Source organism: Ahaetulla prasina, chromosome 6, assembly GCF_028640845.1.
Source record: "Ahaetulla prasina isolate Xishuangbanna chromosome 6, ASM2864084v1, whole genome shotgun sequence".
Lineage (NCBI taxonomy): Eukaryota > Metazoa > Chordata > Lepidosauria > Squamata > Colubridae > Ahaetulla > Ahaetulla prasina.
Window position 1 is genome coordinate 26,587,590 of NC_080544.1, and position 52,186 is coordinate 26,639,775.

Consider the following 52,186-nt stretch of genomic DNA (forward strand, 5'->3'; position numbering starts at 1 on the left):
ACCACGAGTCATCAGAAATGGCAGCACCAAAGAAACGCAAGATAGCAAGTGAGTGTAGAAGATTTCAAACACGGTGGGAAAATGAATATTTCTTTAAAGAAATCAACGGAAAGTGTGTCTGTTTGATTTGCAATGAAGATGTTGCCGTGATGAAAGAGTATAATGTCCGTCGGCACTATGAGACCAAGCATCAGAGCTACGCATCGTACACAGGTGCCAAACGAGCACAGAAATTCAAGCAAATGGCAGCTAGCCTGCAAGCTCAACAACAGTTTTTATTTCGTGCTAACAAAATACAGGAAAACGCCACAGCAGCAAGCTATGAAGTCGCAAAACTTATTGCCCAGCATGGCAAACCGTTCTCAGACGGTGATTTCATAAAGCAGTGCCTCATCAAAGTCACAGAAGTAATGTGCCCGGAAAAAGTGCAGGATTTCAACAATGTGACCTTATCCAGAAATACAGTGGTGCGGAGAATCGAGGACTTGTCAGCTAACCTGAAACTTCAGCTGAGAGAAAGCTTGTGCTTTTGATTTTACTCGATAGCATGCGATGAGAGCACAGACGCCACAGACACCGCACAGCTTTTAATTTTTTTGCGGGGAGTCAATGATAATTTTTGCTGTACGGAGGAGCTGCTTGATATGATGAGCCTAAAAGGCACAACGACGGGTGGAAATATTTTGACGCTGTGTCAGAGGCAGTTGAAAAGATGGGGCTTAAATGGGACAAGCTCTGTGGAGTAACAACGGATGGAGCTCCGGCCATGACGGGTGAGCGCAAAGGAATGGCATCCATGGTGTGCGTCAAGGTAAAAGAGAGCGGAGGTGAGGCTGTTAGGATGCACTGTATAATCCACCAAGAAGCACTGTGTGCCAAGACTGTGCAGCTGGGCGATGTGATGAACACTGTTGTAAAAACTGTCAACATAATTCGAGCTAGAGGACTGTACCACAGGGAATTTCAAGCTTTCTTATCTGACGTGGATGCTGAATACGGGGATGTACTCTACCACTCTGATGTGCGCTGGCTCAGCCGCGGCTCTGTGCTGCAGCGGTTTTATTCGCTGAGATCAGAAATCGACAATTTTTTGAAAGAGAAGGACCGACCTCTTCATGAACTGAGTGACCCTCTGTGGCTGGCAGACCTGGCATTTTTAGTTGATCTTACTCATCATCTGAATACACTGAACAAGAACCTACAAGGCAAAGAACAGCTGGTGTCACACCTGTATGCGCACATGAAAGCCTTCTGTGTAAAGCTCCGCCTGTTTGAGACACAACTATGAAGCTTTAATGCTGCACACTTCCCTCGCTGTCTGAAATCAAGTCTGCTTTTCCAAAGGCAGACCTTTCTGCTAAAAAGGAGAAATATGTTTCTGTAATTACATCTCTCGTGACAGAATTCAACCAGCGTTTTCAAGATTTTTCTGTCATTGAAAAACAAATCAAGCTGTTCTCGACCCCCTTCCTGGTGGATGCAGAAGAAGTGGAGGAGAGTCTGCAGTTAGAACTGATTGAAATGCAATGTGATGATTCTCTGAAGAGTCAACATCAGCTTCTCTCCTCCTGACTTCTATCAGAGTTTGGATCATGCCAAGTTTCCTCTGATGAGACGCCACGCAAAAAGAATGATGAGCCTGTTCGGCTCAACATACATATGTGAACAAACATTTTCTCTGTTAAATCAGAACAAAAGCAGACTGAGATCCAGAATGACTGATAGCCATCTCTGTGAAGTCCTTCGTGTCTCAACCACCAAACTTTCTCCTGACATCCCAGCCATCCTTCAATCCAAAGGACAGCATCACTGCTCCCACTGAGAGCAATGTTCTTCACATTATAGGCGAGTTAGAAATACACACAGTAGTCATGTGTCAATATGTCACCTCTTCTGTGTGGCCCGGACCACACATGAATTTACTAGGCTTATATACTGTTTGTTGTCCAGCCGCATGCCTTTCTGAATAATTATATTTAAAAATATTACATTAAAAAACAACATAACACACACACGTACACAAACATAGAGATACACATGCACATATATATAACTCACACACATATAGTATACTTAAGCCTAAACTGTGCATAGGGACTACCCAGACGGCTGAAAAAAGTGATTTCTGATAGGTTCTCACACTTTTGACTGGTCCTCACACCTACAACTATCTTTACATTTTGCACCCTATCTTGTAACCGTGGTGAAGAGAAGCAGTTGTGAAATGAGTGATATGGTTGTTAAAAATGCTGCAATGGGCATAAATGTGATGATGGTTATAAGTGTGAGGATGGGTCAAAAATTACTTTTTTTAGCCCTCTGAGTAGTTTCTATGCCCATAGCCACATCCACTCAGTCACATGAGCAGTTAGCCACGCCTACCAGTCACATGACCACCAAGCCACACCCCAAAATAAGCCACGCCCAAAGAACTGGTACAAAAAATTTCAGCCCCCCCCCCAGTGGCCCGGGCCTTTGCTTATTTTTCTGTATTTGGCCCTCACTCAAAAAACCTAGCAAAGCAGTTTAGAATAATGTTTTTCTCACATTTGGCAAACTGACCTTCAATTCCCAGAATTTCCTAGTTCCTATCTTAGAAGCTGCCAAACATCTTAAAATTGCCAAGTGTGAGAAACACTGGATTAGAGTATAACTGGGTTTTTTTTGTGTGCAATGTAGTTAATAAAGCCATTGAAATATAGTCTGAAACGCCACTATACCAGTTACTGTAGACTGCCTCGTAACGTATTTGTCAATTTTACCTTCTTAAAGCATGAAAAAACGTGTTCCTCCTTTGAAAAAAATTGGGACATAATGATATATTTCTTGAAACAATGACTGTCTTGTTTAATGAAACCCTTGTTTGTGCAAAAAAAAAAAGTTCACTAGCCATGTTTGAGTAATTAGATAATGGATTACATTTATTAGATTGTCCTACTGATCAATCTAGGTATTTTATTATTGCATGCCCAGTTTTTTTTTATCTTAATACATTTAAGTTTGCTAAATCATCATGCTTGAGTACTGTTTCTCATCTAAGAATCACAAACCGGAATACAAAAATAAAAACGAGAGAGAATAAAAAATCATTACAGTAGCAATGCATCAGATAGTATCAATGGCCAGAGAAAAAAAGAATGCCTTGGTTTTCAAAACTGAATTATGGAAGATGCAAGTCTAATTTTACAAGTGAGAAAGTGATCAATTAACTGCCATTAGCTACCAGAAGCATCGTAAACTCACTCCCCCACCCTCCAATAGCAGTAGTCCAGAATCATATGGGGGAAGGGTTCCTGTTTCTGTATCCTAGTTTTCCACAACCAAGATTGTATAATGATGCAACCTAATTCTAGCTCTCTAACTCTACATGGGCAGCCTTGAGTATTTCTGCTGTCATTGACAATTGCTAGTTTGCTCATGTACAAATATTTACTATACTCACTATTGAAAACCATCATTCATTATAAATATTAAAATATACTGGTTTCTTAACATACCAAACATCACTGGTGTGAAGCTTTTTACTGATTTTCTTTCCAAGATACCTATTTTACAAGCCCCCCTATCCCCCATGTCCCATTTTGGCCAGCAGGCATCCATCCCATCCTGTAACCTGCCTGGTCAGCCCATGGAGAACTACAATGCTGATCCGGCCCTTGAAGAAATCCAGTTTGACATCCCTGGTCTACAGCACTAAAATGTTGCAGTCCTTGTTTTGAGCAGTTTAAAAGCTGGGATGAAACCCTTCTAGCTCCAATGACAGGGAAAATAGTGCAATAGTGAAATAAAATCTCAGTAAAATAGACATCTTGGAAAGAAAATCAGTAAAAAGTTTCACGCCGTTTTGGTTGCCAGAGGCACCATGGGCCAGTCCTTTGGTATTTTCAGGCCGGCCGTGCGGGCCAGATTTAAGCACCCCACAAGCTGGATTTGGCCCGTGGGCCTTGAATTTGACACCCCTGCTGCAGACTATTGTTTCCACCTAGTTGGGCAGAAGCCTATCAGCAACATTCAAATTGTATGTTCCTTCATTCTATTCATTGGAATTTCTTTCCCCCACTCAACAGCCCAAATCTCAAATCTGTTGCAATATCTCCAAAATTCTGGAGTGGAAGTAATGTTGGGACTCATTCTGCCGACACAAGCTATGACACAAGAGCAGTGATGGCGCAGTGATTATAATGGAGTGCTGTACTTCTGCTGATCACCGGCTGCCAGCAGTTTGGCAGATCGAATCTCACCAGGCTCAAGGTTGACTCAGCCTTCCATCCTTCCGAGGTTGGTAAAATGAGGACCCAAATTGTTGGGGGCAATATGCTGACTCTGTAAACCACTTAGAGAGGCCTCTAAAGCACTGTGAAGCGACAGATATCTCTTAAGTGTTAAGTGCTATTGCAGCACTAATCACTCTGCCAGATCTAAACAACAATACTAATATATTTTGCATAAATCTTATTATAGTTCTTTATCTTTTGCAATTATTTTATGTGTATTTTCATATGTGCTGTTATTAGACATACATTAAAATGCATCTTCAAAATACTATTGAAAGAAAATTTCACTGCAATAAATATTTCAATTAATTTCCTATAAATCACAAGACACGGATTTTTACTTCAAGGTGTTTTAATTAAAAAAAAATCTATGTCCAATAGTTATTTAGACATTTTTGAAAAAAAAATACAACCTTTCTCATGATTAGCGATCACTTAAATTTCCATAAACTTGATTACAAATGCTTGACTGTTTACAAAAAAAGTAAAATACTTGTATTTATGGGGAATAACCCTCAGTAAATGACAAATGATTTTCACTTGCAGTCAGGAATAACGAATAAGACATTTTAAAACTTATTCCTCAGATGGCTTTACTCTTGCACTGGTTTTCTTTGTTGCTGATGAAACAATATTGCTTTCCAAATATTTATTTTCAGCTTAAAGGTTCTGTTTCAGGTTTTTTTCGTTTTCGTGTCACTTTGAATTTATAATTTAGAACATCTCCACGCCCACTTGCTTTCATTTGCTGTTCCCATGATCTCATTTCATTTTCGAAGCGAATCTTATCATCTTCTGCAAGCTGGCTGTAGACCTGTAAAGTAGTATATGAGCTAGTCACATATATTAAGTCACAATCTTCAACCACATTTTGATTAATCCCAAATTGAAAGCAATTCATATGAATTGTGCAAAGGTATAAACCACAATTTACAAACCTTTATGGCTTGGCCTGCATAACTCTCTAAACCAAAATCAAACAAACCTCATAGTTTAGCCTCATGTATGAAACAGTTACAAAGAAATGGGGTTCCAAAAATGGTGAATTTCTCTGCACAAATTGTCACAAACAAATGAAGCATTTATCTGCAAAACCTCAGCCATCTGTAATGTTTCGCAGGATTTAACATTATATAGGAGCTGTTTATACAAATCATGCAAATTCCTACGAGGGGGGAGGGAATCGGAGCTTGGTTAGCTATGATCTTTTTTCTGTTTGGAACAGACAAGATAAATTTTCATATCTGATAAATGGAAGTATGCTTTAATCAGTATTTTAAAGTGAAAAAAAAAGACCTTAAGGCAAATTTGCTCATATTATTAAGTTATAATTTATATACCGGAACTGAGATGTTGTCAAAACTACAAATATTGTTTCAGCTTTTCAGTATTATTGAATTTTGCAATGTCTACCATTAAAATACTGCTTGCATTTTAAAAAGTACTGTATGTATGCATAAAGCAGGCACTGGTGAAGAATTTGTTGATGAATTTAATGGTCACATAAGAGCTCCTTTTAAATAGCTATATGTATTATTTAATAATCAATAAAATGAGGCCTCATAATTGTATTTTTTAAGTAATAGGAAAATCTGATTTCCTTCAGTCTCAGGTCTCGGCCTGAAATTATTGAACCCACTTCTCCAGTTATTTGGAGGAAAGCTAAGGTCTGGGGTACAAGTAGTACTTGACTTACAAGGGCAAGTGAAACTGGAATTTCCATCGTCAAGTGAAGTGGTTGTAAACTGAACCCAGTGATTGTTAAGACAACGTGTTGCTGGCTTTCCACAGCCAAAGTCATTGGGGAAGTTGGCAGGAAGCTGCAAGTCCCATGTCAACAGGAAGGAAACAGATTTCTGTCGGGTGAGGGAGGGAGCAAGAGCGCAGGAGTGTGAGTGAGCGCCCTTAGTGCACCCAAAGCACAGAGGGGCTGAGAAAAGGTGTGCAGGGGAGGGAGATTTATCTCAGCAATTTATGACCTTCTATGCCAGTTTGCCCAATGATTTTCTAGGGAAGGTTGCAAACAATAATCATGTGATTACTGCAACCAATAAGTCATAATCAAAATCATATGATTGTGGGGATGCTGGATGGCTGGAACTCTGATGATCAGTCCTAACTATCACTTGTTCAGTGGCATTGTAAATTAGAATGATTGCTGACAAAATGATTGTAGGTTGAGAACAAACTATGCTTAATTTCAAACCAGATATCCAACCATACTGTGCACCAGTATACATATCTAATTTGGTTCAGAGGAGAGAAGAAATCTCTATGTTCTCTATGAATTATAGGACAGCCATGTTACTCTTAGGACAGCCAAAAATCAAGTCTGGTATACCTTTTTCAAAATAACAAATTTTATGGAATGGCATAACTTTCATGAGATATAGCTTATTTCATCTCATGCAGGGAGCTGCTTTATGAATGAGCAGATTTAAAACTTTTACTAATACATTCTTCCTCATCTTTTTTCACTTAATAAACAAATCATAATTCAGACATAATAGATCAATAGCCCTAGGTTCATATACGCATGTTTCCAATAATTAGAGCTATGAAATAGACAATAACTCCTTTCAGAATAGGGCATTTTAATTATCAATATTCTAAAACAGTTGGCTGCAGAATTAAATATGATAGATTCCTAACTTAGTATCAGGTTAAACTTTGCATCAATACCAGTTTTATGATAGTACCTGCTTTTGAGGATTGGGCAGATTTTTCCATTCTTCACATAAAACTTTAAATTTTTCCTATGTGAAAAGAAAAAAAAGAATAATTCATTAAAATTATGTGGAAATCCCTGAGTCACTTTATTTAATCTGTACTTATATTCGACAATATGTATTACTCTAAAATGAGACGAGGTCCAAGGTTTTAGTGTAATTAATTTTATACTGTTCTTCAATCAATTTATGGTACTTGTAAGAATCTACAAGTATAGCTATAAATAATAAGAGATTCACAATTAATAAAATTACAAAGTCAGCAAAATTAATTTTTGTTGAGTTATGGATGAAGCAAGAATGAAAAGTGGAATGGCAAAAGAAGAGCTGATAAATCATAAAGAACTTTCCTTAATTCTTACTTGCTAGCTAATTTAATGACTAAAGGACTCTAAACATTGCTTTTGGAAATACATGGTTTCTTCTCTGAAGATTTCCAAAGCCAGAGAATAAGCTATTGTTGAAACTGGAAATAATCTCTAAAACTTTAAACTAGCTGCTAAAAAAGAAAAAAGAGGAAAATTAGCAACAAAAAAATTTCAGAGAAAATTGTCACTATGACACTGTCTGGAAACCAATTCAAGATGCAGTTAGAATATAAAAAGGTTTTATTAATTCCCTGAACATAATCTAGTTCTAGTCATCAGGCACCTGGATCATATATATGTGGTGGACATGCGTTGAAGCGAAAAGATATTGGACTAAGATACACACATGGTTGGAGAAAATGATTAAAAAACACATAGACTTTAAGCCAGAAGTCTTTCTGTTGGGAATTATTCCAGAGATATATACTAGAGATGTAAAATATTTGATTGTGAATATTATTACAGCAGCCAGGATTGTGTTTCCAAAAACAGGAAAAATGAGAAATGACCTTTGCAAGATGAAATAATTAGGAAGTTGATGGACTGTGCAGAGATGAGTAAATTGACTTTTGAAATTAGAGATCAAGAAGATAAGCAATATTGATTATATTCAAAATAGATATCAGATTAAGACATTTCAGATTGCCTTTGAATGAAGGATGTTGTTTTTGATTTTAATGGAAGAAGTCAGGTTATGTGAAAGAGAAGGATTATAATTGTGTTAGATTTTAAAAATTTAATGTATGACTGTTTGTTTATTGAACTATACCTTGTGTTTGCTCCGGGAAGTCGGGGGGGGGGTTGGAGGGAGAGGGGATGGGAGGGGAAAAATTTAATTGTTTTTGTAAAACTTTTTCAATTAAAAAAAAGAAGATAAGCAATATTATAAAACATGGGATTTATTCTATAATTGGCTAGATGGGAAAATAAAGATATATTTATGAAAGAGATGTTCATCTTGAGATTGCACAAGAAAATATGTAAACATCCCTTCAGCATATTGAAATTTGATGTGAATGTTTTTTTGTTTTTTGTTAAAAATAAAATTTCTTTTAAAAAAACATAATCTAGTTATGTTAATATATTATTTCATGTATTGGGCCTAACCATTATATGTTTATGTGGAAAGTACTACTTTCAAAACTTAATCAAGGAGAGACCTCAGAAATAAGTCTTTGGTAAATAGATTTATTTTTTGAGACTCTCCCACAGCTAGGTTTGGTTATTAAGAGTCATTATTGACATGACCATTCGGGAATTTTAAACATTATAGTTTGTGCAAAGCACATAAAGAGGCTGGTCCTAATCTATTAGGCTTCAAGGAAAAGACAAAAGCCTCCATAGGTATAGAGAACTTTTCTGTTCAGCTTTTAACATTTCTGCCAACTTATTAGCCCTTAATGATATGAATAAAACTCACACATCAATTAGAACAGTTAATATACAGGACAGAATTTATGATGAATTACATGAAAAAATTACTGTTTTGTATCTAGCAAAATAGAATCACTATAAATACAAATGGGAAGCTCTAAACTAATGATTTACCTACTTGGCTTTGCATGAAGTCCAAAGTAAGAATTTTGTTTTTACAACCAAAATTGGAAGATCTTCTGTATCTTAGAATTCATACTGAAAATTTAATCTTGTGTAATCAGAAATGGGCAATAACTCATTTTGTTTTAGATCTAATATCTAGATATAATCAGTGTAAAAAATGGGTGCACAGAACATTTCACTTTGAAATGTGTGAAATGCAAAAAATAACATCATGATTTCAGTTTAAAGTTGGCTATTTTGAACATTACAGAAATCCTTGAATTTGAAACACTTCCAAAATACCTGAAATGGCTCATTTTAAACTTAGACCAGCAGTTTTGTGAAACACCATGTTTAAAATGTTATAATATAAAATCTTTTCTATCCCCCGTATAATGTATCCTTTAAGTCAAGGATTCTCAAACTATAGGACATGAAGGAACCTGGGGGAAAGTTTCACCTTAAAAAAAAAAATCTGAAGGTTTTAAAAAACTGGATCATGCAAAGCTCAAGTTGTACCAAAACTCATTCTGGGGTTTGGTCCCTTCTTTGACTGCACAAGCCCACACAGTCCAGGCACCCCTAGGGCAAGGGGTCTGCAGTTCCTCAGCCAGCTTTGCTGGCGGAGGGACTCTGGGAGTTGAAGTCCACAAGTCTTAAAAGAGCTAAGTTTGCAGACCCCTGCCCTAGGGTAACAAAATTAAAACCCAGTCATTAAAATTAGGTGATGTAGTTCATTTAGTGACTGTTCGAAGTTACAATGGCATTGAAAAAAGGGTTGTGTTTCACACAACCATTGTAGCATCCCCATAGTCACACCATCAAAATTTAGAAGCTTGGCAACCGGTTCATTTTTATAACAGTTGCAGTAGTCTGGGGTCATGTGATCAGTTTTTATGACCTTCTGACAAGCAAAGTCAATAGGGAAGCCAAATTCACGTAACAACCATGTTACTAACTTAACAAATGCAATGATTCATTTAACAACTGTGGCAAGAAAAGTTGTAAAATAGGGCAAACTCACTTAACAAATGTTTCACTTAGCAACATCCATTTTTGAGCTCCATTGTGTTTGTAACTTGAGGACTACCTGTATATTATTTTTTGTCATCATTAATTTTATTCACTGGGGGAGTGGGGGGGGTACAGTATACCAATTTGTTTCAGGGATTTGGAGTAATAAAGTTTAACACTCTTTCCTTTATGTTAGTTGCCATCTCATTTTGTTTACCTTATTTGATGGAGCTTTGATTTCTTGGAAATGTTCAGAAACAAAAATATTGAAGGAATTCCGACTTCGTTTTGGTTTTCCAAATGCTGTTAATTCCTACAGTAACAAATGGACAGGACCTTTGTAAAACAAATATGTTTACTGATACAGAATACATTCAAGGAAAGTAAGAGATTATACATTAAGGCAATTTAGAAGCATCCTGTATTTCAGAGCCTGCTTTGAATTCCAGTCCTTACTAGAGACTCGAGTTTTACTAGTACAGCATTCCATTATGAGGCACTTTAATCACATTATTTCAAATACATTTTATTGTAAAGACTCAGAAGATTGTAAAGGAGAACAGAAAGGAATAATCTGAATATAAGCATACTGGCTTTATAGTTAATTGAGACAAAAAACAATTATTTTTATTATTGGCTTTGACAAAAGTTACCATCAGTCAATTGTATAAGGCAGTTTTAAATGGAACAGCTTACATCCTTCGATACCATCGAACATCAACATCTGCCTATTCCAGGTCCTTGGGAAGGACTGAACAGGTGAATAAAAATGCTAAATTCAGTCTGAGCATCAAGTTGACTGTGCAACAAGCCATAATAATATCAAATAGGCTTGGAAATTGGGAAGGTCCATCAATTTGATCCTGAGTTTTCATATGGTTAAATAGGGCTTGTCTTTTGGTACCATTATATTATTATTTTTGTTTGGGTTTTAATCCTATGTTCACAGCCCAGAGTCACAATTGTGAATGAGCAACTATATAATTTGAGTTAGAAATTTACTCCGATATTACTATGTGAAATATATCCTTCGATGACATATATCTTGATCAAAAGGTGTGACCCATGTCATTTATTGTTAGTGTGAATAAACACAATTTAGAGGTTTCTTTATCAAATAATCGTAAGTATACAGACTGGGTCACAGCTAAAGGTATTTTGAAAGGAAAAAAACCTTGCACACAAACAAAATCAAGATCAAATGTATTTGGTACCGAGGATTTGCTGGTACAACAACAATGTCCTCAAATATTTGAATTATAATGAAAATAGTAAGCACTAACCTTCTTTATTTTTGCTTGTTTTCTTATTTGCTTCTTTATCTTTTTTTCCTCTTTCAAAGCTGCCTCGTCTGCAGGATTTAGCTGAGATCTATATTTGGTCATTTGTTCTTTATATGTATCCCATTCAGATTTCGCAATTGCTTCATAATGCTAAAAATAAAGAAAACTAAATTTTTCAATAAACGTGTACACATTTCACGCAACACTGAATTGATACTATATTTCTATGAATACAAGAAGCATTTCTTGTCAGTTTTATAGTTCATGATTCCTAATCTGCATTGCATTCAGGTTGGAAGCGATACTTCTGGGTTGAAAGGATTAGCCAGTGACATTACCATTGCCCAGTTGGGGGCTCCTTTCACAGAAGCTGGAGCAAAGGATGGAAGATTGCCCTGCTCCAACACAGCACTCGGGTCCTGAACATGGGCTTGCTAACCTCCAACCCAGCGTCCTAACCACATTAGCCACCGTGCTCCATGATTCCTAATGAAAATAATGTTCTATTTGTAAGCAAAAAAATAATACAGAGGACAAAATCATACATACTTGTTTTTCATTATGTGGTAATTCCCTCCAGATACGCCCAACCTCTTTCATGAGCTGCTGATTGTTCAGTTCTAGATAATAATAATATGACTATTATAGTAATAATAATCTATAAAGATTTACAATTTACATGACACATGTATATCAGAGCAGTAGCAGACTGTTAAACTTTAGTATCCATACCATTCACAATTACCCGATTATCTAACAAATATAAACAAGAGATTTAGTGAGCAAACTATATTTCTTTAACTATGAAAACATGTCAATCACAGTTGTTTTAAATAACAGGAAAAAAGAGATGATAGCCTTTTATGGAGATTGTCCTCTTGGAAAAAAACCAGTAGATTCCTAACAGTAGATTTCAATGATGCAATTACTGGAAAAATAAAAAAAGGCAGCAGGCCGTGTGACGCATTGGGATCGGCTCCCTGCCCCATGCCTCTGCCTGGCTACTGGGGCTGCCAGACCTACTAGCCTCGCGGGGGCTCTTCACCCTCCTGGTCGCACTGCTCTCGGCTGACCTTCTGGGCTGCTCCTGTCTGGCGTAGCGCAACTTGGCACAGATCTATGACCTCCAGAGTGACTTGCCAACTGTTACCTTCAGGCTGCGTCACTCCCATCCTGTGCGAGCTCCATGGCGGCCCTGCAGCGGGATGGAGGAGGAGATCTTCCGTTCCTCCTTTGAACCCCCAAACCCCATCTTCCTTGTCCAAGCTCCAGCCTGCACCCCTCTCACTGGAGCAAGACGCGCAACTCAATGTTACCTGCAGAGGCCTCCTGGTGCAGCTCCTGCCCGTCAAAGCTTGGCTCCACCTCTCCGTGGCGGCTCCTCAGCGGAACAGACAAATGAAGAAAGGAGGGAAGATTGCCCCTTCATCTTTTGAACCCCAAAACCCCATCTTCCTTGGCCGCCAAGCCAGCCCAGGCTGAGGTTGGTCGGCGGAGGCCTCCAGCCTTGCAATCCTGCACAGGGAAGGTGGAGCTTTGCTCCAGAGCTGCAGCAGTACTGCACCTGGTGGCCTCCACAGGTAACATTTGAGTTGCGCATCTTGCTCCACTGTGGTGTGCAAGCTGGGAGCTCGGTGACCAGGGATTTTGGGGCGCAAAGAAGAAAGGGGCAATCTCCCCTTCCTTCCCACTGCAGGGCTGCCACACAGCTTGCACAGGACAGGGATCTGGCCCCGTGCCAGGCAGAAGCCCAGTAAGACATCCGAGAGCAACATGGCCAGGAGGGCAAAGAGCCCCTGTAAGGCCCGCAGCAGCAGGTGCTGCAGGCCCAGCAGCCAGAGGAGCCAATCCCGATGCGTTGCACAGACATCTCCCCAAATAAGCCCTAGTACTTATTTTCGAGCCAAAAGAAAATAAGACCGGGTCTTATTTTTGGGGAAACACAGTATATGCATAACATATAACAGATTTCTCTGGAGTTATTTCTTTTAGTTTACTAACTTAAATATTTTTACAATATTTATAACCTGCTCTGAACGGATTACTACTAAATTCAATAAAAGTACATTAAACAGATCAAAGGAACTGATTTCTTAACTTTAGAGAAACTTACCTGGATATTTTTTCTTGTAAAAGTCACGCTGTTTATTTAGAAAAGTAAGGTATGATGGCAGAGGACGTTTTGGACAACTGTCAGAACTAAAATATTTTGAAAAACATTTCTCCAGTGAAGGAGTGACAGTGCATCTATGATAGACAGAAAAAGAAATATCAACTATTAATACATCTAAACTGTATAACAGTAGTATATAATTAATGGGAAACTAGGCATTGTTTAAAAAAGACACATAAACTGAAGCCAATAAAGGAGAATATTTTTAGTTCAGCATTGAAATGAAGGGTCCCTGGTGCTTTCTAAAGTTGGTTGGGTTTTTTTGCAGACATTTTATTACCCCGTTATATCCATCAGTGCAAAAAAAAAAAAAAGTCAGTTACAAAAATATCCTAATTACAAAGTTAGAAATAATGTCCTAATTTAAACATTTTTACCTAAGCCTAGAACAAAATCACCAAGGTTTTAAAGCTGCACCTTAACTTCCATTAAGGTAGATATGGAATATCAAAGTAAAAACAGGAGGAAACAAACAATAAGGAAGAAATATTACACAGAACACATTTGTCTGAATTCTGTATAAAATTAATCACAATGTTAAGTTTTAAAACTTCACCGACTGCACTAAGCCAGCCTTTCCCAATATGAAAGAGCCCTTCAGATCTGTGGGGGAACCCTTGCATAAAAATTGCAAGAAAACACAAACAATTCAGTTCAAACCTAGACAATCCACATTTTACAACCCTTAACAATCGCAAAGTAATAAAAAAAAGGACGGGAGGAGAATCGCCGCAGCTGGAAATTCCTACCACCGTGAGTACCAATACTGCGAAAGCGCGCAAAATTCAAAAGTCTCTTTTTCAACCTCTGGCAGAACCTTAAAGCCCACAAAGTCAACAATGTGCAGGGACTCATAATACCACGTGGCTTATTTCTGCCTTAGCAGTATGTGCCCATTATAGCAAAAATTTTAGAAGAATATAAATCACAGTTGGAAAACGTGGGTTTTGGTTGGCTTATTGACTGCAATAGCGCAAGGTGCTTTAGTTTTTGTGTGCTTTAGTTTCCTTGATTTAGTTTTTGCCCTCTAGCCAAAACACTTAACCCATTCCTAGTTTATAAACACAAGTTAAAAAAAAAACACACAATAAGGTGGGTACTAAATGTAGATACACGCCCTTCTCAAATCCCTTAGGTATATTAAAAACCAGCACACACCTTCTAATAAAAAGTTTTCTTTACGTAGATGCCTATTTATAATTCAAAAGAAGGGCCGGAAGGAAAGCGACGGTGAAGACACTCCCAAAGTAAAATAACCCGGGATGAAAAAAACCGGGGCTCAGAAAAGGAAGTCCCGTAATTTAGCACGTTTTATCTTAAATAATAGTAATAATCTGTATTCAGCAGGGTCCTTTCTTCTCTGGGGGCCCAGGTTAGGAAAAAGGCAGAGAGGCGAAGTTTGGAATTACAGGGGTAGGTAGGTTAGCATTATTATTGCCAGAAAGCATAAAATCGCTATTCTTAAAAAGCTCGTGGTTTAATAAACTGCCTCACACCCCATTAAGTACAGAATTATTATATCCCCCCCCACACGCCTGTGCTTCGGCTCCTCATGCCTTAGCCACACAGACACCCCCCCACCCCAAAAGGATAAAAAAATAACGGTGAAAATGAGGCTGTGGGGACGAGCTGCTTCTTCATGGACCTCCAAACGGCCGGGGACGTTGGAACCCCAATCGGTCAGGCCGTCGGAGGGTCGCTTTTAAAGCGGCGTCGAGTTACGACCCTTGCCCGGTCCCTGCCAAACGAAGGTCAGCGGGACAGAGAAATGTTGGGAGAAGGAAAGCGGGCAGCAGAGACGCCGGGGGGTTTTTGCTTTACCTGAGGACTCCGCGGGGCCCCGACACGGATACCGAGGCTAACAGACGAGCGACCAGCGCTACCGCCATCGCGCTCTTCCCCTCAGGCGGACCCCTCGCGCCTCCGCCCTCCCCCCCCAACCCCGCGCGGTAACCGATACGGTCCAAAGGCGACCCGGATGTTCCTTCAGCGCAACATAAAGGGAGGCGGGATTCCGCTCGGCGCATGCGCCCAGGCAGCCCGAAAGGTGGGGGGCATACACACACACACGTGTGTGTTGGAGTTATGCAACTTCCGGTTTTTGTGCCTGGTAAAAGTCTACGATATAGAAAGGAAAGAGGAGGTGGGGGATTATTGTTACTATTTATTTATTTTTGGCCGCCTGGGCCAAAACGGCTTTTGTTGCCGTTATACCTGGATAATGTTGGTGACCCCGCCCCCGAAAGCCCTTTGGTGATACACGTGCACTTGATCGTTTTGGCGGGAAATCAATTCTCTACGGCCAAACCAATCAGGGAACAGGGAGGCTTTATTCCCGCCCACGCCGGGAAGCGAAGAAATAGGTGAGGTAAAAATGGAGGAGGGCTCAATGGGCCACGTGTCTGTCAAGTCCTGCCCCAGAGACGGAACGGGGTGGGAAACGAAAGGATGGCGCATGCGTGCTACCGTCTGAAAGCGGCGACAGTGCGGGAATGAAGGCTGCGGGTCGGTGGGTGGGTAGAAGGCTATGGGTGCCAAGAAGCCGCCCTGAGCCTTTCGAGGACCAAGGGCTGTCTGCATTTGACAAATGAAACTGTATAGTAGACGGTGGTGTGTCTTGTGCTCTTTCGCTTCTGGAGAATTTGTTTCACTTGGGCTTCCTGTTCCCGTACTCCCTTTTAAAATTGGCTTTTTTTTTAAAAAAAAAATTGTCTTCGAAAGCAGCATAAATCGAATAATTTTGCTCAAGACCATGAACACTGAAGAGGACTTTTGCTTGTTTTGCTCATGGTGAATTAACAATGAAATATTACTTTTGCCTCTGTACCTTTCTGTTTCTAGTTCTCTAATGCAAGGGCGTAATAACTTTCTGTGAATCGTGTTCAAGAAGTGGATGCAGGATTCTTTAAATATTTCTTGCGGATTATAGGAGCCTTTATATTCCCTTTTGGAAGAATACTTTGCTCAAAGCAGCTCTACTGAATTTGTGTAATACGATAATCAACCTTACAGTTTTATTCATAACACCAAATTGAGATTTGAACTGACTTTTTTTCATTCATAAAGGTGAAACTGCTGGGTTAAAAATACAACTTTACAAATTCCAAGTTCAAATCAAATTTTTATTTTCATTCAAGCCTCAGCTGACATCTTTAGGCAGAAAAATACCACATCAGAAGTAGCTAGAAAGCACGTCTTATTTAACATTAACTAGAATGACTAAAGATTACATTTTAAGAATTTCACTGATACAGAGATCCTTTGCTTTAGTCATACCAATAATGCCAAGTGAGGATTATACAGAAAATGGGATGGCTCAGTTAGTGCCCTCGCTAAGGCACTGTACAGTATAAACTGGCATTTGGTGGAGGGACTGAAGTTCAGACACATTTATGCCACCATAATGGATGCACCAGGACTGAGCAAATACTGAGATGGGGATGGGTGGGTGATAAAACCAACCTTCATGATTCACTTAAAAACAAAAAATGATCAATTTCCAGAAAATGCAAAAAAAAAAAAATAATTACAGAGAATTCTTCTAGTTAACAGAATCTCTGGGGCAGATGTCTGCTTAAAGATCTGTTATTAAGATTAGTCTGGAAGTTCAGTTGGTGAAACCAGTCTCTGAATTTCAGTTTTAAATATCAACTGAAGACATTTCTGTTACTTAAACGATACTTCATAGAACCTCATGAAGAATAAGCAGCAACCTCATTTGCACCTTTTGCTCAGCCTGAAGAGTTTGCATTATGGTTAGTAAATTCCTCCGATTAAGTATACTTCAAAGCATAACATTATTTAAATAAATTCAAACCATCTTCCATATAATTTCAGTAAAGCAGATTAAACACTTTCACTTAACAGCCATGCAAATCAAACTACCAAATTTCACAGAGCCTATTATAAGAAGAGATGGGATATTCTGGGACCAACCTATTTTAAACATTTAATACAGATAAAATGTGGAAAGTCAGGATCTTTTACCACCATTTTTAAATGATGATGGCAGAATATTAATAGCTTCACAAGCAATGGCATCCCTTTTTTTTTCAAGTATAGCGAAGGATTTATTTACTGCATGGAAACATGTATTGGCTATTTGCAGAGATGGCCTGTTTCACAGTAAGCAATGACACTAATGCAATGACGTTTCAGTGCTATCTTATAAAGCTTCCATCTTTAGATTGTACTGAGGTAAAACAAAACCAAAAAAAAAAACAAAAAAAACCCTCTCTGAAACCTAGCTGATTATTATGCATAAATTGCTCAGTAAAGACTTTCATAGGCAGTTAGCATGATGCAAAAATGTGGAGATTAAAATGCTAAAAAGATTATGAGTAAAGCCAAGTAAACAGAAAAATAGCCTCTGGGATGTTTGCCACATTTTGATGCACTTCAATTATGGGGTTTTATTGGAATATTTTTTGGGTCGCAAAGCACTAAGATAATAAAGGGTTAACTTTTACCTATGGCAGCAAAATCTTTTAGCTAAATTGTTTTTTAGAATTATTTCAGCTACAAATTAAAATGCATTTCAGACTGGTTTAGTACCACAAAATCTACATTAAAAAAATAATGCACTTATCTGTAAGGAACCAAAGGCTGTTTTTCCCCAAACATGCAGTATACATATACTGGCTTTAGCATTAGTTTGTGTGTAGAAATATCAGATCAAAATATTGTTATACAGCTGGGGGAAGAAGCGCTTGTGATTTTCTAAAATTAACTGTTTTCATCATAAGCACATTTTCAAAACTACTTTGCAAACTTGAAGGTACATTGTTTATACTGGATAAAAGATTGATCTGCTTAGATCAATAGAATATAATAAGTAATTTGTTTAAAAACTACAATAATGCTCTCAGAAGCATTTTCAAGCACGTAGGTCAGTTATGCCCAATGGTACTTTATATATTGAACAATATTTTGATCTTTTCAGAGCATGCACATGTAAAGAATGTGCTAGATTTAAAGAACAGCCAAGACAAGTAGTAAAAAACATGTTTTATTTATACGGAAAAGCTTCAAGTCAATTTTGTTAACATGTCAGAGATTATATTGCCCATATGGGATAAAAAGTCAGCTGTGAATAGAACAAAATTAGTTACATTTTTTTCTACAGAGCAGTGCAATTAGTTCACATTGCAATAAAAGTATGCAACAAAATCAAAACCATGTGTTTCCCCATAATCAGCATACTGAAGATTAGAGTGCAAAGTTTGTTTTTAGAAGTCTATCAGTTTATAGAATATTCCTTTGGGAAGGAATAGTTCACTCATTTAGTAGCAGTTGTATTTTTCAATACTGTGCAGAAAGTCTAAAATGAGTTGAAATATATGGTAAATAAAATATAGTCTATACAGTAAAAAAATACAAATTATACAATGAACTAATAACAAAGAATGACATTCAAACAGACTTACAAGACTGACATCTCAAAGACACAGAATATTTATTATGTACCACCTAGTTTTCAGCAAAAATAGTTTGGTTGCTCTACAACTGCACTATGAATCTTGTAGGCTGGAGATGCAGATGTCCAAGTATCTTTAAAAAACATAATAAATGTCTTTTGCAAAGCATACAGAAAGGATAAATACTCTCGTCACAGTCTTCAGGTTAATTTTTGTAGTTAATTTCCTTGTTCCAGAAACACACTTATATGGGTAAAAATCAAAAAGGGCTTCATGGTACACTGAAAACAGTAAACTGTGCTCCATTTACTTCTAATTTTGAAAAACCCTAAAATTTACAGTACTCTGGTATATAAGAAAATGTCTTCAAAGTTTACATTGCATATTTCTGTGTCCATTCTCTTGCATGTCTGTTATATCTGTCCAAGAAAAAAAAATGCAAAAATATACAAGCTTATGATTCACAGCTGTGTTATCACATTTCAAATACAATCAACTACAAGATACAAGTACTTAGAAAAGCCTTCTTCAGCCCTATTGCAACATCCAGAATTCCCATGAAAAGAATCATGCTGAGAGATTCTGGGAGCTGCAATTCTAACACACATTGAAGGCACACAACTGGGAAAACTGGCTTAAAATAGTCATGATCTTCTATTCTACTGGGAAGAAACATATGTTTGGCACTGTAGAAATTTAAAGAGCACAAGACTGGTTTGTACCAGCCTACCTGGTCATTATGGAATAACAAAATCAAGTGTTTTGGAGGAACCATTTTAATGGGCTTGATTTGTAACAACTGGAATACAAAATGTGTTGATGACTTCCAATGACAAAAAGGGAATTGGATGAAAAAAAACCCAGACTCATAATGATGATCTCAAAGGTGTGGAAACCCAGATATAAATTGCTGGCCCAGATATAAAACATGGATTAAATAGATTAAATATTTGTACAGCAACTTTTTCTGATAAAAAGTTCTGGAGTTTTACAGGCACATATCAGCAAGCATGTAGTACCACACTGATACGTGGTCAACACTTCAAGAAATACATGGGGTTCATTCCTGTAATAACTAAAGGATGACAATCAATGCCATGAAGTATCGTCATTGTGTTGTGCTTTCATGTCTTTTCTCCTCTTCTTATCTTAGGACAGTTAATGAGATGTTTAAAAATAAACAAGCTAATTTACCATGTGAAACATTTTCCAAGCTTTGTAAATCAAAGTGTACATACAATTTGCTTACTTATCTTTTTTTAGATTAAGAACACATATAAAATTGTCTCACCACTCCAAAGCATAATAGACAATAGTTTTAAGACAAGAGTATCTAGTTTAAATTTAAATGTAAAGCCATAGTTCAGACCAGTATGAGAAATGTGTGAGATAAGGCTGTATCCTTTCCCCTTCAAATATATGTGAACATATATTAAGGGAAACTGGACTTGAAAAGTCCTTGAGTGCGGTTTTAAAATAAAAGGTAACGTGATTGGGAGAAAAAATGTCTAGTAAAATAACGGAATCATTTCATCAAATCTTTGGGGTGCAAGGAGAAAAGAAACAGAAAAGAACAAACTAGTGGCTTACAATTTTTGAAATAATATTTATACATACTTTTCCTTGTCTGACTTGTAGATTTGTGCAATATCTGGTACTAAAGGGTCATCTGGATTAGGGTCACAAAGTAGAGAGCATATGGACAAAAGCACTAGAGAGAAAATAAAAATAATCAATCAGAGTTTTCATGATGTAAGATACTAATTAGGCCTCAAAAGCAGCTACTCATTTTTCATCTATTTTATAATTCAATAGTTCCTGTTTTCGAGTATTTGAGGAAACCTGTTCTCCTCAGCTTTATTAGCTTCTGCACATTAATATTTTGGTATTCTAACATAATTGCAACTCTGCCCAATTCCAGAGGTGCTTCCTACTTCTGAAAGAAATTTGGCTTCCTTATTTTAATAATCTAAGGGAAAGCAGAATACAATTTCAATACATCCCCAGTCGTTACTTTTTAAAGAACTATTACCAAAATAAGCATGCAATATTCTCCTTTTTATCCCACTTCCAAGGTTAAAAACAAGGCAGCAGATCCAAGTTAACCGCATCAGAATTCAAGTCCCATATGTAAATGTGCATAAGTAGATACCAAATATCTATATTAGGCCACAACATGCTTTAGGGAAACATTTTACTTCTTTTCAATTAAAAAAAACAACCAAGAGTTTACCACGAAACTAATTTTGGCAATCCTTTCATTTTTAAGAACAAAACAAATACAGGAGTTAGTATCTTAAAAATGCAACTAATTTAAAATGGGCTGTTTCCGTATCACCTTTTTTTGGCTAGAGTGCCTCCCTTTCCCAAATATTTTAAAAACTGCTTTAAGCATAGCAGTTTGAGAAATATAAATAACATTATACTTCTAGTGAGACCAGTTCCCCTCTTCTGAGCTGATTTTTTTAAAGCATGTATCTGGCCATTAGGAATTATTTTTTAATATTTTAAGTATTTAAGATACTTTTATTTTAATACTTACAATACTTTAAGTATTTATTTAAGAATAAGTGAGGCATCTAAAATCCATGGTACTGAAGTTGGGAAAAAATTTCTACACAGTATATGAGTGGTAACTTGAAGTTAGTTTTCATAGGCAAAGGATTTTAAATTGAAGGCAGCCTTGTCTAAATTCTTTCCATGCACTCACTATACAACACAGGGCTTTTATCTGAGGGACACATCTTGGAAAGTTGTGCAGATTTTAAATAACTGTGGAATTGCTCCATTCAATTAAGTTGTGTTTTTGATTCAAAACAAAGTGACAGTTACAGAGGAATAAAACAAAATTGTGCAGAATTCTATTATTTTTCATTCTTAATACCAGAGATCTAAGTCTACATTATTTAATAAAACCTTAAACTATTGCCACCAAAATAACTCCACTGTACTTTTTAGAAACTCAGTAATTTGGTTCCTAAGCATGCAACTGACATCACTAGAGAATATTTCACAAAATGAGTAAAATTAAGATTAAGGAGTAAAGTGTTTCTTTTCAGATGGTTATTGTTTAATATATAATATAACAACAGAGTTGGAAGGGACCTTGGAGGCCTTCTAGTCCAACCCCCTGCCCAGGCAGGAAACCCTACACCATCTCAAGTCAGATGGTTATCCAACATTTTCTTAAAAATTTCCAGTGTTGGAGCATTCACAACTTCTGCAGGCAAGTCGTTCCACTTATTAATTGTTCTAACTGTCAGGAAATTTCTCCTTAGTTCTAAGTTGCTTCTTTCCTTGATCAGTTTCCACCCATTGCTTCTTGTTCTACCGTCAGGTGCCTTGGAGAACAGCCCGACTCCCTCTTCTTTGTGGCAGCCCCTGAGATATTGGAACACTGCTATCATGTCTCCCCTAGTTCTTCTTTTTATCAAACTAGACATACCCAGTTCCTGCAACCGTTCTTCATATGTTTTAGCCCCCAGTCCCCTAATCATCTTTTTGCTCTTCTCTGCACTCTTTCTAGAGTCTCAACATCTTTTTTACATCGTGGCGACCAAAACTGGATGCAATATTCCAAGTGTGGCCTTACCAAGGCATTATAAAGTGGCACTAACACTTCACGTGATCTTAATTCTATCCCTCTGTTTATGCAGCCCAGAACTGTGTTGGCTTTTTTAGCAGCTGCTGCACACTGCTGGCTCATATCTAAATGGTTATCCACTAGGACTCCAAGATCCCTCTCACAGGTATTCTATTGAGCAAGGTACCACATATATGATACCTGTGTATTTTTTTTTTTTTGCCTAAATGTAGAACCTTACTTTTTTCACTGTTGAATTTCATTTTGTTAGATAGCGCCCAATGTTCAAGTCTGTCAAGATCTTTCTGTAACTTGAGCCTATCTTCTGGAGTGTTGGCTATTCCTGCCAGCTTGGTGTCATCCGCAAATTTGATGAGTTCCCCATCTATCCCCTCGTCCAAGTCATTGATGAAGATGTTGAAGAGTATTGGGCCTAAATTAAATTAAAGTATTGGGGTACTCCACTGCATACTTCCCTCCATGTGGATGTAGTTCCGTTGAGGACTACACGTTGAGTGCGGTTGGTCAGCCAGTTACGAATCCATCTGGTGGTGGTGCTGTCTAACCCACGTTTTTCTACTTTATCTAGTAGTAGGTTATGGTCTACTTTATCAAATGCTTTACTGAAGTCCAAGTAAATTATATTGACAGCATTCTTCTGGTCTACTAATTTTGTCATTTTGTCAAAGAAAGCAATAAGATTAGTCTGACAAACCCATGTTGGCTTTTGGTTATTACTTTGTTTGCTTCTAGGTGTTCGGTGATTCGTTGCTTGATTATCTTTTCCAGAATCTTCCCCGGTATTGAATCAGGCTGATATGTCTGTAGTTTCCTGGATCTGTTTTTTTTCCTTTTTTAAAGATGGGAACTACATCAGCTCTTTTCCAGTCCTCTGGCAGCTCCCCTGTGCTCCAGGATCTTTAAAAGATATAGTTCAGTGGTTCTGAGATCACGTCTGCCAGTTCCTTCCGAACCTTGGGGTGTAATCCATCCGGTCCTAGTTAACACCTAGTTCTTAGTTATCCAAATATAAATTTATATTTATAACATAGCAGGATTTTCCCCAGCTATGTAAACTGTCATAGTTTATGGCTTTGTCTCTCAGTTGGATCTTTGTAATATTTATTCCAATTAATCCTTCAGAACTAGAACAAATGACATGGAGCAGTATTCCACTATCTCTAGTTTTTCCTATTGCTTCTGGCATCAAAGATGATTTGGAAATGTCAGAAACTATTTGTTAAAGTCCCTTTTTATTTTTTATTTTTAAATAATAATAACAATAACAACAACAACAACAACAACAACAACAATAATAATAATAATAATTGCTTGATATGTCTGATACTGAATTTTGCTGCAGAAAAAATATCTGGAATCTGGTCCAAGTAACTAATTTTATTAAAAGACACAAGTGTTTATGAGCTGTGTGCAGATTAAAAAATGTCAAGCAAAAATATGCTATCAAACTGATTTTTAAAATTACGCTCAAACTTTTTACCATGAGTGAAGTTTCAAAATTACTATATAATGGTCTCCTGATTTCCAGATCTTTTTCCAGAAGAGCTCTCTCAAACTAAGCAAGCTTCCTTCCCCTGAAGGCTCTAATCTGATCCCTACAGTCACCAACTTTGATCATCGTTTAAAATCTCCACCCAAGACAACAGCAATGGTTTTATGCCCAATACAGAGTAACAAATTCAGGCTTGGCTATTTAATTATCTCACTTAGGGGATCCTTACAGAATATAAATTTTATACAATATGCACATAAAACAGTATGTTGTTGGTATGCTTCACAAATAGAATTACCTTTAGATACAGTCAGTGCTGGTGACCACTGTGACCTCAGGATATCAAGACAAATACTTCCATTGCTATTTATGTTTGGATGGTATATTTTAGTAGTGAATGCAATCTGCAATGTAAGAGCGCAAAATAAAATTCAATTGCTTGTACCACATATACTAGATAACTTCATCAGACATTTTTCAAAGAAAAATCATTTTATGAATGAGCAAATGAACAAATAAGACTATTTGTCGGATGGGATTTTTAGAAAGTTTGTCTAATATCTAATAGCTCAGCCTCTCTTTGGAAGGACAGAGCTATCCTCATGCCCAAATCTGATCACGGTCGTGTTTTCATAAAACACATACTCATTCACTTTTTCAGACCCTAAGATATCATAAGTGGTGAAATTTATTAATTTAAAACATTTATATAGCCATTCACTTTATTACTAACTCTGGTAGCTCCCAATTATCTCTTAGAAGTTACTGTATCTGGCAAAATGAATGAAACTAAGTGTAATGAATATATTCAAATACACATCTTTATAATGTCTTAAAATTATGTTCTTAGAAGAAATCAGTATGTGAGATTAATTTGATTTTGAGATATTAATTAATATTTTTGGATGTCCATATTCTTGTTGCATACTTATTACACTGAAATTCATGGCTGGGCAATTTAGCATTAGAAATATAAATTTATGGCCCTAGTTACTCATGGGACTAAAGACTTGGTGTTAATTTTAATTTATGAATGAATTGTTTTTAGATGTAGAATATATATAGCTGATTATAATGAAACAAGGTATTTTATTCATACATTTGGATAAAATAGTGCAGTACATATACATCCATAGTATAATCGATTCAATTAAAATCAAGTCATCTTTTGCCTAAAACAAACAACTAAAGTAAAGTGCCCCTTTGAGACTTCATACAACCCTAATATAAAATCTTTATGTAAAAATGTCAAGAAATTCAGTTTCTGTGATGTAGGCATTTTATGTTTTTTTCTTCCCGTTAATTTGGTAGGGAATGAATCCAATACTTTTTCTTCACTCTGTTGTTAATACAAGAAGAGTTATAACCAAATTATCTGGGTAAAATACACTATCATGTAAAATGATTGGAGCTTTAAGCCGTCCCTTGGATCTTTATATACTTTCTACTAAAGGCATGTTATCAGAGTAATTTCCAAGTCTATGGAAACATTAAAATCACAATATGTTAGCAATAGTGCCATGAGATGTAGGTTCAGACCATTGCTCTTGGACAGCCAAAACATTCAGTTCAATTCATCAATTCCTGCCTTCCTGCCTGATAGAATTTCTCTGGAAAAAGGAAAAAAAGGCTAGATATGAATGCAGAGAGATTTTAAAAATGCCATAAGGGAGAAAGCACCACAGCACAGACCCGAGAGATAGGGTGGTAAGAGCACATCTGGACTCCACAGAGGCGTCTGAAGCCTTGGACATACCAGTCTTGGTAGCACCACTATACATAAGACTCCTATTCTAGATCACCTATAGAGATCAAAAACCAAGATATAACTTAACCTTAGGTAACTGATGCACCATTAGATTTCCTCTAAAATGCATACTGGCAAACAAATGTGAGGATGTCCCAAAGGTGCTTTTTCAGGAGGCAACTTGACTTTCCTATTTTTCTTTTCTTTTCAGCTCTAACAGGATAAGTGGAGAATGGAAGGAATTATATTCCTTGCAGACAGCTGGTAATCTGCATCCTTTTAAATGTGAGGGTGGAAAAGCTGATCTCAAGATAGTAGGATATGTTTCCTATTCTCCAGGACCTCAAATATCCATCAGCTTGTGTCTCAGGAATGGCTGAAGTTGCCATTTCAAATTTAAAATATTGCAAACTAATTTGTCTTTTGAATTCTTCTGTGTTTGTCTCAAAGTGCTCTCTCCTCTATTTATTCTATTCTTATTTTAATAAAATAACTATGACTAGCAAATTTCCCCATCAGAACATAAGGCCAAGCTCTGAGATTGAAATGAACATAATGGCATTTTTTAAATTAAGTATTTACCTTTGGTGGTTTGAATGGGTAGTCTGTTGGAAAGTGGACTGTAAGAAAAAAGACTCCCCCTTGATAAGCACTGTCAGGCTGGAAAACAAACAAAATAAAAAGATAAAGCTTTCCATCGTTTGCATGGAATTACTGCTTAATTCGGAGTGCAAATTGTAGGCTGCTGTCATTTTTTAAAGCCAATTTTCATCCAAGCCTGCAGAAAATCTTGATTATCTTTTTCTTCAAATACTGCTTGATTATGACCACTATTTTAATCTTCATACCATTTTAGAGAGAAATCATCCAGACAGCACTCTTAGCTTTATGCTGACAGCTAAACTCTAATCTATCTCAGTAAGAAGGCTGGCGAATGGTAATTTTCTTACAGCTTTAAGAAATGTGTTAAGGAATGTGATGGGTATATTTCTTGCTTAAGGGAAAACATCCATCAATTGCTCTCCCTAAAATGGGGTTAGGTAGGGATAAAAGGAAATTCTGACAGTTGGCTAGACCCATGAATGTAGCCATCTCAGTGCCTGGTCTGTGCAGGTTTAGTTTCTGCCTCTTCTGCTTTATCAGAAATCCTGTGGTTGAGCCACATATTATTATTTTTCTCTCCTTCTCTGTTGTGCCATACAAACTATATCATTATGGATCTGAACCAGAAGGGGGAGAGCAGAACCATTAAGGTCTGTCAACACTATAAAACAATGAATGAATTCTTCAAATGTTTAAAGTGCATTTCTAATCGATAAGAATTGCTCACAATCATGAACAGTCATGCATGTAGAAATAAAAATTACAAATAAAAATAAATATATGATTGAACTAATCTTGTTCTGCTTAGATTGAGTAACAAAGTAACAAGATGCATTATGAATAACATAGCGGTTGAAAACTATTATGCAATATCATAAGCCTCTAAAATAATAAATTAATGTACAGAGTATCCCCTTTTGAATTAGCCTGGCCTAAGAGAATATTTCTGGTCCTATGTTATGAAAGATCTTCTTTCTCCAAGGCTGAAGACATATTTAAATGTGGCTCTCCCCAATTCTAATTCAATTATTATTATACCTTGCTGCTCCTTGTTTCCTTCTTCCCTGGAACAAATTCTCTCTGCTCTATCCCCTTTAACCATAAGTATTTGTTTAATCAATCTGTGATATTGTAGACTGAAGAGACTTCAGCTCTTTTGTTTCCTTCTGCATCTTCTACTCCCATTTCATTTTCATACCTAAGATCTACAACAATAATGGTGAACTTTTTTTTTCCTCGGGTGCTGAAAGCGCATGTGCCTGTGTGACAGCACATGCGTGCAGACACCCATAATACAATGCCCCCCCGCAGGCATGTGCAACCCCCATTTTGGTGCTAAGCAGGCCTCTCTGAAGCTGCCTGGGACCAGAAACGGGCTATGGAGGGGGGGAGGGGCTGCACCACGTATGCCACAGGTTCACCATCACGGATCTAGAACATCACCTGTTTACCTTTCTCTGTTTCCTCTTGGGTGAAGGGTAATTACAATTAGTTACTTACTTGTGGTACCATGTACAATACTAACAAATTTATTATTGTATAAGTGCTCTTAGATCAGAGTCCACTTCATCGAATGTATGTAATAAGGCCTGACAAACACATTCTGTCATTTAATCACCACATATTGATTTCATTTGGATTTCTCTTCTGTTCATATACTTTCCATTTGATCAAATGGAAATAGTTTCATTAGTTCCATTTGATCAAATGAAATAGTTGATCAAAATCAACTATTAATACTTCTATTTCTGAAAGAATTTACAGCATTTTTACATAACTGTCTTACACTTGCACAGTACTGTACATTAAATTGAGTCAACATATATTTTGTAATCGGAAGGTTTTATCCTTGTTTAATCAGTGAGAAATGGTGTTCCTTCTATTTAATTGTTAAAGGTATTTAAGAAAGATTTTATACAATGGAGCTTCTCAAACCGCAGAATATATTACAAGCTACATAGCAACTTCCTAGAATATAATATTAGTTTGCATTTTCTTATTTGCTGAGATGGATTTCAGTAATACATACGAAGCTGCTCCTCTCATCCAGGATCACATCCTAGATGAGATGAGTTTTATTAGAGGCCAACTTAATACTATGCAGGACTAGGACTGCCTAAGGTTTGATAATTAGTAAGTGGCAATGGGGGACTGGAGTGCAGAATAGATGCAATACCTCATTCCTACACTCTACTATTACTATTTAGAGCCAACCAAGATTTATTTACTGACTTCATTCACAAATCACTCTGTGCTAAACCTAAACAATATACATTAGAATTTAGGTTGAGATACATGCAGAAATCAATTACATTAAAACTTAGTTTTATTATTTTTTTTTTATTATTAAAGAAGTAAACAAAAGAAATGAACTCAATTATAAAAATTACATACTTACAGGTCCCATAATAGTTGCTTGCCAATGAAACACTGAAAAACACAAAATATTATTTATCTTACTTAAGTATTTAACGATACTGTATACTATAAGTATGTAAACTATTTTGCCATCAAAGATGGCATAAGATCTTACAGTCATCTCCAACAGGTCCAGCTGAACAATGTGCAGGTGGATCACGCTGCAGATCACTTAGCTCCTGTAAGAAACATAAAAACATTTGGAAGGTTATAAACAAACTCAAGATTAATTATCCAAATCTGGATCCAATTTATTGATTTGATTAAGCATATTCAAAATTTACAACTTAAAAAAAATCAAAATAAATTTTAGTCAAAATAAAATTCAATGAATGCACAGTGAAACTAAGATAATTAGTATTGAGCACTACTGTGAGATAAGTGATCTCCACACATTTAAGGCATATGTTATACGTTTATCATTAATACAATCAATGACTCCCATGTTATTTCAATTCTAAAGTTGTTAGCCTGTGTGGAAAGACATAAATAAAGACATAAAGACATAAAAACTTCCAAACATATGATTAAATAGAGTTAAGGCAAAAGTTGAGCATGATTTAATTTGACTAGAACTCTGCAATGAATTAAGTCAAAACCCTATATGGGTCAAGGAAAGAGCCAGTGATAATTCATATCACCATGTTTTGAAGTTATTGTTTTATTGACTATTGAACAATTTCACTAACAAGTATCAAAGAGGTTAAGATAAGATTCTCAGCCATACAAAATGTATAGGAAGATCCAGTAAGTCTACAAACTTTAATTCTAACAGAGCATACAAATATTAATGTATGTTGTACTTCATTTATTTTTTTTAAGTTTATATTGCAACAGAAATAAACTTCCATATACTACACTAATAAAGTGTATTAAAAAGTATTAACATTATAAAGCCCTAACATAATAAAGTCATAACTGCATCAGCTCGCCAACTGCCTGAAAAGTCAGGCTTCCAGAGGTGCAAAATGATTAGGCCAAAGTGGTTTTTGAAAGAATTTTGTAAGCAATTTACTATTCAATTTTTCATGCCCATCTGCTTTATTTTTGAAAGCAAAGGAGCTCAGTTTATACGATAGCTACAGATATGGTTTGCATACATTTTAAATAAACACATTTATTCAGCTCAGAATTATGGAGATGTTATCAGAAAAGCTACAGCCCCAAATGAGCTGATATTGGTGAAGGATGCAAAAATCAATGAATTAATAACAAGAGCTTCCCAAGTTATATTCATAACAAAAGATAAAGAATCGCCTGCTAAATGAAAATGGCAAAATGCTAACACAGGTAACACAGGAAACGCAGAACCTATTCTTGTAGATGTTCCATTTGGCAAATGTAAAGAGCAGGACGAAGGGGCAGGATGAAATGTAGCTATGGAATACCTGCTCAGTTGCAGTGAGATGAAATCTCCAAAATCAGATAAACTAGCTTTTACGGTATGAAGGAATATGTTGATTTACCAGGCGTGACTAATGTCTTTGACAACTCTTGGAGAAACGATGAAATTCCAGAAAACTGGAGAACAAATATTGTCTTTATCTTCAAGAAGAGAGAAAAAGGTGCTTGGGAAGATTCCAGACCATATTGTAAAAAGGATGATCTAAACAACCTTAAAAATAAAACTCTAATTACCAGTAGTTATCATGGATTGAGTAGAATTGGGGAATGCTATAGACAGAATAGACCTTAATTTAACTGAAGTATTTGACAAAGAACCCAAACTATCCTGTTTAGCAAGATTACCGGTTAAAGTAAGACAATGAATACTGCACATAGCTGGTCCAAGAAATGTATCTGAAGCCTGCTCAATAATTCTTCTACCTGAGTGTGATATCAAGTGGAGTGATGAAATGAAATCAGTCCTGAATCTGGTACTCTTCAGTATTTTTTTTTCATGACTCTGATGTGAAGGAAATGCTTCTCAAATTTTCAGGCATAAAATTGGGTAGGTTAATACTGTAGAAAACAGAAATAAAATTCAATATTATCTTGGTAAGTAAGAAAAATAGATTTCTCTAAGTAATCTACCATCTCTCAAGTATTACGTGCAATTCTCAGCATTAAGTAGCAATGATTTAGAGAAACAGGTGGTGGGAGAGGACACAGGGTGATCTAGAAACTAAGTCCCATGACTAAATATCTGAGAATATTTAGCCAGAAAAAAGAAACTTGAGAGAATATATGACTAAACTCTACATAAATACCTAAAATACCTACAAAGATGTCACAGAAGATGGCTGGGACTTGATCTGATCTCAGGGAGCTCTAAGGTAACGGGAATCAAAATTAATAGATTTAAATTACATAAAGGCAGACCTGAACTGAATCTTAGAAAACAAATTTCTAACAGCAACGATAACTTGGCTGTGAATCCAATTACTGAGGGAAGGCAATTTATTGGATGTGTTCAATTAGACGTTAGACAACTATCTGTCAAGGATGTTTTAATCTGGATACCTGCATGAAACATGGGGTTAGATTTGATGGCCCAAAATAGTTGGGATATATGTTGAAATGTATACAGCATCACAGAAGCAATTTCCTTGAACAGGAATTAATACCTAGCAAAACATATTATTATTATTATTATTAAATCCAGGGACACTCACGAGTCTGATCTATATTTCTGGCCCTCAATTCGAGATATAGTATACAGTATGAATAATGTATCTCTTTTTATAAAACAAAATTTAAATCCAACATAAAACAAAAGCAGCAGTGTCTTGGATGATATACTATAATCTCTCTTTTTGGCACTAAAGGAAGTTTTTTTGTTTTTCAGTTCAAACTTTATCAATCAATTTGGCTCGTTTAATACACTGTTTATATGTACTGTAAATTTAAGTAGGGAAATGTTTTAATCTATTGTCTTATTCAACTTGATACAAATTAATCCCCTCAATACAATATACCAGTTCAGCAGAATATAAATTTTTAATTCTTTACACAAACTAATAAAGGAGAATATTTGTAGTTCAGGGCTGACATGAGAGGTCCTTGGTGCTCTCTGAGCTTGCTGATTTTCTTGCAGATATTTCATTACCCAAACTAGGTAACATCATCAGTGCTAGAAGGGAGTGGGGTTCACTGTCAGTTACACAAATTGTTAAGAACTGTATTTTTAGCAGTTAATTAATTCTTGCCTAAAAGACAACACTAACTTAGAAAAATGTTAACAGCATAGTAAAGTTTAACATTTATTCATAAAACATCAAGACTGAGTTTCAGACACTACTACCGGTACAAACAGAAACTTGGTAAGAACCATTCTAGCCACCAGAATTAATGAAGATTCTTTAAAAATGGAATATTAAAAAATACATGCCTTTAAGTATACACTTGTGTAAAGCAAAAAAGGCAGAGAAGTCAGAAGGTAAAAAAATTATAGTCAGAACAGTAATACATTAAAGCCAAATGTTAACACTTTCAAATGCTATTTACACTGGAGACTCTCACTGGAACTAATGGATTTCATATCTTCATCGCACTCATCTGTTCTGGTAGTTCACCCAAATTGGGTGGGCGGGGGTGACTGCACTGGGAAACCTGACTGATGTTATTATTTCAAGAGAATAAGCTAACTGAATTCCATAGTCAGAATAGTATTAATTTTTGACTAGATCATAAATACTTTACTAAATTCCTAGCTTCGTTATCAAGAGGCTATTCATACTTAATCAACTAATCAGTGTAGAAGAAAAAATATTTTCAAGATATTTCTATGATGGCTTACATTATATCCTATGCATAGTTATCCATAAAACCATTTGTGAAATGAAATCACCTTGAGTTAAAGATTAGAATTTTAGAAGTTTGAATATCTTTGTTTTATTTAAAATAAATGCCAAAAATACTCAAATATAACAATACTATAAATCATTTTGCATAGACAAAACTAATTTAATGATTTATAGCTCTGATGTAAAAAAGAGCTGAAATAAATTAATATGCAAAAAATATTATTGAAGTGAAATTAGTATTATAATAATATTAAGGACTAATAGCAGTTCTTAAACACAATAAGTACTAAATACAATATAGTCATGAATGTCTATCTTATTATAATCTTACATAGCCATCCTACTACACATTTTTGAAAAAGAAAGCATCAACTCCAGAAGAAAAAAAATCTTTGGAATTTTTTTCTTTGGTCTTCTTAGAATTTCCCATGTTTCTTGGGGAAACTGAGGTGTCTAAAATGTTTTCCACTTCTTTTTCTTCCTCAGGCATCCCATCTCTACAGGGTGGCTATTTACAAACATGATGGTAGTTGGATTTCTCACATTGTATTAATGTAAAACATAGTTTGGATTAGCACAGTGTGTAAACCTACCTATTATGGTTTGTGAATCATGGTTTATGGCTTAGTATTAGTATGAACCAGGTATGATTATTCAACAAGCCACAATTTAAAATAGCCACAAACACATTAGTGCATCTGATTTTTAACCGACTTTCAATTTCCTCACATTAAAATTGTTATAACCAATCAGTATTCATCAACATTGATTTAAATATTAGTCTTTAAATTACATTAAAATGAATAGTCATTCTAATATGAAGCCAAATGTTTGTTGTTCCTCACATAATTCCCCTGACCTTCTAGAAAAACTATTAAGGTTATTTGCAATTAATTTTATTCTGAAAAACTAGCTGCATGTCACTCCTGAAAGGTCGTTTCAGTATGTACTTGTCCAAAGAAACCAATGGCAAAATCTTTCCAAGTACAGCGCCTTTTTAAATCCAAGAGCTCAGGTTTCAGGGAGAAGAGAAAATAACTTATTTATGCAAAGTGCTGATACTACCAGTCCAAAGGAGAATCCACAAGTGTCCAATTTCCAAGTGTCATGAAAGCTGAATACACCATAAGGCATATAACAAAGCTACTGAACTGCATGCAGGCAGTGGGAAACTTGTTGATCTCTTTACAATTTTTGATTCCAGATGAAATAAAAGCTCTTTAAAATGCTGACCAGCCTAAAATCTTCCTATAAATCTACTTCACTGAAACACAGAGATGCCCTTAATTATACAGACAATTGTATGTGTTGATGGTCCCTGTCTACGTAGGAAATTAAAATGCTGATGCTAAAATCACTGGGACTACTTGACCGCTTTTAGGTTTGCCTTTTTACTTTGCTTCTGAAATAAATATTACTTTTAATGTCATTATTCTTCTTAAGAATTGTTGGTTTTATTGTGATTTTAGAACTTTTCCTTTTGAAGATTTATTTTGGAATTTTTGCCTGAGAAAAAAATGGCTAATTATAGAAATAAAATAAATAAGCAACTTGCTTGTTTTCCTATCATGATCAAACAGAAATAGCAGTTAGTCCTTGATTAACAATGGTAACTGGGAACAAAATTTCTATTGCTTACTGATGTAGTTGAAAAGCATGCTGTCACATCACTGTGCAGTTTAGCAACAGAAATCCCAGCAGCTCCCACTGCCATCAGTAACTGAATCCCACTGGTCATTAGGCAAGGACCAACCTCAATCCAAGCTTTCCCAGCTTGGTCCCTCCCAGCCCCAAACTTTGTTAAGGAAGGGGACTGCCTCTCTTTGAATTCCTACCACCCATCACAACCTCCCTGGGGCCACTCTGTACTCTTAGCAGTGGTGGGCACCCAGCAGCATCAGAATTGAAGTAGAAGCCCCCTGACCTGTACTTCATGCCCCCAGCGCCACTATCTGCATTAAGGAGGGCCAGCTCAAGCCCATGGCCAACCACCTCAGCACAAAGCCTCACCAACTTGAGCTCTGCTGACTGTGTTGCACCCAGCTGCCACCTTCCTCCCACTGCTGAGAGGTGTGCCTCTCCTGGCCTACGTCAGGCAGCTGCTATCTGCACCATGCCTTCTTCCGAAGGCTGCATGTGCCACTATCATGATGTTTTGGAAGACTTCTGAGGCCTCCAAAATCTCTTGAGAAGGTCCACCTTTATCCAAGTTGTGTGTAGCCTTCTCATGAAGTTTCAGAAGCCTGGGGTTGGCCATGACTGGCTGACACTATCGAAAGCTCTACTTCAGCTGCAACTGTACTGCCACTGCTGCCAAGGAATGCCACCTGGCAGGGTGGTCAAAAGGGTAGAGTTGGGGGGATAGCAAGTAGAAGTGGTTGATGTAAGTGCTGATCGCAGCCATAACATCAGGGACTCGGTATAAGTACCATTCATTCAGCATCACTAACTTTGAACTGTTGCTGAGTGAATGGTCTTTAAAACAAGGACAACCTGTATTTTTAACCAGTCTCTGTTGGAATTATTTTGTGAATTTTCTGACTTGGTAGGTCAGAAATCAGGACAGCATTAAATTGCAAAAATTCAAGTGCACCACAGTCATCGTTTTTAAAAGCAAGTGTACTACTAACACAACAGAACTAGTGAAAAGTTCTCAAATGTAACTGCCACATTTTATTTATTTATTTATTTATTTATTTATTTATTTATTTATTTATTCGTATTTTTATACCGCCTATCTTCCTAAGGACTCAGGGCGGTGTACAGCCATATAAAAAACACACAAATATACAAAATAAAACATTCAACTAAAAAACTTATTATAAAGGCCAAATATTTAAAATAAGATATAAATAGTAAAACCCAATTTAAAACCAAAGCTAAAATTTAGTCATTTAAAAATTTAAAACCCTAGTCCAGTCCTGCGCAAATGAATAGATGTGTCTTAAGCTCGCGGAAGGTCCAAGGTCAGGAAGTTGACGAAGTCCTGGGGAAGCCTGCTCCAGAGGGTGGGAGCCCCCACAGAAAAGGCCCTTCCCCTGGGCGTCGCCAGTCGGCACTGCCTGGCTGACGGCACCCTGAGGAGTCCCTCTCTGTGAGAGCGCATGGGCCGGTGGGAGGCATTCGGTGGCAGCAGACGGTCCCGTAAGTAACCCGGCCCTATGCCATGGAGCGCTTTGAAGATCATTACCAAAACCTTGAAGCGCACCCGGAAAACCACAGGCAGCCAGTGCAGTCTGCGCAGGAGAGGTGTTACATGGGAGCCACGAGGGGCTCCCTCTATCACCTGCGCAGCTGCAATCTGAACTACCTGGAGTCTCCGGGTGCTCCTCAAGGGGAGCCCCATGTAGAGAGCATTGCAGTAGTCCAGCCGAGATGTCACGAGAGCATGAGTGACCGTGCACAAGGCATCCCGGTCTAGAAAGGGGCGCAACTGGCGAACCAGGCGAACCTGGTAAAAGGCTCTCCTGGAGACGGCCGTCAAATGGTCTTCAAAAGACAGCCGTCCATCCAGGAGAACACCCAAATTGCGCACCCTCTCCATTGGGGCCAATGACTCACCCCCAACAGTCAGCCGCGGCTGCAGCTGACTGTACCGGGATGCCGGCATCCACAGCCACTCCGTCTTGGAGGATTGAGCTTGAGCCTGTTTCTCCCCATCCAGACCTGCACGGCCTCCAGACACCGGGACAACACCTCGATAGCTTCATTGGGGTGGTCCGTGTGGAAAAGTACAGCTGAGTGTCGTCAGCGATAGCTGGTACCTCACACGAAACCACTGATGATCTCACCCAGCGGCTTCATATAGATGTTGAACAAGAGGGCGAGAGAATCGACCCTGAGGCACCCCACAAGTGAGGCGTCTCGGGGCCGACCTCTGCCCCCCCATCAACACCGTCTGCGACCGATCGGAGAGATAGGAGGAGAACCACCGATAAACGGTGCCTCCCACTCCCAATCCCTCCAACCGGTGCAGCAGGATACCATGGTCGATGGTATCAAAAGCCGCTGAGAGGTCTAATAGGACCAAGGCAGAGGAATAACCCCTATCCCTGGCCCTCCAGAGATCATCCACCAACGCGACCAAAGCCGTCTCCATGCTGTAACCGGGCCAGAAGCCGGACTGGAACGGGTCTAGATAGACGGTTTCCTCCAGGTACCGGGGCAGCTGACATGCCACCACACTCTCTACAACCTTCGCTTCGCGGCGAAGGTTGGAGACCGGACGATAATTACCTAACACAGCTGGGTCCAGGGAAGGCTTCTTGAGGAGAGGCCTCACCACCGCCTCTTTCAAGGCGGCCGGAAAGACCCCCTCCAACAAAGAAGCATTTGTAAACCCCTGGAGCCAGCCTCGTGTCACATCCTGTGCGGCCAGCACCAACCAGGAGGGACACGGGTCCAGTAAACATGTGGTGACATTGCACCCAGCATTAGAGTCCTGATATACAATAAGACTTTTTTTCTTTCTAAGGGAGTAACCAAAAGTAATTTGAATGTTTAAAACTAAACTGATGTAATTATCAGCTGGGAATAAAGGGAGGGAATCTTGAAAAAAAGGAACACTGCTTCTGGAATGACATGTTATTTTAGGCCAAATATTATTTCAACATATTTGTAACTCCTTGTGAAGCCATAAAATTAATTTTTAATTATTTATTACATTGGAAAACACATTTGGGAGTTGTTTCAGGAGTTCGTATTGGTAATTATCTTTTAAAAAATTACTAAGACTGTTCCCTCCTGGCACAAAACCAGGGGAGTCAATTATTTATTTAAATTCTAATAATCACCCATCAAACTTACATAACTCTGGGCAGTTTACAAATTCACATATTGCATGAACCAGTCTATTAAACTGAGTTCTCGCCATATGCTAACCCACAGAAGGTAGCTTTCATATTATGAGCTTATATTATTTAATAATAGTCGGTGAATGACCAGCAAAAAAAAAAAAAGCAGATAAATTAATATATTAACAATTAGCAAAACAAAGCATAAAATATAAAATTTACTTCTCAATACAAAATTAAAACAACAGGTAGTTTAATGGAAGATACAGTGATATCCTATTGGATAAAGAAAAAAACCCCATAAATTTGAACAAGGAAAGCTGTTAATAACCAATTTCAATAATGTTCCTTTTTCCACCTGACCGCCAGATGATTTTATTATACCCCATACTATTATCAACACCTGAAGTAAAACAGCAAAGCCCACTGAAATCAATAGGATAGTCAACTAAGTACAAGATGAGATTGCACTGAACAACTTTGTTATGTTATCTGTGTATTTCTGGAACTATTACTTTCCAGGCTGAAGGTTTGAAACAGAATATCAGAAAAGGGTTGTCCAGACAAAGCTATGGATGCTGAATGGTGTCAAGGTTGCTGGGCTGAACAGACCATAGGAAGTTCTGCCATAGTAAAATGAGCTGCAATCTCCATATGGGATTCAAGAACGGAGTCTAGTTTATTGGGGTGTCCAAGTCCTGTTGCAGGGTTTCCTAGATATAGCAGATCGTCTGAATCCTTTTGGCCAGGCATTCATGCCTCAAGATGGAACAGAAGTTACATCATTTACTCTGGTCAATACCATTGACGAGAGCATCTTTTTGGGCCACCTGTGTGGACTGGGAGTAGGGGCATTATTCCTTCCTAAGGGGGTCATTCAAGTTGGCAGCAGGACTCACTTGAAGCTTGACTTTCTTTCTCCTTTGCTTTTCAACAGATATCTATATGAAGTTTCTGGGAGAGTTGCTGCCTGGGATTGTATATTATCAATATGTTGATGATATCCTACTGTAAATCTTGTTTCCATACCTAGCTGGAGATACAGCAGAGTCCTGATCTGAGCTGCAGGACACTGCATGAGGAAAAACTGACTGAAGCAAGACGGACATGTTTATTCATCTAAAAAACCAGGTTAGAATCAGCTGTTGTACTGACTCTGGAAGGGCCTGAAGATCTGTAAGTCAAACTTCTTAAGTCTGACAGCTGTTGTTAGATCTTCAGTTAAAGCCACTGCCAGAGATGTCTTCAGCCAGTTTCAGATGGGGGACTCTACATGCCTTTAGTGACAGCAACTCATGTTCTTATCACCTTTAGAGTGAATTGCTGTAACACATTTTACATGAACTGCCCTTGTGGAGAATGCAGCAGCCCATTACTGAGAAATGGAAGATTTTAAACCCACACAGCTCCAATTGTGCAAGTACTGCAAATGTTTCCAGGTTGTTCAAAGTGCTGGTTTTGGGCTAGAAAGCTCTTTATGACTTGACAGTCAGGTATCTCCAGGACTGTCTTGTTAAAGTTCAACTTACCCTTTTTGTTTGCTTAATCTGGAAGAGGATATTATGGGTATCTTCCCTCTGAGAGGTTGATGAGAGACAGAATTTTTGGTAATAGCCACTATACTCTGAAATAACCCTATATTTCTTTCTTTCTGGAAATGTTAACGAAAGAGTCATTTTGCAAAGTGTCGGATGGCAGGTTAATCTATTGAAAATGGATGTTGTCACTTGAGATGGTACAGTATTAGCTGCTATGAATTGGTTTTTAACTTTTTTCCATTTTTTACTGAGGATTGTGAGTCATCTCAGGATTAATGAAGTGGAGCAATGTGTTCAAAACTACATAAATAAAAATGAGTTGAATTATATGTATATTTGAATAATTAAAATTCAAATTTTGGTATTTTATTGGCCAACAGTGAAAAAATGGATATGGAAGAGAGCAGTAATTAAGAAAAGTGCATAAATTGGCTAGAATTATGAACTAGTATAAAAAGTGTATTAATTAAAATCTTTAAATATAAAAAAATATGAAAGAATTGTCCCAATCATACACATATGCACACGTGGTTTACAACTGAGTAATCTCTTCCAACCACAATTACTCAGTAAATGTTGAGGACATAAATTATTCCAAAAAATTTACAGATACCTGTAAACTGTAAACTGTGATCTTAATTATATATATATTTAAAAAATAAACTATATGCCATAAGTTTTTAAGTAGCTGAGCTACTTAGCAGCAGAACTTAGGATATGTGTAGCCAACAACAAAGGTTTCACTGTTATAAACTGTGTTACTTTTTCTCTTCCTGAATTTCTGATTTTGTGATGAGAAATTGACAAATCTTTCTGACTTAGCATAACAGACATCTTCAAATTTCTATAGATAAGGTAAATAGCCAATCAAGTTATTAAAAGCGCATGAATATTCACAAAACTCAGAAATATTGTCTTTGAAATCTACAGTACAATACAACTTGAATATTTATGCTTTTCAAGTAAATATGTCATTTGTTATGTATATTAGATACTTTTAGAAGTTTAATTCCTAATTGAAATCTGAACGCTGTATAAATTATATTTAACATTTTAATTTTATAGAATATTGAAGTAGAAATATAATTCAATATTGTTCGCAATATTTGAAACCTAACGCTGCAAATAATCCATCTCATTTGAATTCACAAAATACATATTTAAATGTATTGGTAAGTTATATTTTTTCTTAAGCTTTCAACCTCAATATCCCCTCAATGTCAATTAAATATTGAATCTGCCACGACATTTTTTAAAACTTTGGCTCTGTTTCCACTTTAAAGCACCACAGGAGGCAGTTCAAATCCAGAACTCTTGCTCTCTGGACTACCTTGAGACTATCAGAAGCGGAAGTGTTTTCTGTTAAGCCTTTGAATGTTCTACAAATTCACTGTGCCTCAGATAGCTGGGTGTGAATCCCTCTACGTGAAGTGGGGTCGTAGGACTCAGGTGGGCTTTCTGATCACGTACCTGGTTCCTTGCTGCGTGACAACAGCTCTGCCTGAGCTGTTGGAGCTGCTGGCCGGGTTGGCAGTTGAAACCCCTAGACTGTTGGTCATGGGGGATTTCAATTTGCCATCAACTGGCGTGGCATCCTCGGCGGCTCGGGAGTTCATGGCCTCCATGACGGCCATGGACCTGATTCAATTAATTGACGGCCCTACCCACGTCGGGGGAGGCACCCTAGACCTGATTTTTATCTCTGGCCAGTGGTTGAATGATTTGGTTTTAAATGATTTAGTTGTCGAACCTTTGTCATGGTCAGATCATTTTCTCCTTCGTCTAGACTTTCTGACCGCTACCTACCACCGCAGGGAGACGGAACCAATGCGCTGGTTCCGTCCCAGGTGCCTGATGGACCCGGAGAGGTTCCTGACGGAGCTTAGGCCGTTTCCCGAGCACCTGGCCCACGACACGACTGAAGAACTAGTTGCGGCCTGGGAACAGGCCGCGGCTGGAGCTTTGGACCGTGTCGTGCCTTTGCGGCCTCTGACCCGGCGTCGGTCTCAACCAGCTCCTTGGTTCTCCAAGGAGCTGAGGGAGATGAAACGCCGGAGAAGACGCCTAGAGAGTGTCTGGAGATCTAGCCGTTCTGAGGCTGACCGGACACTAGTTAGGTCCTATAGCAGGACCTACCTAGTGGCACTGAGGGATGCAACGTTCTCGTTTCCTCCTCATTGCGCCGGCAGATAACCGCCCGCCGCCCTGTTTGGGTGACCCGCTCTCTCCTTCAACAGGAGGGGCGGAGGACCCCACAAGGGCGTGCCGAGGAGTTTAACGTTATCTATACGATAAAATCGTTCAGCTTCGGGACGGATTGGATCAAAATTGGGTAGATCCAGGCGAGGGTTCCGAGACCCGTCTTGTTGAGGTGGTTTGGGATGATTTTGATCCTGTGACTCCCGAGGACATGGACAGGTTGCTGGGTAGGCTGAATGCCACCACATGTTTACTGGATCCGTGCCCCTCCTGGTTAGTACTGGCTACTCAGGAGGTGACACGAGGCTGGCTCCAGGGGATTACAAATGCTTCTTTGCGGGAGGGGGTCTTTCCCGCTGCCTTGAAAGAGGCGGTGGTGAGACCTCTCCTCAAGAAGCCTTCCCTGGACCCAGCTGTTTTAGGGAATTACCGGCCAGTCTCCAATCTTCGCTTCACGGCGAAGGTTGTAGAGAGTGCAGTGGCATGTCAGCTACCCCAGTACCTGGATGAAGCTGTCTATCTAGACCCGTTCCAGTCCGGCTTCCGGCCCGGATACAGTATGGAGACAGCTTTGGTCGCACTGGTGGATGATCTCTGGAGGGCCAGGGATAAGGGTTACTCCTCTGCCCTGGTCCTATTAGACCTCTCAGCGGCTTTTGATACCATCGACCATGGTATCCTGCTGCGCCGGTTGGAGGGGTTGGGAGTGGGAGGCACCGTTTATCGGTGGTTCTCCTCCTACCTCTCTGACCGGACGCAGATGGTGTTGACAGGGGGGCAGAGATCGACTCCAAGGTGCCTCATGTGTGGGGTGCCGCAGGGGTCGATTCTCTCACCCCTCCTGTTCAACATCTATATGAAGCCACTGGGTGAGATCATCAGTGGCTTTGGGGTGAGATACCAACTGTACGCTGATGATACTCAGCTGTACTTTTCCACCCCGGGCCACCCCAGTGAAGCTGTCGAAGTGCTGTCCCGGTGTTTGGAAGCCGTACGAGTCTGGATGGGGAGGAACAGGCTCAAACTTAATCCCTACAAGACAGAGTGGCTGTGGATGCCGGCACCTCGGTACAGTCAGCTGCAGATGCGGCTGTCTGTCGGGGGTGAGTCATTGGCCCCGATGGAGAAGGTACGCAACTTGGGCGTGCTCCTGGATGGTCGGTTGTCCTTTGAAGACCATTTGGCGACCGTCTCCAGGAGAGCTTTTTATCAGGTTCACCTGATCCGCCAGTTGCGTCCCTTCCTGGACCGGGATGCCTTATGCACGGTCACTCATGCTCTCGTAACTTCTCACCTGGACTACTGCAATGCTCTCTACATGAGGCTCCCCTTGAAGAGCACCCGGAGACTTCAGCTAGTCCAGAATGCGGCTGCGCGGGTTATTGAGGGAGCGGTTCAGAGCTCCCACGTAACACCTATCCTGCGCAGACTGCACTGGCTACCTGTTGTTTTCCGGGTGCGCTTCAAGGTATTGGTTACTACCTTTAAAGCGCTCCATGGCTTAGGACCGGACTACTTACGGGACCGTCTACTGTCGGCCTCTATCTCCCATTGTCCGGTGCGTTCCCACAGAGAGGGACTCCTCAAGGTGCCGTCAGCCAAACAGTGTCGACTGACGGCCCCCAGGGGGAGGGCCTTCTCTGTGGGGGGTCCGGCCCTGGGGAACGAACTTCCCCCAGGTCTTCGTCAACTACATGACCTTAGGACCTTTCGCCGCGAACTTAAAACTTATTTATTTCGTATGGCTGGACTAGCTTGATTTTTCTTTTAAATTTTAATTGAATTTGATGGGTTTTTAAATTTTTGTAATTTTATGGGGTATATTGTTATTTTAAATTTTTGGGCAAATTTAAATCTATTTTTTAAGGGTTGTTTTTAACTATTGTGTATGTTTGTATTTTATCTGCCTGTTCACCGCCCTGAGTCCTTCGGGAGAAGGGCGGTATACAAATTAAAATATTGAATCTGACATTTTTAAAACTTTGGCTCTGTTTCCACTTTAAAGCACCACAGGAGGCAGTTCAAATCCAGAACTCTTGCTCTCTGGACTACCTTGAGACTATCAGAAGCGGAAGTGTTTTCTGTTAAGCCTTTGAATGTTCTACAAATGTTTGAGAATGTGGCACTTCTTAAATATTATTATTATTATTATTATTATTATTATTATTATTATTATTATTATTATTATTATTATTATTATTATTATTAATGTTTGAGAATGTGGCACTTCTTAAATAGTATTGCTGTCAGCAAAATTCACACGGGTCACTTGTGCACATTCCTCAATCCATGCTGCATCTTCAAGCCTCCTCCCCAAAGTTGTACAGTGCCTCTTGGATACTGCACACATCTTCACATCGTCTGTCCGACCTGCATAACACCACGTACAGACGCCCACACACCCTCCCCAATCTACACAGCGCTTCCTGCACACTCCCTTACTCTCTCCAGCCCATGCACTCTTCTCAACCTTTCTCAACGCATGCATCAATCATGTACACACACTGATCAATGCCACACCTCTCATATATCCCCATGCACCATTCCCAATCCATAGCATTGTCTCAAGCATCCCTGTGCACTCTCTTTAACCTACCCTGATCAACAATGCCTCTCCAACTTGCCTCTGCCTTTGAAATCCCAATTGTTTAATGAAAAACTAAGATTTAAGACAGATTCAGAACATACATACTGTATGTTCAAACCCAAAACTTAGATATGGAAAAACATGCTCTTTGAACAGTCAATCAGAAGAGAGCTGAAAGGGACTTTGGAGGTCTTCTTGTCCAATTAAAGCAGGAGAATCTATACCATTTCAGATAGTGCCAGGAAAGAAACTGGAAGTCAATGTACATCTTTCAATATCTGAGGGGGAATCTCTTTGGCTAGCTGCAGATAACAGGTCAGGTCCAAGGATTAAACAGCTATAGTGCTGGCAGACTCACAAATAAACTGTTTCCACATCTGATACTTGATCTAATAGAAACACTTTATGGTACAATCCAGTCATTTTTCTCATGTACATATATTTATATCTGTTATTGCCCATCACCAGTGTTCCCGCTCACTTGTTATCTATCAACGTAGCTGTTGTCTCTGAAACTGGTATCATGAAGATGATTTCAGAAAGCTGAAATACATATAACTTTTGGAGGTTAGAAATTTTTTTAAGATAGAAGAAAAAAAAACTTGGTTATCCAAAAAAACAGTATTATACTTTTTAGCTAGGAATTCCAATAGATCTACACCAATTTCAAATATGCTAGATACCTGGCCAAACTGCAGTTACAGTTTTCTGACCATCAAGAACACTGACATTTGACCAGTCCTTGACTTCCCTCCAAAAAAAGAAAAAAAGAGAAAAAAACTTCAGATATGGGTTAAATGACAATTATAAGAAGGGTAACGGGGAAACTGTCTCCGATTTCAATCTCTCTCAGAAACTTCACAAAGTTCTAACCAGCTACATGGAGATTCTTCCATATCAATGAGTGGAAGAAATACTAGTACACTTGCAACAACAATAATACACACTTAATTAACATAATGTATAATGATATTTTTATTTACCAATCATTGTTTAGTTGAAGTAAATTGCACGAATCAAGTGGGAGACAGATCAATTGATTCAATAAAGATGAAAAGTATTTTTTTCCTTACAAATATTTCTATCTGCCTTAAAGACAACTGTTATCCAATTCTTAAATGTTACCTGCTTAGTTAACAAAATAATACCTGTACTTGTATATCTATAGTAAGAATAACAAAAATCATAAAACATTTCTAGTTAACCACTCTATATTTTTAAAATCATTTAATGATCAGATTTAAGAACATAATAAAAAATAGATGCTTAAACCAATGATCTCATGATGCTGATTTAAAGTCTCAGTTTCTATATGTTTTTGGATCAATCAGATATTAAACCTTTCATCAATATCTATATATACAATATATACATTTAAAACAAAGTTAATGCTGAAAGCAGAAAAGAGGATAGTTGTTTCAAACATCAAATTATTAAGTACATTTTGTGTATGTAAATAACTTGGTAACCCTGGCAAAGTATCTTCTTTCCAAGCAATTCTAAACACACCTAGGGTATGGGAAACATTTCCAGAATGGGCCTTTGACTGTTACTTTCTAACCATTTGGTGGACTACTTGAAAAATACAGGCAAGTGGGGAAAAAAACATTTGACACCTACATTTTCAATAAATATGCTACCAATAGATGGTCTCAACGTATCTCTAAATAATCTTTTATAATATTAAAATATTCCAGTATCCTGAGAGAAAATTAAAAACCTGTCTAGGTTTCAATTTTTTTTAAAAAAAGCACATTGAATTCCTATTATTCATTCAGAAGTTGCAGTGCTGCTTATCCTTAATTAGAATAAACGACAGATGTAAATATGTGTAATCCTTAATATGCTTATAATAGGGCTTGTTTAAAAACACTTAGGATTTCAGCCTTGATATAACTTATAACATATCCTAAGCATTCTATTTTTAAAAAGTAATTTGATTTAAACTTTGCCTTTCTAATTAACTGACTACTCAAGGTGGCTATATAAATTATTTCCATAAAGTGAAGAATTGCAAGAACGAGATATGGTTAGACCAGCACACTATTTCCTATGGTAGTCAACTTGTCTCAAAGCTCTATGAATTTCAGAAAGAAAAGATGACAGGGTGATTTTATGAACAGTGTTCAGAGATTCAAAACTTCACCCAAAAAAATCTCCCAGCAATTAAAACAATAAAACTGATTGCCCATGGGTGGAACAGAGTACAGTAATTATGGTTTCTGCAATTTTTCTGCAATTTTGCCTACTTTTGCAAATAAAATTTCATTAAATGACACTCATTACTAATGTCATCAGTTACAATTTCATTTTCTTTTTTTGCTAAGACATTAAGTGTTCCTCATCTTCCCTAATTTAACACCAGAAATAACAAATGACAACATCTGAATCAACCTCTCACATTTTAAAATTAACACTAGTCAAGTGTAGTCTTAAAGGATGTCATTTCTTTAAAGACCTAGTTAAAACCAGAAATTTCCCAAGAATTGATCCCAAGTCTGCTTGAGAAATAAGGCATTCAGAAGCAAATTATTCCAACTAATTCTGCAGCAAGACAGACTTCATCTTTAAGTGGAATACACATAATCACATCCTTTTATTCGAAACCACAATTACACTTACCCTGCTAGGCAGAGAAAACTGCCAAGTAGAAAAAAAACCCCTACCAACTGCTTGCCCATATGCACTTCCAAGAACATCACAAAAGGCTTGAAAAATAATAGCAAAGCAGGAGGCATTCTTATAACACACTTCAACCCAGCCAGGTCTGATATATATGTTTACTAAGATGCAATAAAAGAAACAACTTTTTTTTTCTTTTACCCAGGAAAAGTGTTAGGAAAAATCTTCCACAATTAAAAATACATCTGGCAGCAATAAACTACAGGTAGCCCTTGAGTTATGACCATAATTATGTACAAAATTTCTGTTGTTAAATGAGACATTTGTTAAATGAATTTTGCCCCATTTTACACCCTTTCTTGGCTCAGTTGTTAAGTGAATCACTGCAGTTGATAAAGTTAGTAACCTGGCTGTTAAATGAATCTGGCCTCCCCACTGACTTCGCTCGTTCAGCAGGTCGCAAAAGCGGATTATGTGATCTTGGGACACAGCTACATGGTCCTAAGTACGAGTCAGTTGACAAGCACCTGAATTTTGATCACACGGATGCTGGAAAGGTCATTAACTGTGAAGAACAGGTCATGTGTAGCCATAACTTTGAACGGTCACCAAGCAAACTGTTGTACCTCGAGGACTACCTGTAATTTTACGTGGGGAGCAGTTGCAGCTTTTCAAACCACCCAAGAAAGGGCAAGACATTTCCTGCAGCAATGGGACATGATAAATAACCCTGTTAACTAACAGTTCAATTCCTACCATGAAGCATCCTGAACAACACTGCTGGGGAAAACCCCACAGTGGGTCTGGGCTCTTCAACGTTTGGGCCAGGAGGGAAAATCACCCCAGCAGAGACTCTATGAAACAACCATTTATTTCTCTTTATTGGACAAATTCCTCCTGTGTCTAACAACCACATTTGGCCAATAAAGAATTCTATTCCAAAATAATCTTCTTCTTCACCTGGCTCCTTTTCTATGGACAAGCTTTCTTTCTTGCTTTCTTTCTTCTCAGAGGTATGATGGAAAACCGCACACCGGGTGCATCCTTTCCTCCCCTCACTTTAACCCTTCTACTAAAACCTGGAGGGTTTAATAGAAGGGGGCCTGTTGAAAAGCATTTGGGGTGGTTTGTAGCGTCTTCAAAGCAACGCTACAGAGCATTGCACAGCAGAACAACTAGACACAAGAACAGTTCCCCCCCCCCAAGGCCATCACTCTGCTAAACAAATAATTCCCTCAACACTGTCAAACTATTTACTAAATCTGCACTACTATTAATCTTCTCATCGTTTTCATCACCAATCTCTTTCCACTTATGACTGTAACTTTTTGTTGCTATCATTAAGGGTTAAATTGCAACCTATGACCATTATTTGTGTTGTAAATGTTGTACCTTTGATGTATTTTTTTTTCTTTTTCTTTTATGTACACTGAGAGCGTATGCACCAAAACAAATTCCTTGTGTGTCCAATCACACTTGGCCAATAAAAAATGCTATTCTATTTCGGGGGGAGGGGGAAAGGAAGAGGTTTCTATCATTTGCCAAATTATCCAAATCCTCTGCGAGAACCTGCCTCCCAAAGAGAGGGAGGGTGAAAGCGGGGAGACGGGGTTAGTAGTCGTTATTTTAAGTCCCCCACCCGCCCCTGTCGTCGCCCTCAAGTCCTTTCGGGTAGGCCCGGGTCCCGGTGTCCTCCTCCCCCCACCTCAAGAGAGACGCCTCTTTCCCGAAACGCCAAGCGGTTTTTCTTCCCCCCCACCCCCCCACCCACCCGCCTCAGTCCTCTCAGGCTTAACTGCCTGCGCTCCCCCTCCCCCTCCCCCCTCCTAAGGCCCAGGGAAGCTCAAGTTCACCCGCTTGGTTCCCAACCGACGAGAGGGAGGGGAGGGGGGGTGTTGTTGCCTTGCCCCGGCCCTATTGGGGCGCGCGCTCACCTTCTGTATCCGCTTCAGCGCCATGGGCAGCGGGGAATGCGGGCGGACCGTGGTGTGGGGGGAAGCTGCGAGGAGGAGGAGGAGGAGGAGGAGGAGAGCGTCGGCTGCTCCAGGAAGAGGGAGGGCGGGCGCTCGCGGGGCGTGTTAAGGCCGGAGCCGAGGTGCCGCTCCGCTCCCAATCGACGGATCTTTTGTTTCCGCTCCCACTCGTAAGACGGCAGGCTCCGCCCACCGCCTCCTGCCGCCCCGAGATGCATTCTGGGACGCGTAGTTCCAGCTGGGCGCCCGGGCGAAGCAGCATCCTCTGCCCGGTGTTCTCTTCGCGGCTACCGCCAGTTTTGACACCACCTTACGGTGGTGGTTGTTAAGATCCGAAGCGACCCCGGTCGTTGCCAGGGTGTGGAGAGGATTCCGGTTATATGAGTAACTGTATGGGAGCGATTTGGGGAGGGTTTAACAGTTCTCACGCTTCCCCCCCCCACCCCAAGTTTTTTTTAATTATTATTTTTTTTACAAGCATATTATCAATGGGTAGTGTGGCGCCTGAGTGTCATGCATTTTAAGTACAAATAAAATAATGTTCATCGTATTTTACTACATTTGACAAGTTTATATAGTTCTGGTAATAGTACACCTATTTATGTTGAGTTATAATCTTTTCATTATTTAGTTATTCAGTATTTCAATGTTATTTATTTATGCCAATCACTATATTCTGAGTGTCATTCCTTTTAATATAAATAAAATATTATTAATCATATGTTACATTTGACAAGCTTATATAGTTCTAATAATAACATTTATGTTAAGTTATAATCTTCCATTATTTAGTTACTCAATATTTCAATATGTTATTTTTATGCCAATCACCATATTCTGAGTGTCATTCCTTTTAATACAAATAAAATATTATTAATCATATGTTACATTTGACAAGCTTATATAGTTCTAATAATAATACACATTTATGTTAAGTTATAATCTTCCATTATTTAGTTACTCAATATTTCAATATGCTATTTTTATGCCAATCACCATATTATTCAAGCATACTTAATACCATTGTTCAAGTTCTGATTTCTCCTCTTGTTATTACGTCATATTATATAAAAATGTGTATTTCATTAATCCCCCTGGCTCTAGTTTCCATCTCTATTCAAACTTTCAATTATGCCACTATTATATTTAAAAATATTTGCTTTATATCCTTTTCTTATATCTATTTGCTTTATATCCTTTTCTGCTGCCCGCTTTAAAGACTTAATTGTTCATTTCTTAGCTTGCCTCCCATATTTTATTTATTTTTATTTATTTTATTTATTCACATTTTCATACCGCCGTATCTCCCAAGGGACTCAAGGCGGTTTACAGCCTGATAAAAAAACATACATATAAATACAGAATAAAACATCAATTAAAAAACTTATTAAATAAGGCCGAATATTTAAAAATAGCAATGAAAGTAATAAAACCCCATTAAAACCAAATTCAAAATTTAAAATTCTAGCCCAGTCCTGCGCAAATAAATAGATGTGTCTTAAGCTCGCGGCGAAAGGTTCGAAGGTCAGAAAGTTGGCGGAGTCCTGGGGGAAGTTCATTCCAGAGGGTGGGAGCCCCCACCGAAAAGGCCCTTCCCTGGGTGTCGCCAGTCGGCACTGCCTGGCCGACGGCACCCTGAGGAGTCCCTCCCTGTGAGAGCGCACGGGTCAGTGAGAGGCAATCGGTGGCAGCAGACGGTCCCGTAAGTAACCCAGCCCTATGCCATGGAGCGCTTTGAAGATAGTTACCAAAACCTTGAAGCGCACCCGGAAGGCCACAGGTAGCCAGTGCAGTCTGCGCAAGAGAGGTGTCACATGGGAGCCACGAGGGGCTCCCTCTATCACCCGCGCAGCCGCATTCTGGACCAACTGGAGCCTCCGGGTGCTCCTCAAGGGGAGCCCCATGTAGAGAGCATTGCAGTAATCCAGACGAGATGTCACGAGAGCATGAGTGACCGTGCATAAGGCATCCCGGTCTAGAAAGGGGCACAATTGGCGAACCAGGTGCACCTGGTAAAAAGCTCTCCTGGAGACGGCCGTCAAATGGTCTTCAAAGGACAGCCGTCCATCCAGGAGAACGCCCAAGTTGCGCACCCTCTCCATTGGGGCCAATGACTCGCCCCCAACAGTCAGCCGCGGCTGCAGCTGACTGTACCGGGATGCCGGCATCCACAGCCACTCTGTCTTGGAGGGGTTGAGCTTGAGCCTGTTTCTCCCCATCCAGACCCGTACGGCTTCCAGACACCGGGACAGCACTTCGATAGCTTCGTTGGGGTGGCCCGGTATGGAAAAGTACAGCTGAGTGTCATCAGCGTACAGTTGATACCTCACCCCAAAGCCACTGATGATCTCACCCAGTGGCTTCATATAGATGTTGAACAGGAGGGGCGAGAGAATCGATCCCTGCGGCACCCCACAAGTGAGGCGCCTCGGGGCCGACCTCTGCCCTCCTATCAACACCGTCTGCGACTGATCGGAGAGATAGGAGGAGAACCACCGATAAACGGTGCCTCCCACTCCCACTCCCTCTAACCGGTGCAGCAAGATACCATGGTCGATGGTATCAAAAGCCACTGAGAGATCTAATAGGACCAAGGCAGAGGAATAACCCCTATCCCTGGCCCTCCAAAGATCATCCACCAACGCGACCAAAGCCGTCTCAGTGCTGTATCCGGGCCGAAAGCCGGACTGGAACGGGTCTAGATAGACAGTTTCTTCCAGGTACCGGGGTAATTGACATGCCACCACGCTCTCTACAACCTTCACCGCAAAGCGAAGGTTGGAGACCGGACGATAATTACCTAATACAGCTGGGTCCAGGGAAGACTTCTTGAGGAGACTACTTGAGTCAGATCCAAGGCCGTCATGGAAGCCATGAACTCCCGAGCTGCTGTCGATGACATGCCGGTCGATGGCAAGTTAAAGTCCCCCATGACCATAAGTCTGGGGGTCTCCACTGCCACTCCAGCAAGCACCTGCAGGAGCTCGGGCAGGGCTGCTGTCACGCCGCAAGGAGCCAGGTACGTGACAAACAAGCCCATCTGACACCTATGACCCCACCTCACAAAGAGGGCTTCACAACCGGCAATCTGAGGTACAGTGGTCTCCCTCGGCTCTAGACTCTCTTTAATAACAACCACACCCCCCCCACCCCTACCCTGGCCCCTCGGCTGATGGAATGCTCGGAAACCTGGTGGGCACATTTCAACAAGGGGCACGCCCCCTTCTGTGCCCAACCAGGTTTCCGTAACGCCCATAAGGTCCGCGGCACCCCCCTGGATAAGATCGTATATTAGGGGGGCCTTATTGACCACGGATCGTGCGTTGCACAACAGCCGAAGGCCCAGGCTCTGAGGGTCTTGACCATCCGGGGAATGGGAAAAGTCTGAGGGGTCAGGGCGCGCGATCGCCTGCAAACATCGAGCGCGCCCCCAAGAAACGATGCGAGCCCTCACTTCCGCCATATCTGCCCCTCCCACTTACCGTACAAATAGGACCTCTCTTGGGGAATTAAGAGTGAGACAGTTCTCACTCTTAATGTTTATTTTAAAGAGGTTGTTTGTTTTTTGTTGCAAAGTAAAAACAATAGAAATGCAAAGGGGAAAAAAAGTCAAGAGGACAGTGAAAAATAGGGAAGGGAAGAAATGGAAGGAAAAAGAGAAAAGGAAAGAGAAAAAAAGACGACTTTTAAAATTTCTCCATTTAGGGAATCAAGGGTTTGTTTTTGCAAATTTCAGCATTCCTTTCTGTCAACTGATATTTCCCTCTTTTGAAAGTGGGAGATGCTGCTTTGGTCATAGCTGGATGACTCTCCCAACTACCCATCACACTTTTCAATTTATTTCTGCTACTGTGTGTGGGTCACCCGAGCTAAGGGAGAAGTGGGAGGATGAGCTTCAACTAAACTGAGTCTCTGTCAAGGTTGTGGGGTTTTTTTTAGATTGCAAATGAATGTGCCATATTAAAATCGGATGGGACTAAAACTTCTGTATTCATTTATGTCGCGTAGGTGAGCAAGCAGCCTCTAACCCAGTGGTTCTCAATCTTTATAGTGCTGCGACCCCTTTA

The 52,186-nt window shown here is 38.9% G+C and overlaps 2 protein-coding genes across 3 annotated transcripts; both read right to left on the reverse strand.

The window, feature by feature from the left end:
• Nucleotides 1–4,592: 4,592 nt before the first annotated feature.
• Nucleotides 4,593–15,360, reverse strand: TFAM (transcription factor A, mitochondrial). The gene is made up of 7 exons (XM_058187341.1): nt 15,202–15,360; nt 13,321–13,454; nt 11,757–11,827; nt 11,208–11,357; nt 10,142–10,237; nt 6,974–7,030; nt 4,593–5,088 (listed from the first exon to the last, which is right to left on the reverse strand). Exons 1-7 carry the CDS (start codon nt 15,267–15,269, stop codon nt 4,930–4,932), a joined length of 735 nt encoding a protein of 244 aa, XP_058043324.1. The 5' UTR covers nt 15,270–15,360; the 3' UTR covers nt 4,593–4,929.
• A 3,010-nt stretch (nt 15,361–18,370) lies between these two features.
• On the reverse strand, nt 18,371–48,274 carry UBE2D1 (ubiquitin conjugating enzyme E2 D1). 2 transcript variants are annotated; one of them, XM_058187319.1, is made up of 8 exons: nt 48,081–48,245; nt 30,489–30,623; nt 28,777–28,840; nt 28,642–28,673; nt 26,223–26,300; nt 24,192–24,297; nt 20,415–20,508; nt 18,371–19,216 (listed from the first exon to the last, which is right to left on the reverse strand). In XM_058187319.1, exons 4-8 carry the CDS (start codon nt 28,648–28,650, stop codon nt 19,171–19,173), a joined length of 333 nt encoding a protein of 110 aa, XP_058043302.1. In that variant the 5' UTR covers nt 28,651–28,673; nt 28,777–28,840; nt 30,489–30,623; nt 48,081–48,245; the 3' UTR covers nt 18,371–19,170. The 2 variants fall into 2 exon arrangements, with proteins under 2 accessions (XP_058043302.1, XP_058043301.1); XM_058187318.1 differs by lacking the exon at nt 30,489–30,623 and having other exon boundaries at nt 48,081–48,274.
• Nucleotides 48,275–52,186: the final 3,912 nt, after the last annotated feature.

Bases quoted from the DNA above. Each gene is read 5' to 3' on its own strand.
- TFAM (XM_058187341.1), bottom strand. From the start codon at position 15,269: ATGGCGGTAGCGCTGGTCGCTCGTCTGTTAGCCTCGGTATCCGTGTCG. The intron at 13,455-15,201 runs GTAAAGCAAAAA...TGTCTATCATAG, and splicing joins GGGCCCCGCGGAGTCCTCAG to ATGCACTGTCACTCCTTCAC. The intron at 11,358-11,756 runs GTATGTATGATT...CTTTATTTTTAG, and splicing joins TACCACATAATGAAAAACAA to CATTATGAAGCAATTGCGAA.
- UBE2D1 (XM_058187318.1), bottom strand. From the start codon at position 48,104: ATGGCGCTGAAGCGGATACAGAAG. The intron at 28,841-48,080 runs GTGAGCGCGCGC...TGTTTCTTACAG, and splicing joins CGCTGAAGCGGATACAGAAG to GAGCTAAGTGATCTGCAGCG. The intron at 20,509-24,191 runs GTAATTCTATTT...TTTTCTCTCTAG, and splicing joins AGCACTGACTGTATCTAAAG to TGCTTTTGTCCATATGCTCT.